The following is a 72,089-nucleotide window of genomic DNA, read 5'->3' on the forward strand; positions in this document are numbered from 1 at the left end:
AAATAATGGCAGCTTGAATGAGTTCATTTCCGCCCCCCTCAGGTGTTTAAAGGGCACCAAATAAATACTGGGCAAGAGGAGTTTGCTAGGAGAATTAGAAATTAAAAGTTAACCAATTTTTATCCCTGTGATAATTCAATGCTAGTAAGGTGGCAAGTACTGAAGAAGAGAAGGGACAACTTTCTTACTAAAAAATAAATTCCTGTAATCATTATGTCACCATCTCTTATTAAGAATCCAAGGAATCCCAGAAATAGAAAATTAGTTTCAGAGGACCCCTGAGGCACTTTAAAGCCTTAAAAAATTACAGTAATAATAAATCAGCTATTGCTCTTCAGAGGCTTACAGAGCAGAAGCAGCATGAAAATCACATCCAAAAAGTTATGTCCAGATTACAGGTTTCCTGAGCTGCTCAGCTGTCTCTAGAAGCTTAGTTGAATTTTCCAAATACCTTTAAAAAGACGTACAATTTAACACAGACTGAGTGGATTTTTTTGTTTAGTGGTGGCATGAAATTTGGTCCTTAATGGTAGCAGCTGTCTTCATCCTTTTCAAACTCAGGTAACAGTAGGTACATTAGGATAATACATAAAAGAAATAATACAACAAAGGGGAAAAAAGCCAAAACTGACAAACACCTCAAGGAGTCACTAAGTTTTCTTGTACCCTTTCACTTAGGTCTCCCGCTCAGTCTTTTTGTGGAGAGAGGGGTAAGACAGAACTTTTTTCTCAAAGATGCTAAACAATGGCATCAAATGGACAAAACGACTACCAAGGGACTTTAAAAATCTGACCCCAAGGAATCCAGAACACACATGGATAATTCAGAGGTATATTTCTTATTTGGGGAAAATTCTAGACTAAAGAAATGATCATTTTGGATAAATGTTATAATAGATGAAACTAAGTCCAGTTTTTGGTGAGTCTTTTTTTTGTGTTTTTGTTTTAAATGTTCTACTACAACCTTCAGCTATCAATCATTTCTGATAACTCAAGCAGAAGGTCATCTTCATCCTTCCCAGGATCCAGGTCAATCTCAGCTTCTAATTTGCCTCCTGAAATCTCCCATATTAATTTCTCAAAATCATCCTCCATAGACAGTAGCGGCTTTCCTGTTGAGGCAGAGCTGAGTCGGCGAGTTTTTGTGGCCACCTGGGATGAGGAAGGGCCAGATACTTCTGGTGGGGAAGGATCTGAAGAGGACTGGGTTGGAGGCAGCACAAAACTGTAAGAAAAAAACCCCAAAGGATTATTAGATAATTGCCCTTCATCAATGGTTGGCTGGACCACCCAGTCTCGGGTACACAAAGAATTTTAGCAAAGAGTTGTTTCTGAAGACACACATAAACAAAGAATTGTTTCACTGATTTGGGATAAAGGCATTTTCATCCTTTAAAGGAGAATCCAGACAGGTGTTTAAAAACTGTTTTCAATAATACAGGCAAAATATAAACAGCACCAAAAGAGAACAGCAACCTTGAATATCATGTTTTCCTGCAATTAATATGAAGTTTAGAAGATTTATTTAGATGTGGCTAAACTGTAAAATTTTCAAATTATTTAGCAGTGTTATTCTCTAGAGAGCATGAACAATAATAGCGGCCTAAACTTTGGTTAAAAAGAATCGCAAGGTATTACCTGTCTCTAGGTTTTTCTGTCTCAGGCACAGTGACTGATTTGTCTTCAGAGAGAAGTGGGACAACAGCCTACAAAAGTGAGAGTAAGGTAATTCAGTGGGAGAGTCAGGCTTTTAAATTTGAGCAGATTCATTTTCTCTGCTGCCTTCTTAGAACCATTCTTTAAGCCTGGGAATCCAAGAATAAATCCAAAGACTGAGGGTACAAATAAGCAAAATATCTTAATTAGGTTAAAAAAAAAAATTCACCCTGCCACTGCAAATGTTTAAACTGTAAACATAACATACAGTAACAACCTAAACAACTAAAATGCTTAGGAATTGACAAACTATTACACATAATACAGAGAGAGCTAACAGAGAATTCATCTTGCCCACTTTCCTACCACACAGACTAAAGCACCACTGAGGTGGATTTCCTTCTTACCACAGCTGCTTTTTTGGCTGGGCTTTTCTGCAGGACACTGCTGGAGGTGAGTGGTTTCACAGATGCAATGACAGCAGAGTGGGCCTCCACTGCCCTGCGTTTTTGGGCCACTTTGTGTGATGAGACAACTTTAGCCACAGATGGCTTCACATTCATTTTAGGTTTAGCTACAAGACAGAACACATCTGATTAAAAGCTAGAATAATCCCCTTTTTACATGGAGAATAACTCAGAATATCAAAATTCCTTCTCAGCAATTTAGAAACAGCACAAATAAGTAAAAAAACAAACCAACCAACTAACCAAAAAAGAAAACTAGACTGAAAATGATCCACCAGCAATCTGCACTACACTTGGTCATAATATATACACACATACGTGTATATATATACACATGTATCTACATACGTGTGTGTGCATGTACATATATGTATACACACACTCTCCCCTCTCCCCGCCCCCCCCAAACAATTCCTTTCAGTGCCTCTTGAATTTGCTACTGCTCTTTGCTTCCCTGGTGTTTTTCTCCTTCAAAACCAGAGGGAAAAGGCACCATGGAAAGTTTTAGACAAAGCCTTATAAACAGCAATTTTAAATTGTGAAAAAGGAACTCATCTAGTCTTTCTGTCTTTTTAAATAGAATCTTCAGAAATATTACTACCCATCTGTGTGACCAGTATACAAAGGCAAATGAAATTCAACCCAATTATTGCCAGGCAGTCACTGAAACTTGGTAATTTTGAAATTCTAAAGCAAAATGCACTAGAAAAAACATTCACCTTTACCCCTTTTTTCCAAGGTCTGTGTTGCACCTTTCACATTCAGTTTTGAGTGCCCAATCCCTGAGGTTTCCACCTCTGTCTTCTGGGATATCTTTGAATGAGGCCGTTTAGTCAGGAGCCGTGTGATGTCTGGCGTGGTAGCGAGCACTGGTTTCTCTGCTAACTGGGTGTTGCAAGTGTCTAAATCTCCCCGAAGGAGTGTCAAAACTGATTTTTCCTTCTGTGAGGTTCCCTTCTCCGACAGTTTCTGCACATGCTTTTCTCTCACTGTCTCACATCTCTTGACTTGAATTTTAGTGATGTCAACTGCTGTGGTCTCATCTGAAGTCTATGGATAAATTTAAACGACAGAATTAAAATCTAGTACCTCCAACAACCTGTATGATGATAATTATTGTTTATAAGTTACCAAGCTAACATCTAAGTCGAGCAAAGTTTCACATGATCTAGAACACAAGAGCTTTTGCCTTTTATATGATATTAAATAGAAAGATCAAGATAAAAGATTAAAGATGTGTGGAACAATAAAAACCGAAATTCTATAAGCTAGACTATCATGACCGTAAGTCTAACACAAATGGTTCCTAGTCAGACACTTGCACAAAAATGTATGTACAAAGACGTTCATTATCTTAACTGGGTAAAACAAAATCCAGTCCAGAAACAGACTATATTTGTGTAATAGAACACTACGTGGCCGGTAAAAGCAATTGTCTTGAAGAATTATTAATATGGTAAAGTCAAAGCAGGCTGCAAAATGATACACTGTAGAGTTCTCACCTATGTTCTAAATATGAGTTAAACATTAAACAAGTTCACGTACATACATATACAAAGAAAAGGCCTGAAAGAAATGCATCAAAAAAACTAAGGGTGGTGACATCTGGAATGTGGAATTATAGGGTTCCTCATTCTTTTTAAAAAATAAAAATTCCTGAGTTTTATAAATGAGTAGCATTACTCTCAAAGGCAAGGGAAAACTTAGTTTAAAAAATATGAATGGCCAATTAAAAACAACTTTAAAAGGGCAGAAAACACCGATATACACAGAAGTACAGAAAACTCTCATAGAAAATTATAAGCATAGTGAAAGACTGTTTACCTGGATATATCAGTGAAGTGTTAAATAGAAAACTTATAAACTAAAACTAAAAAGCACATATACCATTCATCTAGCCTTTGCTTGCCATGGACAAAATTATAAAATGATTCTAAACAAACTCACCTCTTTAGCCTCTGTTCTAGTAACACTGCTCTGAGAAGCAACAACACTTTCTTCTTTAAGTTTCCTCTCTTCTTTTATACCTAGATTCACATTAAACACATCACTAGTAATTTTATTCGTGCTGCAACCTTGTAACAGATGAAGTTAAACAAAACTTTTCTTAATAAAAGTAATGATAAGATAGGACAAATAAAAATTGTGGACAAAATCTATTTAGTCCTCAAACAGATTCAAAATGCACATTAAAATATCAAGGTCTATATACAGTTGTTGTAAAGAAAGAGCTTTAACAACTTTTTTGGGGGGTGGGGTGGGGGTGGGTGCTGGCACGCCTCACAGCTTGTGGGATCTTAGTTCCCCAACCAGGGATCGAATCCATACCCCCTGCAGTGGAAGCACAGATTCCTAACCACTGGACTGCCAGCTTAACTTCTTTCAGTGCCCAGCTTAACTTCTTTTAATCCAGTGGTTTTCAAAGTTATCTGAGTAAAGAAAAGTTCTCACAGAATTCCTATGAATATCCTGTAGAATACTGCCCTTTGAAATATTATCTGGGGAAGTGGTACTACAGACCAAGTTCTTTTGTTACCTGTTCTTTTAGTGATCTGGAGAAGCCGTCTTGCCCCCAGGGTGGCCTCAGGCTGAGGCTGGGAGCTGGTTCTGCTCTCAGAACTCTGCTGCACCCTCAGAGCCTTCTCCAGTTTAATTTCCTCCAGCGTCTTGATATGCACTTCCTGCATAGACTTCGCTCTACCTGCAGGTTCCTCTGACTGTCCTCTGCTGACTACTACAGGTGGCAAAACCACTGTTTTTTTAATTTCATTATCAGTCTTTAGCTTGATGCAGGTTACGTCCTTTTTGCTTTTTTGTCTCTCTGCTTCCTGCTGCCGGTGTTTCTTTTCAGCCAAGACCTCAGAGAACGTTTTGATGCGGACAGTGGAGGAGGTTCTTGTTCCTGTTGTAGAATCATCAACTTTTGAAGGTCCTTCTGTCTTGAGTTTAGTGTGCAATTCTCCACGTTTTTGACTGGCTCTTTCGAGAAGAATTTCTTCTAATGTCTTCACGTGGATCTCAGCAACTTTAGTAATTCTCTCTGCTTTCATGGGGGAAAAACAAATCACTGTACTTGGATTTCATCTCCTAATGACTTATGATCTCTCTATTCTTGGATCAGGACAGAGTCCAATAGAGTGGTATCACTTAGGCAAGCAATTAAAATGGTCAAAAGCACATTAGTTTCAATCTCAATTTTAGATAGTGGCCCTGAAGGAAAACTCTTAGGAGGCAAAAATTAGTGATTTGGATTGCTATTCAGAAGCTTATTCTTGAGGATCCTGAAAGCCAGTTACTACTTAGAGAAGCTTGTCATTATAAATCTTACCAATAAAAATAAATTCTTCCATTCGTGCACAGATATAAACACATGCTAGACACTATGCTAGAAATATAATGGCAAGCAAAATGCAAACTCTGCCCACATGTACTGATAGTTCGCAGTCTAACGGACCAATAGTTAAACAACAACAAAGTATGGTAATGATAACAGCTTTGATAAAGGAGGTAAAGTTGACCCTTAAACAATGTAGGGGTTAGGATGGAGTACTGGGGCACCAACCCCTACGCAGTTGAAACCCCACATATGTGACTTTACAACTGGGCTCCGTATCCATGGTTCTGCATCTGCAGATTCAACCAACCCACCATGGAACGTGTAGTACTGTAGTACATACTTATTGAAAACAAATCCACGTATAAGTGGACCCACACAGCTCAAACCCATGTTGTTCAAGGGTCAATTGTATAATGCTATGTAGGAGCATACAGCAAGAACACCAACCTTTTTCTACAGATTGGTTAAGGGAAGCTTTTCAGAGTAATATTTAAGTGACATTGAAAGGACGAAAAGGAAGTAGAACATGTGACAAGACAGAAGTAAAATGAGAAAGGCCCAGAGACTGGCATGCCACTGAAGAGCTATTTTTAATAATACATTAATCATTTCATATTTGTTTAAACTAAAGAGAAAATTTCACACTTGGCACATATGCCTGTCCTCATTACTGAAGGGTCTAAAGAAAGAAATAATGAAGCGATGTGAGAAAAATAAGAACAATTTGGAGATTATACACAGACATATTTAATCATCAACACCTTTTTTTTTTTTTTTTACCAACACCTTTTAAAGAAAGATCAAAACAAAAAATATCCTTTTACAACCTTAAACATATCACTTCTGTCTCACCTTCTGAATCTTTGAATATGCTGTCCCTTCTATATGGAATATTCCCTACTGGTCTCATTTCTCCTGCTGCTTAGTTAGTTTAAAGTGAGATCAGCTTAGAACCTGACACCCTCCCTCCAGCAGTCTAGTTTGTTTCTCTGATCACAGCACTGATCACACAGTACGGGGTAACTCCTTGTAATTCCAATCATACTGGATACTTCATGAGAACAGTGACTACGTCTAATTATTTTAGTACAGTACCTGTTACAGAGGAAGTACTCACTAATTTTCTTAGGTTTTTTAAATAAAAATTCTTCCATTTCAAGATAGTAGTCTGATCTCAAAACCACTTTAAGAAAGTATGTGAATGGTCAGTGGTTAAGAATCCGCCTGCCAATGCAGGAGACACGAGTTCAATCCCTGGTCCAGGAAGATCCCACATGCCACGGAGCAACTAAGCTGGTGCACCACAATTACTGACCTTGTGCTCTAGAGCCCGTGAGCCACAACTACTTAGCCCTCGTGCCACAACTACTGAAGCCCACGTGCCTAGAGCCCACGCTCCACAGCAAGAGAAGCCACCACAACGAGAAGCCCGCACAACACAACGAAGAGTAGCCCCCACTCGTCGCAAACTAGAGAAAGCCCGCGTGCAGCAACGGAGATCCAATGCAGCCAAAAATAAATAAATAATACATGTATTAAAAAAAAAAAAGAATGTGAATGGTGACACAGAGACCCTGTTTCCCTACACTACAAAATTTCATCAAAACAACAGAGAAGACATTAAAAGAATAAATCCACAATAGCAATGGAAAACAAGGATGCTACTGGCAGAACATAAACCTTGAGGAACTTGAGACAGAAAGATGTCTGAAATTACAGAAACAGAAAAAGAATAGATAAAACCATAGGAGTGAAATCTGTTCTTCAAAAAACAGGCAAAGAAAACTGCCAAACCACTATGAAAATTAACAGTGGTAGAAATTAAGGATGGTTTACAACAGAACAGCTGGATCAATCAAGACCTTCTCCTGAGAACTGCTCCCTAAAAAGAGGAGAATCTGTCAGGGAAGGGAGCACACTATGAGGATGCTGGGGCTGAAAAGAAGTAGAGCATGAAAATTGCAGGCTTTCACAAATGCCAAGCAGAAAAACGAGAGGTGAGGGAGAAAAGTAAAAAGCAAAGCTAGAAAATGAAATTAGTTGCACTCTGAAAGTAAAGAAAGGCTTTCTTACCATGGCAATCATATGAGCCCTCAGCCTTGCAGCCTACAACCAACACAGGCTGCCATTTAGTGCACCCTCTCTACTTAGGCAAACAGATCTCCCAGCCAGGAGAGAGGACCACTTGGGAAAAAGACCTTTAGAATCACAGGCCCAGTGATTCTAGGTTGTAAGAAACCTAGGCCCAGTACTTACAACTATGAAAAAGCAACATTAAAAATGAACCAAAATGAAGAGAAGCAATGAGGAAGACAAAATAACATACAAACCCATTAAAAAAAAAAGATTCAAATTAGAAACCCCAATCAATGAAACAGAATAAAGAGCCCAGAAATAAACCCACATGCCTACGGTCAATTAATCTTAGACAAAGGAAGCAAGAATATACAATGGAGAAAACACAGTCTCTTCAGCAAGTGGTGGTGGGAAAGCTGGATAGCAGCATGTAAATCAATGAAGTTAGAACACACCCTCTCACCACCATGTACAAAAATAAACTCAAAATGGCTTAAAGACTTAAATATAAGACATGACACCATAAAACTTAGAAGAGAACATAGGCAAAACATTCTCTGACATAAATCGTACCAATGTTTTCTTAATTCAGTCTCCCAAGGCAACAGAAATTAAAGCAAACAAAACCAAAACAACCAAATGGGACCTAATCAAACTTCCAAGCTTTCGTACAGCAAAGGAAACCATAAACAAAACGAAAAGACAACCTACAGACAGGGAGAAAAATATCTGCCAATGATGCGACCAACAAGGGCTTAATTTCCAAAATATATAGACAGCTCATACAACTCAACAATCAATTAAAAAAAAAAACCCTATTGAAAAATGGGCAGAAAACCTAAATAGACATTTTTCCAAAGACATACAGATGGCCAACAGGCACATGAAAAGATGCTCAACATCACTAGTTATTAGAGAAATGCAAATCAAAACTACAATGAGGCACACTGGTCAGAATGGCCATCATCAAAAAGCCTACAAACAACAAACGCTGGAGAGGGTGTGGAGAAAAAGGAACTCTCCTACACTTCTGGTGGGAATGTAAACTGGTGTAGCACTATGGAAAACAGTATGGAGGTTCCTCAAAAAACTAAAAATAGAATTTCTATATGATCGTGCAATCCCACTCCTGGGCGTATATCCAGAGAAAATATAATTTGAAAAAATACATGCACCCCGATATTCACTGCAGCACTACTTACAATAGCCAAGACATGGAAGCAACCTAAATGTCCACTGACAGATGAATGGGTAAAGAAGATGTGGTACATATATACAACGGAATACTACTCAGCCATAAAAAAGAATGAAATAAATGCCATTTCCAGCAACATGGATGGAATGAGAGATTATCATACTAAGTGAAGTAAGCAGAAAGAGAAAGACAAATACCATATACTGTCACTTACATGTGGAATCTAAAATATGACACAAATGAACTTATCTATGAAACAGAAATAGACTCACAGACATAGAGAATAGACTTGTGGTTGACAAGGGCGGGGGTTGGAGGAGGGATGGATTAGAAGTTTGGGATTAGGAGATGCAAACTATTACATATAGAATGTATAAACAACAAAGTCCTACTTATATAGCACAGGGAACTATATTCACTATCCTGTGATAAACCATAATGGAAAAAATATGAAAAAGAACGTGTATATATGTATAAATGAATCACTCTGCTATACAGCAGAAATTAATGTAACATTGTAAACCAACTATATACTTCAACAAAATAAATTTTTAAAAATAAAAAATAAATTACTTTTTAAAAAAGAAAGAAGCCCCAGAACTGCCTGACATCAGGCTGTACAAAAGGAGAAATCAGAGAACTAAAAAAAGTTCTTGGAAAATAAAAAGCCAAGTGACAAAATAAATCCAACCTAATTAAAAAAAAAAAAAAAAAGACAAGGCTAGTAGAATATCAGCCATCTAGAACAGGGTCAGCAAACTATATAGTCCATGGGCCAAATATGGCCATGGTCTAAATTTTATAAATAAAGCTTTACTGGAACACAGCCACACTCATTCATTTACATACTGCAAATGGCTGCTTTCACACTACAGTGGCAGAGTTGAGTAGCTGCAACAAGAGATTGTGAACCTCAAAGTCTAAAACATTTACCAGCTGATCCTTCATAGAAAAAGTGTGTCAATTCCTAATCTAGAAAATATAACCAAGCAAAAGTCATAGAAAGTGAGGCAAAAAAAACAAAGGAATGGAAAGTATGAAGGCAAGGGTAAGATACATGGAGCATATGTCCAAAAGTTCCAACATCTAATAACAATTCCATAAAGAGAAAACAAAAAGAAGGGTGGGGAGGACATACTCAAAGAAATCAGAGGATTATTTTCTACAACTAAAAAAGTTAGTTAAGTCCTTAGATTCAAAGGACCCACTAAACACTGAGCATAATGAACAAAAAGACCCATGTTTAGATCTATCATAGTGAAGTCCCAGCCTAGTAGGAAGAAATAAGAGGAAATCCTCAAAGTTTCTGAAGAGTTAAATTCAGGTTGTTTACAAAAGAATGTTTGACATCAGATTCCCTTTTTATGATACTTATCCTTATCTAAAGATAAGGATAGGATGAAAAAGGAAAAGCACATGCTAACACTATTCATACATATAGATATAAAAATTTAAATGCATTACTGAATCCAGCAATAAAATATTTTAATAAAAAAGCTGGATGGCTCAATACACAAAATGTTCATTTTATTATTCTTTAAAATTGTACACAGGTATATACACTTAGGTAGTTATATCTCACAATTTTAAAAGTCTAAAAATTAGAGTACAGGAGGAATATGATGAAGAAAATTAAAATTACTTAAAAGTTCAACACCCAGATAAAACCAATGTTAATATTTCGGTGTATCTTTTTTTCTAGGCATATATTTTTATAAAACTGGAAATCATCTCACATGTGGACATTTTCCCTAAGAAATATGTTTCTATAATAAGAAAATAAACTTCATTCCCCACCGCCCCCCAATAAAAAGATTCATATGTTGCCCTAAGACAAAAGCACTTGTGTATACTTTCATAATCTTTCTTCGTTCAATACAAGGAGATAAGTTTCCCATATCATTATTGTTCAGAACATGACTTTTCATGACAGCAATTATTTTAGTACATAACTATCTTAATTCACTTTTGTTAGATATTTCTAATTTCTGGTTATTAATGCTATCATAAACAATCATTTTGCCACCTTTAACTACAAAAAGAAAACTCATTCCAGTGAGAAAACTATTACTTAAAAAGCAAACCCACAAAAAACAGAAAACGTAAGCCCCAACATAACTCAAAAGGTAAACTGGAGAAAAACCAAAGATTCTAACAGCAAGGAAAAAAATATCAGGAGCTGGCATTAGAGTTTACCTACCTGCTGCCTCCTCATTGTTTAGAGCAGCTGACATGCCTAATCGCTCCTTCAGAGACTTGGAAACTTGAACTGTTTAAAAAAAAAAAAAAAAAAAAAAAAGTTGGGGACTTCCCTGGTGGTGCAGTGGTTAAGAATCTGCCTGCCAATGCAGGAGACACGGGTTCAAGCCCTGCTCCGGGAAGATCCCACATGCTGCAGAGCAACTAAGCCCGTGTGCCACAACTACAGAGCCTGTGCTCTAGAGCCCATGAGCTACAACTACTGCAGACCATGCACCTAGAGCCCACAGCAATCAATCAATCAATCAACGAACACTGTCAAAAAAAAAAAAGTTGAACAGAGACTTTTTATAGGTCAAAAATCTTTTTCAAAGGTCACGAATTAGGCTTATACTTGTTTTCTAATGAAAGTGCTTTTCAAAAATCTATTCAGGTCTTACAACTTCTTCTTCACAGTACAGACAGATCTATACAAATAATGGATTCTCTAGAGCACCTTGGAAAGCACAAAGAAAAAGTCCTCTCTTTTACATCTGAAAAGCAAAAATTACTGAATTTAAGGAAATAATTTTGTTACTGTGCAACATTCTAAAATCTTAACATTCTAAAATCTTATTGGCATCAAAAGGTTTTTCCCCCCTAGATCCTTCTGAAATATGCTCTTTAGTTATGAGAGTCTTCAATACGATTGATAGGCAAAAGGGAAGGAAATTTGACTGCAAAGAAAAAAAGTAACTTCTGTTTACAGCTTTCAGAATATAAGAAAGCCCCAAACAAGAAAGTCTACTCGTCAAAGCCTCTTGGGCTAGGGGAGAAGTGGAAAGAAGTGTCTTATCTTCGGCAGAAGTTAAAACTAAACACAAGAAGGAAAAAACATTTTTTTTTTAAAGTAATTAACACCACTGCTTCACTGCAAGTGAGACAAGGGGAAAAAAATCCAACCCTTTACTTCCTTCTATAAATAAAACTTCAACTATAAAATCATTCTAACTTCCAAATATCTCTCAAATCAGTCTGCATCTCTTCATACCAACTTCCAGAACACTAAATCTATGACACTAACTCCTCCTGCCTGGATTATTTTAACAGCCTGCTAACTCATTCCTGCACAGCACTCTTATCCCCTTTCTCTGTATTTTAGATGATGGCTCCAAAATGCCAATATGAGGATCCCTGATCCTTGTTTATAACCTTCCCATTGTTTGCCACTATCTTAGGATAAGCCCAAACTCTCTAATATGGCTTAAAAGGTTCTATTATCAGTAGTCCCCAAACTTTTTGGCACCAGGGACCGGTTTCGTGGAAGACAATTTTTCCACGGACCCAAGGTGGGGAGGGGGTGGTTTTGGGATGATTCAAGCGTATTACGTTTATTGTGCATTTATTTCTATTATTATTACATTGTAACATATAATTAATTATACAACTCACCATAATGCTGACAGGAGGCAGAGCTCAGGGGGTAATGCGAGCTATGGTGAGTGGCTGTAAATACAGATGAAGCTTCGCTTGCTCACCTGCTGCTCACCTCCTGCTGTGCGGCCCAGTTCCCAACAGGCCACAGACAGCTACCTGTCCGTGACCCGGGGGTTGGGGATTACTGCTCTATATGACCAATCCCTTCTTCCTCTCCAGTTACCATGCTCTTCATTCCAATTCTGATTCAGTCACAGTGAGCCCCTTGAGCTCTGTGCCTTCTGTGTATTATACTCTCTGCCTCTGGCCCTTCAACTTTACCTGGCTAAATCATGTTTCAGGTCTAAGCTTCAATATCATTTCCTCTGGGAACCTTTCCCTGACAGATGGTGAGATTAGGTGCCCTTCCTATGTGCTCCCGTAACACTGTGTACTTTCTCTGTCACAGAATTTATCACAATATATGTAAGGATTCCTATCTGCCATTATACTACAAGCTCCTGAGGTCTGTGATGGTGTTTATTTTTATCCAATGGTGTCTACCTAGAATCCAGCAGAGTAAACATTCAAATGTTTGTTGAACGAATAATAAAACAGACACAAGAATAATCTTATTAACCTGAACAAAAAGAATGACAAACCACACCTGTTAACACTACAAGAGACAAGTGTCAAGATTACACACACAAAGTATATTAGAACAAAAGTACCTTTCTTTGGTGTTCTGTCAGTGTCAGTCTCTGGAGCTTCAACTTTCTTCCCTAGCCTTTGTGCAAGGCTATGCTTTAATGGAGGATCACCGTCGCAACCTACAAACAGAGAGAGGGAACTCAGTTTAAGATTTCAAGCCAACCTTTAGCAAGGTCAAGAAATACAGGCAGAAACAGACAATGTAGAATAACTCTGTAAGTTTTTTGCATTTATATGATGTGTTCATTCACTAGCTTCCTTATAACTCAATGTTAGAGAAGGAATAAAAATGTCCCAGAAAAAAGAGGTAAGGAAGGAGATAAAAAAATTAGAATGCACAAATTAACATTTACCAAATAACTAAAACTATAAATGGAAGATTATAAACCCTGATTAAAGCTGAAATTCAGGATTAGGAATATGTGAAAAAAAAATCTTTATGCACAAAAAAAATCTTTAACTGGCCAACCGTTGAATTCTAGGTCGATCTGTGATTAAATACAACTGGGATGACTAGGAGGACAGCAAAAGAACCATAAAATTAAAAATTTTCCAGGGACACGAAGACTCCAAAGGTCAAAGAGCCCCTTTCTTCAATTCCAGATAAGAAATCTAAGGTTATGAAAGATGCTGTATCTTACCCAAGTCACCAATTAGTGACAGAGCCAGGACTTGAACCAAGTTTCCTGACACTCCTGGTTTACTGCATTACACTGGTCAATACAAGCTGTTTAAATGTCAAAAGTTTTAAAAAACTATTCTTTGGATCACTTGACTGAAGGTAGAACTTTAGCAGGGTCCCATAAAGACTTTAAAGACCCTGCACAGAATGTACTTTTCTCTCTCCTCTTATTTGTAATTTAAATATACAACCCCAAATCACAAAGTTTATTACACATATGCTGATATTAAAATAGATTATTTCCGTTATTTTTTACCTAAATTTCTCAGGCAGTGAGAATGGTATAAAACAAAACACAAAACAGGTAAGATTTCATATTCATAAGCACATTTTAAAGGAGTATGAAGGAACCTCTGAAGTCAGATAAGATTTTCAAAATAATTATTTTGAGACAGATACACTAGGGTCAGTACACAATAATTCAGTTACATGGTAAAATACTTCCTTAAGTATAAAATAGCACTAATAAGTTCAAGGACTGAATTTATATTAACTGGACACTATGTTTTCCCTCTAAAAACTCAAATTTCATTTATCCATAGAAACAGAGATATTCTTTACTCTTTTTTAAACCGAGTACCTTCTAAAAAGTTGGCCATAATCTAATTAAAACACTATAAATTTGTATAATTTCTCACATGTCAAAAACATGAAGAGATTTTATACATGCTTTCAGCCAGAAATACAAGGGAGTTAATATCAATATTGACACGGCATTTGTATAAAGAGAATTTTGGAGGAGATATGTAATGCACAAACAAGCAGAAAACAAAGGATATGCTCAAAACTTATCTCACCTCCTGAAAATTTGTGTTTCCCCAGTCTCTCGGTTAGACTCAATCTTACCAAAGGTTCTTCTCCTAAAATGGCAAAAACAGAATTTCTCTACCATTAGCCAATTTTTCCATATTCAGTAACTACTAATGGGTACAAAGTATGCTCTGATATTAAAGTCTCTTGGAAATCAGATCTCAGTCTTAAGGAAAACTACCCACATTAAAAGGAAAAAAATCAACCTATTAAATAATAATTTAAATAACCAAATGCACAGCCCAAAGGGAAGCAATAGCACAGTCCTAACTAATAGTAGCTAAGTACACAAAGACAAGCTGTGTCTAACCAACTGATTATAAAACCCAAGCTATACTTTTGCTTGTGCACTTCCATATGTTAAATGAAATCATACTTTACTCCACTGCTAACTCTCCTATATAACGTTCCTTGATCACCCCAGCAAGAAGTGAGATCTCTTTCCTCTGATTCTTTGTTGTCTGAATGGCACATTTTAATGTATCTGCATACTACAATTACTTGTGTCATATTCCTTATCAGATTTAAGACTATTAAGGGAAAAAGACTTTTACATTTTTCTATAACTTGAAAGGTTTATTACAGTTCTTTACTTACAATGGACAGTCAATAAATTTGATGGATAAAATAAACAGTATATGTAAAAATCAAATACAATACATAATGTGAGAGCTGCATGATTAAGAATTTCATCTTTTTAAACAGTAGGGGCAAATGCACTAATTTTTCATCGTTCTATCCAATCGACATACTGAAGACTCCCTGCAAATCCACCAATATACCCAACCCAAGCATTTTGCTCTCCAAGTCATTTAAAAGTAGTAGGCTGACACCTCTTAAGACCTACCTATACCTCACCTTGTTTGTTGGACAGAGTTACTGTCCTCACCACAGTCCGGACATTCTCTTTTTCAGGACCTGGAATGGTCTGTGGTTGGAGTAAAACACTGGAAACTCCTGAAGAACCTTCTAAATATAGAGAGTCAAAAACAGTAAATAATTTATGGAAAATAAAGCTATCAGAAGTCAAGAAATTCTGTTTTTGAGACCAGGTAAATCCAACACAGACCACTGGACTACAAGTCAATCAGTTTTTCTGTCCCTGTTTGCCTACAGTGAAATGGAGTAGGGAAAGGGGAGATAATCTTATTTTTTATCTGCCTTTGGCACAATGTGAAAGTAAAATATAAAACTGTTTTGAGTGACTCAGGCACTCAATGTACTTTTATTTACTAGGAAGGCTAACATTATTCTAAAGTTAACCTCAGAAGCACATCTGCCATTAAGTGTGTCAATTCAATCTTTTCCATCTATATTCAATTATCTGCAAAACACAACTCCAAAGTTGCTACGGAACAATCCTTAGCAAGAAGGCACTTAGAACCAACCATCTGATTCTCTCTAAATGCATTTCACACTATATAATTTTTAGGGTTGGAAATATAGATCAACCAGGCTAAGGCAAGCACCAGAAGAAAATCCTAGCAGCTCTTGAGGAAGAATTCACCTACTACAAAATGAACTTTTTCCTCTTTTAAATAATAGTTTAGGGAATTCCCTGGCGGTCCAGTGGTCAGGACTCCATGCTTCCACTCCAGGGGGCATGGGTTCGATACCTGGTTGGGGAATTAAGATCCTGCAAGCCATGCAATGCGTTCAAAAAAACAAACAAACAAACAAAACAAAAACCTTATATGCTATTCTTTAGAGTTATATTTCTCAAAATAAACAAACAAGTTCTTTCAGGTTCTTCATTGTATGTGCCTAGCTCTGAACAGTTAGGGACTGAAACAGCTGCAATGGGTTAAAAAAGCAACTGTGATTTAAATAAGACTGTGTTTTACTTCAAAGAAGCCACAAAAATCAAAATCTATTTGCTCATTTTGGCTGGTGTCAAGTGTCCTTATTATCAGAAGTATCTTTTTTTTTTTTTGGCTGCATTGGGTCTTCATTGCTGCAGAAGTGTCCTTTCTGTTCTTCTGTAGCAACATTCAATCCTCCGTGTCAGGATTTCCCTGGTGGTCCACTGGTTAAGACACCACGCTCCCAATGCAGGGGGCCTGGGTTCCATCCCTGGTCAGGGAACTAGATCCCACATGCATGCCGCAACTAAGGAACCTGCCTGCCGCAACTGAGACCCGGGGGAACCAAGTCAATAAATAAATTTATTTATTTAAAAAAAAATCCTCCATGTCAAAACTCCTGATAACTCACCACCTTGCTTCTTTGATTTTTCCTTCATTTTCTTTGATTTAATTTCTTCAAGAGTTTTTATCCCAAAATTCAAACATTCACCTAGGAATGCAAATAGCAACCACATGAGGAACCAGCACCATTTCACCTCTGCAGTTTATTTGTACACAGCTGGCATTCAAATGTTTGTTCAATGAATAAGAGAAATAAGAGAAATCAAGTGTGTGTGGTGTGTGTGTGTGTGTGTGTGTGTGTGTGTGTGTGTGTGTGTGTGTGTGTGTATGGCGCAAGGAAGATGGAGGTGGTGGTAATCATGAACTAAATTTCAAGGGTATTTAAAATAGTCTGGACTCACTCAACAGTGCTGCAAGATTTATGAGCAGGAACCAGCATCAATACAGCCTCTTCTTACCTTGTTTTAAATTGACCCCAGGTTTCCGGGCAGAAGCCACTCGTAATCCATTATGAACTTCAGGAGTTGGTTGCAGGGTAGGTGTTTTGGTTTCATCACCTTCCTCAGAAAACTGATCTATATTATCAAAATTTGAGGCAAATTTCCAATTAAAAACAGGTCTAGAGCTTCAAGTCTGATTCTACTTCACTCAGCTACCCTGATCATTTACTCGCCTTGAAGAAGGAGATAGAGCTTACCATCATCGTCTTCGTCATCATCCGCAGCGTTGATTACCACTGGTGGGTGTGTAGGGCTAGGAACATTTTCTGAACTTTCGACTTTCATAATACTTCGCAGTTGAGGAGAGGGATTAGACTGGACAGATAATTTGCTCTGCTGAACTGTGAGCTGGCTAGCCTTCACTTCCTCTTCTGGTGACTCAGGCACAGTGGGCAACACAGCTAGACATACAAAGTCATTCATAAATTAAAAATAGAAGATACAGTCCCAATTCATCAAAAATCTCTGACAGAACAGTATGGAGGTTCCTTAAAAAACTAAACATGTAACTGCCATATATCTCAGCAACCCCACTACTGGGCAAATACCCTGAGAAAACCATAATTCAAAAAGAGTCATGTACCACAATGGTCATTGCAGCTCTATTTACAATAGCCAGGACATGGAAGCAATCTAAGTGTCCAACGACAGATGAATGGATAAAGAAGATGTGGCACATATATACAATACAATATTACTCAGCCATAAAAAGAAATGAAATGGAGTTATTTGTAGTGAGGTGGATGGACCTAGAGTCTGTCATACAGAATGAAGTAAGTCAGAAAGAGAAAAACAAATATCATATGCTAACACATATATATGGAATCTAAAAAAAAAATGGTTCTGATGAACCTAGGGGCAGGACAGGAATAAACACACAGACGTAAAGAATGGACTTCAGGACACGGGGAGAGGGAAGGATAAGCTGGGACGAAGTGAGAGAGTAACACTGACATATATACACTACCAAATGTAAAATAGATAGCTAGTGGGAAGCAGCTGCATAGCACAGGGAGATCAGCTTGGAGCTTTGTGACCACCTCGACGGGTGGGATAGGGAGGGTGGGAGGGAGATGCAAGAGGGAGGAGATAATGGGGATATATGTATAGCTGATTCACTTTGTTATAAAGCAGAAACTAACACACCATTGTAAAGCAATTATACTCCAATAAAGATGTTTTTTTTTAAAAAAAAAAAAATCTCCAACCACCTATCGTAAGTTTGGTGATTTTCTTTGAGCATCATGTCCTTTTAATTTATGTCTTTCAATTAAAATTTTAATCTAATTTTTAATTTCCCCATTTTCCCAATTAGGTTTTAAACTCCCAGGGAGGGAAAATGTGGCTTTCAACTAGTAACTAATCACTGCACATAAACACACTCAAAGTGGGTGCTCAAAACAGAGAATAAACAGGAAGCTAGATGCACAGTAACTATTTACAAATTCTAGACATTAAACTTTAATACTAAAATTCTAGGCTTTTTGATCAAGAAGCAGCTTTTTAAAGAGATAGCGGGCAATACTTCTGAATTATACCAGAAAGGAGTGAGCCTTTTTTCCCCTTAAATAGAGATAAAAATATATATCCATCAAATTTTAATCACATAGCAGATGTGGCTTTAAATGGCTAATCACTCCACTAGGAAATTACTTTAAAAGGACTTTAACTACTAGCTTTTGGCAGAGTGTAAGTTTCATTTTAGATTACACCCTAGAGCAGGGGCAGGGTTAGCAAGCGTTTTTCTGTAAAGAGGTATATAGTAAATATCTTAGGCCTTGTAGATCTTGTCTCAACTACTCAACTCTGAAGCAGTAGCACAAAATCTGGCCACAGAAAATACATAAACAAATGGGCAGGGCTTCATTTCAATAAGTCTTTATTTTACAAAACAGGTGGAAGACCAGACTTGCCAACACCCCTGGCCTGGAGAATCAAGTTTCTTTTGAAAATCTCTATAGATATGATAAGAAAATGGGAAATGAGGTAATAAGCTGTAGTAATCTAAACTATCTTGCCAAGAAACATTTGTGAAGCAGCATGTATTTCTGGCAACAAAGTTTTAATCGTGACTGCTATTTTATTGGCTTATGACTGTGTACAAGTCATTTAACCTTAATAAAGTTCAATTCCCTCATCTGTGAGTGGAAATAATACTGCTCTCTCACAAGACTAAAAGAAAGCAAAGTTTATAAAGTACTCTGTACATTGTGCATGTAGGTGTTCATTATACAGTAACTATTCTTTCAAAATTGAAACGAATCTCACTTTTGCTTGGAGGTAGGAAAAGGCCATCAACAAAACGTCCTCTGTTGTGATGAAAAGCACAGTTTAGTTTCTGACATCCCACTGGCTGATTTTCCCAATAACAAGGAATCTCACTGCGTTTTTTCTGTAAGAGGAAAAACACATTATTTTCAAATAAAAAATAGTGTGACCTGTATTAATTTGGTCATGTTTTCTGGACAAAGTTCATACAAGGTTAAAAAATCTGAGACATGTGAAATGATTTTGAGTATGAGGAAGAAGGGCTGCTGAAAGTAACTTATTCTAGCATGACAGAGAGATGAAAGGAACAGGGAAGTAGTCTGCTATTCTTTCCTCCTTGCCCTAATCCTTGAACTCCTAAATGTCTACATTTAATTTAGAAAAGCAGGGTAATATAGTAGGTAAGATTATGGAATCAAAGATAAGAGTCAAGAATCTCTATTATGTTACTTATTGACCATGTGATGTCAAATAATTTAATACCTTAGGCTCACTTTCCTCAGCTATAAAATGGGAGTAACAGTAGCTATTAATTAGTTTCTCATGAGAATTAAATGAAATAATGTACATGAAGCACTTAGCACACAGAAAAGACGCAATAAACTGCAGTTATTATTTGAAGCTGAGAGTTCAAGACTTGGAAAAATTCTTCCTCTTCCCATTCGTGACTTCTGAAGGTTCATGTAACACACTAGGATGGTTATCTTTCCTTCCCAAGCTACCTCGCTCTTATAAAGGGGAACAAGAAAAACAAGAATACTGGTACATCTAGAATGATTTGCTGGATAACAGGATATATGTTCAAGAGAAACACATACGTAAGTTCTAATATACACATTAGATGTATATAAAGAATATTCAAAGAACACTATTTGTAACAGCTCCAAAATGGAAACAAACCAAATGTACATCAACACTAGAAAGGATAAATACATCGTAGTATATTCATAAAATACAATGCTATCTAGTAATGAGAGGGAATAAACTTAACACCATGGGTGCAGAACGAAAGAAGCCAGGCACAGAAGAGCACATCCTGTATAATTCCGTTTATGTAAAGACCAAAACAGGCCAACTCCTCTATTGCAGAGTAGTCAAGACGGTGATTAGTTCTGGGGGTGTGGTGAGTGACAATGAAGAGATGAAGGGGGAAGACAGAGTGTTGGAAATGTTCTATTTCTTGATCAGGGTGCTGGTCTAGTAAGTACATTCACTTTGTGAAAATTCTTCAACTTGTAAGATTATGATATGTGCACATTTCTATATATACTTTAACAAATAGTTCAATAAAGAAAAAGAAAAAAAAAGATGTGATAAGCACTTCTGAAAAGCAACTAAATTCTGATTAATAACCTGCATTATGCTGGATCTCTCATAATAAGCAGCCTAAGGATTAAATTTCCAGGAAAGAACAGAAGCACTACTTCAGAAATCTTTAAATATGGAGGAAAGAAACAGAGGAACAATGACCATTACAAAAAGATCCTTAAATGTATCAAAAAGGGCCAAGATCCCAATATCTACTATATTGGGAGACTGATAATTTGATAATACACTGTGTTGGTAGGGATGTGGAAGAATCATGGAGTCCCACATACTGATAATGAAAATATAAATTAGCTCAACATCTCTGAAAGGTGATTGGGTAAAAACTATGTAAAAAATTTATGTCCTGCATTTACTGCCACATATTTTTAAAAAGTATAGCAAATAACTCTGCCTCTGAAAAAACTGGATAGTATTTATTAGTCTCCCGTTACACTTAAAAGGTAGGTATAATAGATACCATTGTTTTTTAGAATAACAACAATTATTCTGTTACTCCTTGAGGCAGAATCTAATGCCAATCTTCCTTGCTCCTGGATTTGTGTTTGCTTAAGTTTTTACTTCTTTCCTGAAAGCAATCTTCAAATTACTGGATGACTACTGTGATAGCATCCTCTCTATACAAGAGTCACATGACGTTTATTTGATCTGTTTAATACTTTTACTGAATTTTATTTGTTTCAAAATAAAAAGTAATACATAAGCAAAGAAGATGACTTGGAAAATAAAATTAATGCCTGTTAGGCCATTACCCAGTGAGAGTCACTTATTTTGGTACAGAATTCTTTTTCTTAAAAGACAAAAACCTGTAGTGTATTGATTCACACTTAAAGTTGTTCCATATAATTCTGTACATTTTCACTTAGCAACACATCCTCCATAGTAACATTCTCCTATATGATTACTCCTTTAACTTTTTTTTTTTTTTTTTTTTTTGCGGTATGCGGGCTTCTCACTGCTGTGGCCTCTCCCATCGCGGAGCAGGCTCGGCGGCCATGGCTCACGGGCCCAGCTGCTCCGCGGCATGTGGGATCCTCCACGCACCTGCGTCCCCTGCATCGGCAGGTGGACTCTCAACCACTGCGCCACCAGGGAAGCCCCTCCTTTAACTTTTTAATAGTAACATAGCACATGGTCCAAAGATATACAGTTAATGCTCACATTATTTAATTAGCAAATACTGAACCATTCTGCTCAAGGAAACAGAGTTGGGCTCCTGAAAGCTCTTGGTCACATTTTCATCAAGTGATCAATACATAATCTTGTTTGATGTGTGTCTGTGTTTAAAGATACCTTATTTAATAAATATCACTGGGGACTTCCCTGGTGGCGCATTGGTTAAGAATCCGCCTGCCAATGTAGGGGACACAGGTTCAATCCCTAGTCTGGGAAGATCCCACATGCTGCGGAGCAACTAAGCCCATGTGCCACAACTACTGAAGCCCGCATGCTCTAGAGCCCGCACACCACAACTACTGAAGCCCGCACACTCCAGGGCCTGCGTGCCACAACTACTGAGCCCATGTGCTGCAATTACTGAAGCCTGTGTGCCTAGAGCCAGTGCTCCACAACGAGAAGCCACCACAATGAGAAGCCCGCACACTGCAATGAAGAGTAGCTCCCACTCGCTGCAACTAGAGAAAGCCTGTGCACAGCAACAAAGACCCAATGCAGCCAAAAATAAATAAAATTTTAATAAATAAATATCACTGATTCATTAACACTGAACTCAAGGTCAACAGCGCTGTAACTCACACCTGAATGAAGCTTATTGAACACTCGTGTTTTCTACACAAGGCACATAAGAGCTTTCTTGCACTTAGGGACATTACATACAGCACTTCAGCACTACACTTGGGGGCCATTTAAAACAGCAAAATCACAAACAAAAAGCACAAAAATGCAAACAAACATGGCACTAAATAGATCACGAAGAGGACATCTGTACTGATTTTGGGGTTATAAATTTTAGCATATATACAAATTTGCAAATATGGAACCCATGAATAATGAAAGTTGATGCATCTAGAAAGGGGGGTATACAGTAAACCGACTCCTTACCATTCCCGTCTCCACTCTCCTATAGCCATTGTTGTTAGGTTTCTCCTTTATACTTCCAGAGATACTTAAAATGCATATACGAGTGAAAAACAAATATAAATTCTTTTCCTTATCTTTTTTTTTTTAACACAAATGGTAGTATATTACACACTTTATTCTGTCCTTTGCTTTTTCAGTGACACTATATCCTGATCTTTTCATATAAATAAGTAAGTAGTATCCCTTAAAAATTTTTTGGTAACAGCTGCCCAGCACTCCACTGTATGAATGTAATAAAATTTATTTTAAATGAAGGTTCAGTTGCTTCATACACTTTACATATTACAAATTATGTTACAATGAGTAATTCTGCATAGATCTCATTTTGCACATGAGTACAGATGAGACAAAGGTACAGGTAGTTAGTAGTTTTGAAAGATGCAGCCGAACAAGCCTCTGTGCAAAAAAGAGTTAACAGAGTAGCCTAGCCCTAAGCCTGCAGTCCTCAGATAGCCTGCTTGTAAGGCTGGTCCTTTCCCGGCATGTGGGAAATTGGCTCTTATAATGCTCCTGGTCAGTTAACTGATCACTGTGCCTGGACTGTTCATGCAAACAATATGGCTTATGCTGAACACCTGACATCCTTCTAGGAGACTGGAGTTTTGGTATGTGTTAGGTAGAGGGTGCCTATGTGACCAGCCCCAATAAAAAAATTTGGATGCTGATCTAATGGGCTTCCTTGGGCAAAAACACCCCACACATGTTGCTGCATTTTCACCACTGGGGGAAGTGTATGTTCTTTGTGACCCCTTATGGGAGGGAAAGATAATAAAAGAAACCCACACATGGATTCCTCCAGTCTCTGTGTTTTTTTCTTTTATGATCAGTGTAACCTTACTATATCACTGTAATAAATCTTAGCCATGAATAAACCATATGCCAAGTCCCACGAGTTTTTTAGAAAATCTCCAAACGCAGATGTTCTTAGAGACTGATACACCTTTCCTAGGAGTTGTGCCAGTTTACACTCTGCTCGCAATGTTACAACATGATCTTTTGAAAGTTCCAGACTATTTCTTTTTCTGAATGTATTTAGTGAATTCCCTATTTGGAAGACAGCACAGAATGTAGCTGAGAGACCATAAATCTGAAACCAGAATGGAGTAGTTATATAACCACAGGCATACAAATTGCATATTTAGTCTCTTTCTTCTTTCCCCACCCCATCTCAAACAATTCAGTCCAAAGTCATTAGGTGAAGCTGAGAGAGGTAGGCATTCATGTTGGGAGAGGGAAGGGCAAGTGCCCCAGAGCAAGGTGTTGGAGGTTGACTGAGATGAGGAAGGCATCCATGTGACAAGGTGGAACCGGCCCATAGGGTGTCAGGGTTAGTAAGGCATTTGTGTAGGAGGATGGCCTGGCACGAGGTTGGTGCCTGAGAAGGGTGAGCAAGGCTTTAATGCAGAAGGGATCCTAATGTAGGGTGAGGAGGGTATACTCATGGAGTGTCAGCCTAGAATGGGCATCAAAGATCAAGTGAGGTGAGGAAGGCAGGCTCTTCTGAGTGGGTCCTGGTACAGTCAGAGAATGAGCAGGGTGAGGAAAGCAAGCATCTCACATGGGAGGGCTGCCCAACACAGAGTATCAAAGCCCAAGGATGTGAAAAAGGCATATCCATGAGGTCCGGAGCAGGGTGAGGAAGGAGTCCTCACAGTGGAGCAAGGTGGGAGGCCTGCCCTGGTACAGGATGTCAGAATCGAAACAAGGTGAGAAAGACGTCCTGTGCAGGAGCAGCCTCATGTGACATCAGAGCCTGAGAGGAAGAGACAGGCTGTAATACACTGTCTAGTTTACGTAACTAGGGGACTGATCAAGTAAGATTAAGAACAATGGAAATCAAGTTTTGGAGAAAAGAGTTACAAGTATGAATAAGGAGAAGCCTAGACAAAACACTGTAGTGTTGGTAAACTGGAAGCATCTATGTGAACTCATGATTTTCAATACATAAAGTAATAAACAATGATATACATGTATGTATATACATTTATATATTCCTCTGTTCTGTCCACTGCATGCCTGGAAGCAGTGACACTCCAGAAGCAGTTACACTAGAAGGAACCAAGGCTCCTTGCAGAAATGGCTGATTCCACAACTGGAGGAGGAAAAGTACCAGATGAACCTGAATAATCTTGTTAGGCCACAAAGTGAAGACATGTTCAAAGAATGATGGAAACATCAAAAAGACACAAAAACCAGCTTTAAGGTCTCTTACTGGCCCAAACTGAGTCAACCTGAGGATAACAAATGATAGTAGTGACATAAAACACATTGAAAAAAAATAGGAAACAATGAGTTCACACATAAAAAGCTAGAAAAAAAACCTTGAGAACTTGATGAGGAACGGGATACTTACAAGGTCTCCAAGTTCCTCTCCAAAAAATACTTACTAAATACAAAAAGGAAAACTTTATAGTGAAGCAATCTGGTGGCTACCACTTTAATGAAGTGATCAAAGTTAACACCACCAGTAATGGGATAATTAATATTGTATGCCACCCAATGGTAAGCAATGAGAAGAATATCACCTCTGTGATATTCCTGCCAAATATACATGACCTGAATTTAGTAATGAGAAAATATCAGATAAACCCAAATTGAGGAACACTCTACAGAATAACTGTCCTCAAACTATCAAAAATGTCAGGGCCAATGAAAGGCAAGAAAAGACTAACTGTTCTAGACAGAAGGAGACTGAAGAGTTATGGCAACTATATGCAACACTTGATTCTGGACTCACTCCTACTGCAATAAAGGACATCACTAGTACAATGGCAAAACTTCAATGGGATCTGAGGATTCAATGAAAATAATACATATATGTTAATTTTCTAATTTTGATGGTTGTATCACAGTTATGGAAGACAGTATCTTTCTTGTTTGTAGGAAACACTCATGAAAGTATTTGGAAGTGATAGGAAATGTCAGTAATTTACCCCTAAATGGCTTAGAAGAAAGTTTTATAATACTGTACTTGCAAGTTCTCTCTAAGTTCAGGTTGCTTTAAAATAAACATAGAAATATAAATACCCCCCAAATATACATATATAATTTTTACACTTTGGACAGATTACCAAACTACCTTTAAGAAATATGATACCAATTCATACCATGTAACATCTAGATATTAAGTGAACATTTTAATGAGAGAAATTTCACTAGGTCATTAAAAAAATTTAACTCACATGTTATATGAAATGTTGTTTTTTACCCCCATATTTTTTATTGGCCCATCAGGACGCAAGACTACTTACTATAATACAAACTGAAAACTTACATCAATCTCCATGTGCCGAAACCTGCACACCTGTCGAAAACAGCGCCCTTCCTGCCATAATGTGCAAACAGTTTCATTTCCTAATGCAGCTTCACAGTGACGGAATGGACAACTGTCACCCTGTAAACAAAGAGAATAATACAGAAAAGAACTGTGGTACCAAACTAGATCCCAGACAAAATGTTCACTGTACATTTCTTGGTATCTAGACAAACACAAAGGAGTAAGGAGAGACAGGTAAAGTAGAAAACAACTGACATGACACGAACAATCTGAGGTCAACAAATTTTTAATTTCCTAAAACCTATTTCTTGACAGCATCCTACATCTGATCTGACAACGTGAATGACACAAGCTGAGAGATGGGGCTGAAAAAGACAAATGGGAGTACTAGGTACTCTTTAAAAATATATTTTACTATTAATCTTCAAAACCATTTCATACATCCTGACTTGTGTAACTAGTTTTTAATGGAAAATCAGAAGGTTAATAGCTTAGAATTTAAGTATAATTCCATACTTCACTATGTATTTCATACAACGTTAATATCTGAAACAAAATGCTACTGTTGTGCAACTTGCTATATAAAATCAAAGCTTTGCTCAAAACTGACAATTTTAAACACAGCACCAATATGATTTAAGAAAAATTTTTGAAAAAAAATACACATGCATAGAATTAGTCATAAAGGAACAACAGAAAACAGCAGACAGATCTAAATGGAGCTATAGAAGAATCAAGCTGAAAAACAGGAAGCTCTGACAAAGAAAAAGCAATAAAGCTGCAAAAGCTTATTTAGAAAAGTGGCTTTAGTATTCAGCAGGAAATCTGAAGCAAGAAGTCAAATTCAACCCACCCATTCATTTAACACAAAGTAAATAAAAGCAAAGTTGGCCAGCCACAGTTAAAGTGTTCCCAATTCTAAAAGCACCCTGAACAGATTAATTACAGCTAGAACACTGAATGATGATTAAATGCTATGAACCTTTTTATTTTTGGAGAATATGGAGAACATAAAATGAAGAGAAAAAAATGATGAAGAATGAATTCCCTTAGGAATGCTACCCTTTACTAAAAAACTGACAGCAGATAATAAATAGCTGAGCAAAACATATAGACGACTTGGTATATTGGGAAAATCTTATCCAATTTTATTAGGGAAATCATAGAAAGAAATGATTTAGAGATGCCAATTCTTACTTTAGTACATGTAGAATAGAAAAAAAAATAGCAGTCTTCTCCTTGATTAGGCATGCTGAGTAGATCCTCAGATGAGAAGTGGCTTCTTGAAAACAAGCCACTGCTTCCTCAAGGCGAGGACCAGCTCCAAGTCCTCTTGAAATGGGTTTAATCTTCCAAAAGACAACTCAATCACAGGAATTGTCTTTTAAACGTAATCCTAAAATGAGAAGACAATGAACGAAAGTATTTCAGGTAAATTCTTCCAACTTTCTCCTCCAAATCACCTTGACCAATGAGATCACATTGTTAAAACCAAATTTTAATTGTATTAGTATGTCTATATTGCCTATAACAGAGCCTTATGAAAACTGATTCACATTTTATTCTGATGTGAAAGTTGTACATTCTCATCTACAATGTAAAAGTTTTGTTAAGAATAGCCATGGGCTTCCCTGGTGGCGCAGCAGTTGAGAATCTGCCTGCCAATGCAGGGGACACGGGTTCGAGTCCTGGTCTGGGAAGATCCCACATGCCGTGGAGCAACTGGGCCCGTGAGCCACAACTACTGAGCCTGCGCGTCTGGAGCTTGTGCTCTGCAACAAGAGAGGCCGCGACAGTGAGAGGCCCGCGCACCGCGATGAAGAGCGGCCCCCGCTTGCCACAGCTAGAGAAAGCCCTCGCACAGAAACGAAGACCCAACACAGCCAAAAATAAATAAAATTAAAAAAAAAAAAAAAAGAATAGCCATGCTTCTTTCTTTTGCACTCTCTATGGTGCTTCGGCATAAACTAGGGAAGCACTGCACACTCAATAAATGATCTGCAGTTTAGATTATTAATGGGACTTGGATTATTTTACACAAGATAATTTGCGAAATCTACATTTCTGACAAACCAGATTTTTTTTCATCTTGTTGGATGGAAGTTCCAATATTTTCACAAGCATTTTTGTTATTTCAAAAGTATATAATTGTAAGTATGTGGGAAAAACTGTCTCACTAGAAAAATTGGTGAAACAATTACCCCTGAAAAATCTGTAGAGCTAATAGCTAATATAATTAAGATGGACAAAGAGCTGCACACCAATTGCAAACAAGGAGCAAAAGAAGTTCTCAGGGCTTGACCCATAAAATAGTGCTTATGCAAAATGACCAATATTCCCTCCCGCCTCAGTCCCTGCCATACCCTGGCCCCCTGCACTACAGGGTTCAAGAAAGAAAGCTTCTAGAGAAGTAAAAATACACGACAAGAGCACAAGCCAGAATTTGGAAGGGGTTTCTACAAACTCCTACATCAGAAGGTCAGGTTTCAGAAACACTGATCTAGGGGCTTCCCTGGTGGTCCAGCGGTTAAGACTCTGTGCTTCCACTGCACAGGGCGTGCAGTCGATAGGGGAAGTTCTGCATGCTGAGAGGTGCGGCCAGAAACAACAACAACAACAACAACAGAAACACTGATCTACAATTTGAAATCAGCTGAATCAAATTCCTTCATATTTCCTACTAACAATTCCTAATCCAAGAACAGCAGGCCATGACAAAAACCAGCCTTTAAGTCAGCAACCAAGGTTAGAAGAGTTATGTTACTAAACATACCTTCAAAATGTACATACCCTATGACTTCCGATTCCATTTCTAGAATTTATCCTGAGATTAATATTCAACAAATATGCAAAATAACAGTGCATAAGAAAGTTCATCACCAATTTCTTCTAACAATGAAAAACCACCGAGAAACCTAAATGTTCAAAAACCGATGCATCTATAAGCCAAGGAATGACACGGATTGCCAGCAAACACCAGAAGCTAGAAGAAGCAAGGAAGGATCATTTCCCTACAGGTTTCAGAGAGAGCATGACCCTGCCAACAGAACACAGACCAAAATGTTAGCAGCAGTTACGGCCATGGTAGTAGAATTACAGGTGGCTACTGATTATTTTGTTTTATGCTGAGAATAACATTAAGTTTTCTAATATAATGCAACACAGACATAAAAAATTTAAGTTTGCCCTAACTGACCTGACCATCACTGATCCACGAAGGGCTGGACCTTTAATAGCACCTCACCAATCCACTACCAGGATTCCTCTGACCGCAAACACACGGAATGCATTCCGCCTTGTAGGGTACACCAAAAGGTAACTTTAAAAATTGGGGGGGAGGGGGATGTCCCTGGTGGTCCAGTGGTTAAGACTCCACGCTCCCCATGCAGGGAGCCCAAGTCTGATCCCTGGTCAGGGAACTAGATCCCACATGCTGCAACTAAGACCCAGTGTGGCCAAATAAGTATTTAAAAACTGGCAGAAGAGGGGCTTCCCTGGTGGCGCAGTGATTGAGAATCCGCCTGTCGATGCAGGGGACACGGGTTCGTGCCCTGGTCCGGGAAGAGCCCACGTGCCACAGAGCAACTAAGCCCATGAGCTAGAACTACTGAGCCTGCACTCTAAAGCCCGTGAGCCACAACTACTGAAGCCTACTTGCCTAGAGCCTGTGCTCCGCAGCAAGAGAAGCCACCGCAATGAGAAGCCCGCGCACAGCAACAAAGACCCAATGTAGCCAAAAATAAATAAAATAAATTTTTTAAAGAAAAGAACATGATCAAAGAAGGTTTATTCCAGGACAAAGAATGGTTTAATACTGGGAAATTCATTACATTAATAGAATAAAGGGGGGCTAAAAACAGAAACTCTATGGTATCTTAAGATTTCAAAAACAGAAAAACGGAGGGAAAAAAAGATTGAAAATTATAATTTTTTAATGTTAAAATGGCTTAACAAAAAAGAAAGCTAAAACACAACATCTACTCCCAGTAAAAACTCTTTGTAAATTACAAGGAACCTCCTTAGCATGAATGTACTAATTCATCAGAAACTATCAACACATGAGACATGGTAAAACACTGGAGGTAAATCACTCAAAGCAAAAAAAAAAAAAAAAAAAAAAAGGCAAAAAAAAAAGTCTCGCTGTCTGCACCATCATTCAACACTGTTCCAGAGTCCAGTATATGCAATAAGGAAAAAAAAGTATAAAGATTAGAAAGGATGAGGCAAAAAATTTAGTATCTGCACATTATATGCTTCTAAACTATAAAATCTAACAATCAACTAAAGAAATTTAAAATAAGATATTTAAAAGATCAATAAATTTCCTATGTGCCAGCAACAATCATTCAGATAATAACATTGAATGCAATTCAATTCAAAATCTCAGTGATACTTTATTTTTATTGGAACTTGACAGACTGCAAAATAACCTAGAGTAACTGAGAAAAATAAGGAAAATCTTAAAAAGAATGAGAGGCCTTGTGCTTCCTGATATTATCATAGATGTGAAAGATAACATTTAAATGTAATATTGGCAAATAAATGAGTACAAGATTAACAGAATCCAAGCAATTTCTGGAAAAGGTGGCATTTGAAATTAACCAAAAAAATTAGCTACCCATTTGAAAAAAACAATTACTACTTCATACAAAAAGGTTCCAAGGGAATAAAAGCAAGCATGGCAAAGAGGCTTTAGCTCACTAAAAGCACTATATAAGATTCTAAATTCGTAACTATGCTGAACAAAAAAACAAGCAATATTTGACAATGCTTAATGGGAGGAAGAGAGGCAATGTCATATAATTACAATCCTTAGATTACTTTTTTTTTTTGGGGGGGGGCGGTTCGCAGGCCTCTCACTGTTGTGCCCTCTCCCGTCGCGGAGCACAGGCTCCAGATGCGCAGGCTCAGCGGCCATGGCTCACGGGCCTAGCCACTCCACGGCATGTGGGATCTTCCCGGACTGGAGCACGAACCCGTGTCCCCTGCATTGGCAGGCGGACTCTCAAGCACTGCGCCACCAGGGAAGCCCAGATTACATTTTTAATATAAAATATACAACCACCCAAATACTGGGGAAAAAAAATGCATGCTATTTTTTTTATAAGCTCAGGATGGAAAACACCTGTCCTTAACATGACACCGAAGTTACAAACCGTAATAAAACTGATGGATTTCACTACATAAAATGAAAAACATTCACATAGCAAAAGGTTTATCAGCAACACGGCCAAAGATGAATATCTTCACTAAAAGGGATGTGTTAAGAACTTTTAAAAATCAAAAAGACTTTATTAATTCAGTAAATTGGTATAATCTCTTTAGGGAATTTTAACAATTCTACAAATTCGCATCTAAGAAGTGGTTCAAAGAGATAGTTCACATATATGTGTGTACAGAGCTGTTTTTGGATGCAGGGCTTTTTTGTTTTTAATGGCAAAAACCCAAATGTCTATCAATCAGGGATACATTATATTATGGCACATCCATCCATATAAAGGAACACTATGTAGTCATTAGAAAAAGGTGAGGCAGAGCTATGTGTATGGACACTGAACTATGCCACGATAAACTACTAACAGTGCTTTTCTCTGAGGAGGTGGAATTACAGGAAGAGTCCACCTTGTTTATATTGTTTTTACCTTTTTTATAAAGTGCATATATTATCAAAAAAAGAGGGGGTAGGGATATTTCCATCAAAAAAACTAAAAACTCATGAACAATTACAAGAAAAAAATGTGTTGACAATATTTTTTTGATTTTCTCACTGATCCAGGAAAATTATGCCTTAAATTACAAAAATGTTCACTCCTTTCATCAGGGAAAAAAAGAACACATTTCCACACTTACATGATTAGCTGGTTGCTCTCAGCAGCAATGTCTGTGTCTTCACTGAGTTCCAATCTATTACGCCTGTAGGTCGAACCAACACTCAATCCATGAATTAATAATAATGAGGCAGAAAGAATTTTCCTCCTCACATTGCCAAGGAAACCTCTCAGCCACAATTCAAACACAGGGCGTGTTTTTAAAACATCTCCCAACTACTGAGAGATTTAAGTCCATTCAAACAACCTTTGTCAAACTGGAGACAGCTAGGGTTAGTTATCTCCTCAACAAAAAAACAACAAAAAAGAGTTCATATAAAGATGAACTTGAGATTCAAAGAATTATTAAAAAAAAAAAATCCATCTTCCATAGCCGAGCAATTAATTTAAAAAGAAAAAAGAAAAAGAAAAAAGAAAAAGAACACCAAAATTCAATAAGATCCAATTTCTGGTCTTCAAGATTTCTTCACCTATTAAGAAAAAAACAGAAACCTTCCCCCATCTTTATTATCTGTATAATAAAAACATACTTGTATGTAAAAATATAAAGTGTTTTATGTATAATATACATATACATATATACTAACTGGCTTATACACACACACACACACACACACATACACAAATGTGTAGAAATAAAACATTTGGGTAAGTTTTCCCTTTTAAAATACACTACAAAAGCTTTTAAATTTGAGTTCATTATAAAAATAGTGAACTTCCTCTTCTACCAAAGTATCATGAAGTATATTAATATGTTACACTTAATTTTGCCCAGCCCACAAAATAAAGGTGAAGGGAAATCCTCACACATATATCGATGTGTACAATGTGGATGTATATATATCATCACAACATCTTTTATCACCTTCAGGGAGTGTTTAACCAAAAAAGATAGAAATGTATAGTTATAGAGTAACTACAGAGTGGTGCAGCAAGCTGTAGAAGGCAGAGCAGCATTATAGTCATCCTGAACTGGCACTGTCAAAATTACAGAAAGCTTCTATCTAATAAGGGAAGATGTTTTCCTTCTGTTATAGCAACACCAGTGTCACCGGCATGACATTCAATGGTGGCCCTGCAAAGGCTTGCTTATGCAGCCTAGATCCAAATTCTTTACTAGTGATGGCTTCAACTATAGATTTTATAATTATCCATTTACTCCAGTTAGTAAAAGGGTAAACTTTTGGAGTTGAAATTTCATTTCACAATGGTACATTTACCATTTAAGAATTTCAAAAAAAACGAAAAACAAAAACAAAAAACAATTTTGATACATAGAAATGAGTTCTAAATTTTGAACCAGCCCAGTAACAAAGCAATTTTGATTCTCACGTAATAAATACTACATAATTTCTAGGCTAAATCTTGCCAAATACTACCCAAGACAAAACTAAAATCAAAACTTAAAAAAAAGTGGACACCTTTTACTCACACTTAATACTAGTCAATTTTCCAGGAAATTTTTGGGCAGGGAATATCCCCAAATCTAAAATGAAAAAAAGGAAAAATTGGGATCTTACATTAGTTATTCAGTCTGAAACTTTTAATAGACTTTTACTAAAAGTCATCATTTATGGCCTCCCACTCAATCACAAAAACATACTTCCAGAGTGGAAAGGGACAAGATCAATTGAGATCAATTCTCTCATTTTACCAGTGAGGCAATGATTCCTAACACATGAAAATATTGACTGCTTTTTTTAAATAAGAATTACGGCCAAAATAATCTCATAGTTAAGAATACAGTATTATGGATCATTCAGTATAATTTTTAAAAGACATTTAAGATCACTTAAATTCAAAGAAACATTCTGTGGGAAAGGGATACTGGTTTGTCACAGTATACTCATGGGGCTTTCATTCCAATTTCCATTCAATCTTTTTCAATTCTGTAAACTTTTTGTCATTTACCCATAGATTATATAAAAGTAGCTAATCTTTGTTTTTACAATAAAAGTTAAAAAGGGCAATTCAAAGACTAAAAGTAATTTCTTCCTAATTGTTTTCTCATGTTTCCTCTCTATAGAGACCCAATCTTAAATATAAAGGGCAACTCTACCACACTTAGTAAGTTGAAATTATAACGCTGACCAGTATGAGGAGGCAATTAGGAATTCCCAAATATAAAACAATTTTGTGAACTCTGTTTTTGCCAAGCTGTAAGTATGAATCAGGGTTTTTAAAAAAATAGAAAAATGGTGGTGATGGGGAGAGATACTAGTATGCTTTTTCTCTATTTCATTGGTTTCAGAGCAATCAAACTTCCCAGGTTGAGAGAAATTTTTACTTAAAACCAATTACTAGTTCAATCTACCAGCCAGAAATAGCCTAAGGCCTTTCAATGCTGCACTATATTTTTTAAATTAAAAGTCTTTTTTTCTCTCAATTGGTATAAACAAAATTTCAAGTGACAGCTACACTGAGTTACTACTATGAAATCTTTAATCTTCACTTTGTCAACATTATATTACCCCTGAGGAATTTTCAGCCCTTTCTGTGTTTTCAGGTTTCCCCAGATTGTGCATAAAGAATAATTAGTATAACTGTATACAACAATTATAGCAATTAGGACACAGTAACATAGCAATAAGTTGCCCATTTTAAATGGAGAAAAGAAAAAGAAATTAAGATAATATTTCTTTTTCATTGCTTTGAATAACTTCATTCTCAGGATCCCAGCTCAGAACCAATGAAGAATAATCATAGTTAACATTTTTCAAGTTCATTTTCAGAAACATCAGCTGTTCTATATTGTCAAAGTCCAGGCTCATGATCTGCTTTGGATGAAAGTGGCTATTTGCAGTAAAGATACATTCAGACTGCCAACTACACATGGGGCAGCTCAGATACTGAATGGCAACTTGGGTCAAAGCTGGCCATACGCTCACCTTCTTCTGCCAGTAAATCAAAGGGTCATCACCTCCTGAGGTCTCTGAATACTTCTCTTTGAAGTATTCATCCACTACTGCCATAGCAGAAGGAAACATGAAGCTTTTGCCTCCAATGGCAACATTATCTGCAGCTGAACTATCAACAGACCCTGAACTGGAGGTGCCTTCTCTTATAGATGAGGTAAATGAATCAGCTCCTACTATGCCTGAGGAACCAGAAGCTTCTGAAGTTGCAATATGGCAGACCTCTGATGAAGATTCCATATAGTTACAAACTTCTTCTGCAAGGATCTGCTTATAAGTTTCCAAATCAGCACCTTGAGGGAAAAAGTCTTCCAAACTGTTTTTAAAGCAGGGGTCTAACAAAGCAGCCAAGATACAGGGCTTGGATTTGAGCATGGCACTTAACAGGGTATCAGTTTCAAGTTTCAGAGATAAACTGTCTACCAGATTGAGGGCCTGAGTAATACCTCTAACTTGAAAATCTTCTCTGAGTTTCTGCAGGGAAAGGAGTAGATGATGGATTAGGGGTAGCACCTGATTCAATCCTGTGGTCTTCACACTCACTTTCTGGGTGGCCTCCTCAAATGGTTTAAGAATATCACAAACATACGTCATTAGAGTCCACTGAAGGGAGGTGAGCACAACTCCACTGGCTCTACCAAGACTATGGTGAACTGAGTAACAATGCTCCAAGAGCCATTTTAACATATAAAAGGTAGAAATCCAATGGCCAGCTTCATCCTGCTTCAAATTTTTCCATGGAAGTTGGTGATCATTTTGGAATTCTTGTAGTATCTGACGGGCCTTGACTGAATGACTAAAATGATGACAGGTTTTCCTAGCAGCCACTAACATGTTCTCAATGCTTTTGTGCTCACAGAAAAAGTCTTGAATGACTGTATTTAAACAATGCAAGAAGCATGGCACATGGGTAAAACCACCATCTTTGACTGCATGTACTACATTAGAAGAATTGTCAGAAACGATGAAGCTAGGGATGAGGAAATTAGGAGAAAGCCACAGACCAATCTGGTCACTTAATTCTTGTAAAATGTTGGTTATCAAACAGTCTTTGGCCAAACCTGTTACACAGAGAACTGCCCACTTTCTAAAATTGGGGATCCTGCCATTACTGGAAGAAGGTGTAGTTTGCAAAGAGACCCAGTGTACAGTCACAATGAAATAGTCAGTGGATGGGTCATGGGTCCATATGTCCACAGTCAGGTGGATCTTTTGGCTTTGAACATTCTCCAAAGTTAAGAAAATTTTTTCTCTGACCCAATCATATAATTGAGGCACAGCCTTAGTGAAAAAGTAAGTTTCAGATGGTAACCTATAGTCAGGGGCCACAATCTGCATGAACCTCTGAAAGGCTGGAGTTGAGAAATAGTTGTAAGGATGCATATCTTCCACAATCATTTGAATAATTGCTTGACTTATTTGACTTGAGGTTGAATTTTCACAATATGTTGTTTCTTGTTCCTGTGCATGCATTAGAGTGTCTTGCTCTGCAACAGGAATAGGACTCTCAGATCTTCTATTTTCAACCTCTAACACAGGAGGTTCATCTGAGTCAGAGTCACTAAGGTCCTCAGCTGTTATATCCTGGCTGCCTGTAGACTTCTCTCCAGGCAAAGTATCACTCAAGAGATCATTTCTCTCAGTCTCAGCTTCATCTAATCCATTTCCAACTGCACCACTGTCTTTGTTGGCAACTGCCCAATGGATGGGATGTGTGGCCTGCAGGTGTCGTTGAAGTGTTGAAGTTCCTAAGTGAGAACCCGGCCTGCCCCGGCTCACACTTCTTTTACATATATTACAGACAGCTCTTGAGATGTGCTGAGGATCGGTATAGAAAAAATTCCAAACTGCAGATGTCTTGGCTCTTGTTCCAGGAATTAAGGCATGCTTGACAATGTTACTTTTGATGAGAAATCTCCCTCTTTCTGCCTTCAGGGCATCAGATACTGATTTATCACGTTTCTTTCCCATTCCATTATTATCCAATGGATCAGTAGGGATATATTCAAAGCTTCCACTGCTTCCCGCGGAAGAGGGAGATAAAGGTACATCCAAAGTAAAATCCTCCTCCCCACTAGTAACTCCAAATTTGTTGGCCCTGGTCCAGTGAGGTGAATGCCTTGCCTGCAGATGTCGCTGAAGAGTAGATGTCCCGAGATGGCTACCTGGTTTACCCCTGCTAACACTTTTTTCACAGAGGTTACAAATAGCCCGCCAGGTGTACTGGGGGTCAACATGAAAGAAGTGCCACACGATGGAGGTCTTGGCTCTAGTACTAGGTAAATAGATCTGTTTTTCTATATTGCTCTCAAAAAGACTTTCTTCATCCTGCTCAGGGGCATTGGAAGCCAACAAAGCAGGGGCATCTGCAACTGGCCTCCCAGATACCAAATCCTTACTAAACTTTTTCGAAAGGATCAGTTTCTTTCGTCGCCTTTTCCCCTTAATTCGCAAACCCTTCTTTCTTTTCTTTTTCGCGGGCAATTTTGCCTCTTTATCCAGTCCTTCTGCCACCATCTTTCCCTCTACCACATCTTCATCTGTATTAGACGTAATAGGAACACATCCCAGAATCCCGGCACCACTAAAAGTGCTACATCTTCTGCCAGGAGAGAGTGAGGAAACTGGTACACTTAAGGTACATACACTCATTCTTTTTATGTCTCTGAAATTCGTACCAGAATCTATTGGTGGGTTTACTCCTCAAACAGATAAACAGCTGTTCCTCTCTACTTGCATTATCTTTTCTCCAATTTCTATGGGGAGTCAAATTCCCGTTGGACCAATGACTTCCAAACCAGGTTATTTTTGGAGGAAAAATGACAGCAATGGAGAACATTCCCAAACGCTTTCACAGAGGACTTTAAGATCCCTTCCAACTTTCTGAGTTCTGAATTCAAACAGTCCAATTTACTCATGTTACAGAAAAAAGAACTGAGGCCTACTTTCCCAGGGTAATAGAGTTGATCAGTAGCAGCTAGAAACCAGGTCCTCCAAATCCCAGGTTCATGTTTTTTCTGCTTCAAGAACTATACCTGCTTGAAATGTCTTCAGTTTTTAAAATATGTATTTTGTATGCTGCCTCATGATAGCAACATCAATTTCCCTTAATTCTGAAGTTAATTATTCTCAGTAAATTTCATTTAAACAAAAACATAGTGCATCATTCAACATTCATCGTTTAGGACTGTGATTTGGCAATACAACCCAAAATGTCAATTCTGGAAAGCTAAATCAGACTCCACATACTGGTCATTAACAGCAAATTCTAGTTGAGGCCTTTCAACTCTAATTAAAAGTAACACAATTTTTAAAAAATGTGGGTACCTAAAAAAAATGCTTTGGGAGTTAAATTTTACTCAGAAGCTGAATTTTCAATTTACTGTTCGTATGGAGAGTTAATCCATGCTTGGTTTTCAAACATTTTTAGTCTGGAGAAGCTTTACAGCCTGTAAATGAGTAACTCCTAGGTTGGACTCTATATGAGCAGCAAAAACTGAAATATTAGCTTTAAACCACTTCCATGCCTTCTCGGTTGATCCCTCCCCTTCCCCCAATACCTACATACATTTACCCTAAAAAGCATCGCTATCACTAGTTCAGCCTCCTTCTCAAGGTCCAGAACCAAGGCCTGGAAGATGTCAACAATATGGGCCTTCCCCATAGGAATCCGCACCGATTATGGGAGTTTAGGGGGTGTTCTTCATTACGGTTTCATCAGTCCTACAAGGAGAACGGAAGTGTCCCTGTTGCTCTTGACTCCGATGCTGAGGGCTGGGAGTGGGAAGTGTAATTAAGGTAGGGAAGGGGTGTAGGATACCGGAATAAGGTCGGTGGCTTTCTGTGTGTGGAGTTTGAGAAAATCTCCCAAGTAGTGGGACCCTGGAGAGGAATGAGAGTAGGTAAAATCAGCTCCTGGCACTCAATTTGACTTAGGCAGCGGGGGTCCGCTCAACTACGGAAACTGTTGCCCCCAAAGAAAGCAATCTAGTGTCAGTTCTCCTCTGGGAGTAGGGAAACAAGTCGGCTTCCTGGGGCTGCTCCGGGCTCCTACAGTTTCACCAACACCGGATGTGGGGGAGGGGAAGAAGGTTCGTTGGGAAAAGGAGCAGGCGCCGTGGGGGTGGGGTGGGGTGAAGTGGGGTGGGGGTGGGGTGGATGGGAGCGGGAGCCTGGGGCTCCCAGCCCGCCCCGGCGACGGCAGCGGCCGGGAGGTGGGGGAGGGGGTCGTTACCGCGGGGCCGAAGGACCCGCTCTGACTTCCCGGGCTAGGCCGCGACCCAGGGGCGAGGGGAGGCCGTGGCCACTCCCCTCGCCCTCTCCCCCACCTCCCCGGCCCCAAGCCACCCGGGAAGCAAAAAACGGGTCTAGTTACCAGAGAACAGAAACTTTACCGAACCGTCGACACTATCCCCGACTCCCGTTTGCTGCCACGTCTTTCTTCTTTCTTAGCCGCTGCCGCCCGCCGTCCTCTCAGCAGCAACACCAGCAGAAACCCAACACTGCCAGAGTCAAAGATGGCGCCCGGCTACAGGCTCAGCTCTAAGACCCGGCCACTAAAAGTGCCAGCACGACGCAAAGCGCAAAGATTCTGGGAGTTGTAGTTTCCTCTATGAGGCGCGGCTTAAGATGGCTTCCCCGGGTAAGAGAGGGTCACGTGAGAGGAGAGGCGATAAACCGGTGGCGTCCCTTCCTTCCTAAGGCACGCGTTTTAGAAAGTTACGGGTGTTTTGAAACCGTCTTTGATTTAAATTTTTTTAATCAAATTCACGTAATAAGCGAGGAAATCGCGAGAATTGTCTCTACCAGACAGTAGGCGCTCAGTTTTTTCTCACCAGAGTGTTTGCTTAATGAATAAATCGTCCAAATCCTGTGTTAATTTGATTTAGAAATAAACTACTTTTTTCTTGCAATGTTGAAGGATTTGTGCATTTATTTTAATTTGAAGAAGTGAAATGGGTTTGAGGGAAGTTTCTTTTATTTCTTAAAACAAATTTTAGTTTTGGAAAAACAATTCATGCTCATGAAGAAGTTGACAAGGATTGAGACGTGAAAAAGGAAAAAGATCACTTGCCTACCCACTTCATTATTGATATTAGCCTGTATTTTCCCATTTGAATGTCTTTCCTTTTTTACCCCGATTATAAAGTAATGCATGAGTTTTTTAAAGGTAATAATGGAGAAATGTAAAGGTAGGAAGTTTAAATCTGCGTTAACCTCATTCCTGAGAAATAATCTCTCATTAATTTAACATGTATTCTTTCTAACTTTTTTGTATGCAAATATACTTAAATATATTGCACTGATACAAAACGAGCCCAAGATCCCCCCTGGGTTATAGGCTCAACAGAACTTGCTTCGTGGCAACATTTTACTGAACTGGGATAAAGGACCCATTTCTGCTACTAAGGAAGGATACACTTGATGGTAAAGCTGATGGGATTCCAGGCCTCTTTTATTTCCTCTTGGGCTTGTTTCCCCACCTACCAGCCTAGTGAGAGAGTCCCAGCCAATCCAGACGGGTGAGTCTCTTCACACTTGAGCTGCTATCTCCTTTTAAAGTGAGAAGCCACAGCATTAGAATCGTAGCACCAATCCCTGTATTACATAACAATAATCTGGTTGCCATGTCAACCAGCCCTACAAGCAGGTTCTTGGTAACCAGTTTCTGTCTGTGCCAGAACACCTAGGGTTTTTCAGTTTAACAGAAGGCTTTCCAAACAGCTGAAATGTTTTCCAGACTAGGACTTTCAAGCCGCATCCAAGACCTAATACGTCACCAAACTGTAGTTTCGGCCTCTCCCAGGAGTGAAATTTTAATTTCCTGGTCAGCACTAGTGAGGCAATCTGCCTGATAAGATTCCCCCCTACCTTTCTCTAAGAAAGGGTAAATTTCCCCCAAATAATCCACCTTTAACTTCCTTGTCCCACCTGCTTTCTGCCTGTAAAAACCTTCCATTTTATACAACTCCCTCCTTCTATTTGTTAGATGGGATGCTGCCTGGTTCATGAAACGTTGAATAAAGCCAATTTCATCTTTAAATTTACTCGGCTCAAGATTTGTTCTTTAACAATAGTTATATTTCATCAAATCTAAGGTTTCATTGATTATAGCGTGCATCTTATTTTACAGGCCTCTAAGAGAAAAAACTGCCACTTAAACTCTGACAGGCCATTGATCAGATATTAAAATTTGATAGGATGTTCATCTCAGAATGAATGAAATACAGTAATTTCAGGATAAGAACAGGCTAAAACTATGCATATTGCTTTGCAACTTGCTTTTTTTCTTCCACTTTACCATTTATCTTGAATATCTTTTTTTTTTTTTTTTTTTTTTTTTTTTGCGGTACGCGGGCCTCTCACTGTTGTGGCCTCTCCCGTTGCGGAGCACAGGCTCTGGACGCGCAGGCTCAGCGGCCATGGCTCACGGGCCCAGCCGCTCTGCGGCATGTGGGATCTTCCCGGACCGGGGCACGAACCCGTGCCCCCTGCATCGGCAGGCGGACTCTCAACCACTGCGCCACCAGGGAAGCCCTTTGAATATCTTTTAATGGTCATCAGTGCTTAGAGGCCTACCATATTTTTTTTAACAGCTCTCATACCATGGTAAGGCTGTTTTGCAGTAAATTTCATCAGTTCCTTTCTGATGGAAATAATCCTGTTTCTGTCTCCATTAGTCTCTCCCAAGGGGGAAAAGAAAAATGATGGAGTAATAGGGACACTGAAGAGTGCAGAAGTTAAAAGCCTCTGGCTATTAAAAAGAGGGAGAACTAGTTAGGAAATCCTCTGAAGTCCAGGTGAGAACCCACATGGGGATCCCCCCACCCCACCCCATATATACAAACAGAATTCTCAGGGGTGGATGTGGGCTTGCCCCTTGTTTGTTAAAAGGGGATAAATTATCTAGGCCAAGGGCACAATGCCAGATTTTCCCTACTCACACCCCACCTTGATTCTAAATGAATTTCAAACAATCTTTAGACCTCTTCAGTAAGTAATTGACAAAACATTTTACGATGTGCAATGTGAGAGCAAAGGTTTTGTAGAGCCCTCTAGAAAAATAATGCAAAATTATTGAGAATTGATTCAAAAGTGAGTATTTATTTAGACTAGGAAAGGAAATCACAATAAATTACACATAAAAAAATCTTGCACTATATATATTACAAACTCAAAAAAGTCATACTTTTTTTTAACCAATAAACTATAATCCTCTATAATAGACTTTTCGATATATTTAGCTGCATAGTTTTTGATTGCCTCTTCATATGACAATCTTGTAATATTTCTATAAAGAGAATAAAAAATACATCAGTCTTCCCTCTGGAATTTTTAATAAAAAGTTTTATCAATGATAGTTTAGAAAAGTCTCTTATTTCACAGCTTATTGGTAAAATTGGTGAAAATTATAGATTTGTTGTCAAATTTAGGGAAACTTCCAGCAAGTTTCTTACATATGTAAGCACTAAGACTTCATAGAATATTGAATTATTTAATATATTCTTGACCAGGAGAGAACAATCATTTTTGCTAGATATATTAGTTATCTATTGCTACATAATAAATTATCCCTAAATTTACTGGCTTAAAACAATGAACATTTATCACCTCACAGTTTCTGTGGGTCAGGAATTCAGGAGCAGTTTAGCTGGGTGGTTCTCGCTCAGGTTCTCTCATGAGATGGTAACCAAGTTGTTGGCCATCTCTACAAGTCATCTGAAGGCTTGACTGGGGCTAGAGGATCTATTTCCAAGCTCTCTCATATAGACCTCAGTTTCTTACCATGTGGACCTCTCCACGGGGCTGCTCAGGATTTTTCCAAACATTAGTTTCTGGTTACATAAATTTCAGACCTTGTCTCTCCTCCACAATGTACATGCCACTTATATCAAGATATGACCTCTGGCCCTACAACTTCGGGTCATAATGCCAGATGAGTCTACATAGCAGGTAATAGGGGTATTGTTGAAAGCCATTTCTACACCTAAATGTCTGGCAATAACTTAACTCTAAGTGAAAGTGACTGTACACCACATAAATAAAACCCCAAATATTTGTATCCCAACTCAACTTCCTCTTAGCAGGATCCCAAAAATGTCCAACAAGGGGAAGGTGTTGGAGAGAGAGTCTGAGTGAAAAGAAACAAGGATCTTAGTCATTGCTATGAAAATATCTTACTTATGGAATTTTATGATAACTACATGAGCATATTGCTAAGGCCTTGCCCAGAGCCTTGAAGGGGGCTTGTGCAAGCAGGGGGCCTGAAGGTTAAACTTCTTTAGCTTCATGCTAAATCCTCCTCTCCTGGTATAGTATGTTGACTGTGGAGCCATATGATCTAGATTCAAATCCTGGCCTGTCCCTCCTCTGAAGCTCTAGCCAACTCTGTGGGCTCCACAAGTTGGCAGTAGCCCTCTTTTTGTACTTCCCACATTAGAGAACAGAATGGGAGGGGAACTACCACCTGAGTAGCTAGTCCCTTCTCTGACCCAGTGTCCATCACCACTATCCATCAACCTTCCTCTTTTTCTTCCTGCCTTTGGGTCTCAAATGTCTGACATGAGTAAGGAAATAGGAACCAACAGAGTCTCCTAGCAAGGAGCCTTGCACAGGAGTCACAAATACCTGTTAACTGCAATGGATAAATTAAAAACTTCTTGCTCTAGCTGCAAGACCAGAGCTGGTATCACTGAAATCAACCTTCCTAGGACTGCCTTCCCCTCTTCACTCCCAGTGCTTTTCTTATTTCCTTATATAGAATTTTTTCCTTGGTATTTAATTTTGGAGTGGGGTAACTGTAGTTCTGTTGGGTGATGGGTTAGTTAAGAAAAAGCAGATTAGGTTCTCATTCCCATTTTTCTTATACTAAGTATTCTTCTATGTTTAGGTTGCTGTGCTAGGCATTGTGAGGAATCCCAAATAGGCATAATATGTGGAATTGCCCATGTGGAACTTTTCCAGAAGACATGATAAACGTAAAGATAAATAACTGCCATGTACTGTACATCAAGTGTCCAGCTACAGTTTAGACCTGGGATTACAAACTCAAATGCTTACATGAGCCAGGCACGTGTGTATATGAGAATGATGAGCCAGGTGTAAGAATAAAACTCGAGGGACTTCCCTGGTGGTCCAGTGGTTAAGAATCCACCTTCCAATGCAAGGGACGTGGGTTCGATCCCTGGTCAGGGACCTAAGATCCGACATGCTGCGGGGCAACTAAGCCCACGTGCTACGACTACTGAGCTCGTGAACTCTGGAGCCTGTGTGCCACAACTAGAGAAGCACGTGCGCCGCAATGAAGAGCCCGTGCACTGTAATGAAAAGATCCCACATGCAGCTATGAAGATCCTGCATGCCGCAAGTAAGACCTGACGCAGCCAAGTAAGTAAATAAATAAATAAATATTTTAAAAATTATTTAAAAAAGAAGAATAAAACTTGAGAATGCATGCCCTAGCTAAAGGTCCCACTGTTACATTCAACTCCAGCCTAGACTTGCCAGGTGGGAATGCCTGATTTTTCAATGGAAGCCAGAAACTCAGATTTTTATGTGAAAATTTATGATTAAGCTGATTCAAATGAAACAAACAAAAAAATCACTTCATGGCCTGGCCTGCAACTCTACTTTAGTTCTAGAAAGGAATAGGTGGTCATTGAAAAGTGCAGTGTTCCAGGAAATACTTCCTGGAGGGAGTGAGACCTAAGCTGACCTTAAAGTAGGACAGAGTGAGAGGTAAGTGAAGACTATGTTAGGGAGATCCCTGAAGGAGCTAGGAGAGAAATTCAGCTGGGGAAGAGTCTACAGACTATAGGAAGAGAGAACATTGTAAAAGTAGGTTGGAGAAAGATTATGGAGGCCCTTGAATGTTGGAAAGGCATTTGAATAATATTCCTTGGACATTAGGAATTCCCTGAAGACTTTGGAACAGGGACAGAAAGGTAGAGGATGTGACATTTGCAAACTTGTGTTTCATAAAGGCTAAACTAGTGGTGATGTTCAGCAGGAGTGATGACAGTAAAGAGTCAATGGGAGAATCGAGGAGTGGTCCCTTATTGATCCTACCCATGATCCCCTCTGGTCTCTTGTATTATTTTTTTTTTAAGGTAAGACATAGCTTTTATTGTCATTGTTTCCTTTTCAAATACTTATTTATTTATTTTGGCTGTGCAGGTCTTAGTTGCAGCATGCAGACTCTTAGTTGCAGCATGAGTGCGGGATCTAGTTCCCCCACCGGGGATCAAACCCGGGCCCCCTGCATTGGGAGTGTGGAGTCTTACCCACAGGACCACCAGGGAAGTCCCCATTGTCACTGTTTTCTAAAGAATGGCATTACACTGTACGTACCATTCTGAGACTTGTTCTTCTCGCTTAAGACTATCTGGAGTTCTTTCTAAGCTGGCACGTGTGTGTCACCTCAACCCTGGTTCAGCTGCAAAGAGCTCTGCATGAAGAGTTTTGAGTCTCCCACTTGCAGAGTAGGGTACACCCAGAGCCATGCAGCAGCTTCTCTACTGACAACTCCACTAAGAGTGATCTTGACCCATTTGAGTCTTTGCTTTTAGGGTATGAGGGGGACACTATGAGCACTTAAGAGGGTCCTTGTATTTAAAAAAAAATTTCTTTTATTGAAGTATAGTTAATTTACAATGTTGTGTTAGTTTCTGGTGTACAGCACAATGATTCAGTTATACATATATATACGTATTCTTTTTCATATTCTTTTCCATTATGGTTTATTATAGCATATTGAGTATAGTTCCCTGTGCTCTACACTAGGACCTTGTTGTTTATTTTTATACATAGTAGTGTGTATCTGCTAATCCCAAACTCCTAATTTATCCCTCCCCCTGTCTTTCCCCTTTGGTAGCCATAAGTTTGTTTTCTATGTCTGTGAGTCTGTTTCTGTTTCATAAGTAAGTTCATTTACGTCATATTTTAGATTCCACATATAAGTGATATCATACGGTATTTGTTTTTCTCTTTCTGAGTTACTTCACTCAGTATGATAATCTCTAGTTCCATCCATATTGTTGCAAATGGCATTATTTCATTCCTTTTTATGGTTGGGTAGTATTTCCATTGTGTATATGTACACTACATCTTTTTTATCCATCCATCTGTCAATGAACATTTAGGTTGCTTCCATGTTTTGGCTATTGTAAATAGTGCTGCTATGAACATTGGGGTCCATGTATCTTTTCAAATTATAGTTTTCTCCAGATATATGCCCAGGAGTGGGATTGCTGGATGATATGGCAACTCTATATTTAGTTTTTTAAGGAAGCTCCATACTGTTTTCCATAGTGGCTGCAACGTAATTCCTACCAACAGTGTAGAAGAATTCCCTTTTCTCCACACCCTCTCCAGCATTTGTTTTTGTGGACTTTTTAATGATGGCCATTCTGACCAGTGTGAGGTGGTACTCACTGCAGTTTTGGTTTGCATTTCTCCAATAATTAGAGATGTTGAGCATCTTCCAATGTGCCTGTTGTTCATCTGTTTGTCTTCTTTGGAGAAATGTCTGTTTAGGTCTTCTGCCCATTTTTCGATTGAGTTGTTTGTTTTTTTGTTATTGAGTTGTATGAGCTGTTTGTATATTTGGGAAATAAAGCCCTTGTCGGTTGCATCATTTGCAAGTATTTTCTTCCAGTCCATAGGTTGTCTTTTCGTTTTGTTTATGGTTTCCCTTGCTGTGCAAAAGCTTGTAAGTTTGATTAGGTACCATTTGTTTATTTTTGCTTTTATTTATGTTGCCTTGGGAGATTCGCCTATGAAAACTTTGGTATGATTTATGTCAGAGAATGTTTTGCCTATGTTCTCTTCTAGGAGTTTTATGGTACCATGTCTTATATTTAAATCTTTAAGCCATTTGGGTTTATTTTTGTGTGTGGTATGAGGGGTGCTCTTACTTCATTGATTTGCATGCGGCTGTCCAACTTTCCCAACGCCACTTGCTGAAGAGACTGTCTTTGCTCCACTGTATATTCTTGCCTCCTTTGTTAAAGATTAATTGAATGTGGGTATGTGGGTTTCTTTCTGGGCTCTCTTTCTGTTCCATTGATCCAGTGTCTATTTTTGTGCCAGTACCATACTGTTTTGATGACTTCTTTGTCTGAAGTCTGGGAGGGGTATGCCTCCAGCTTCGTTCTTCTTCTTCAGGATTGCTATGGCAATTCTGGGTCTTTCATGGTTTCATATAAATTTTAGGATTATTTGTTTTAGTTCTGTGAAAAATGTCATGGGTAATTTGATAGGGATCACCTACAATCTGTAGATTGCTTTGGGTAGTATGGCCACTTTAACAATATGAATTCTCCCAATCCAAGTTATCTCTTGTATTTTAACTTGTCCCTCTCTAAGTTGTTCCCCAAAGGCTAGTAACATATATGAATCCCCATTCCATTTTTTAGAAAGGCTGGGGTGTGGGTATAGGCGAACATTATGCTCAATTCCTTGTTTCCCTCTGGCACACCTACTTTCTCATTTTTTTTATAGATTTATTTATTTTATTTATATTTATTTTGGGCTGCATTGGGTCTTCGTTGTCGTGCTCAGGCTTTCTCCAGTTGCGGTGACTGGGAACTACTCTTCATTGCGCACGTGGGCTTCTCATTGTTGTGGCTTCTCTTGTTGCAAAGCACGAGCTCTAGGCACACAGGCTTCCGTAGTTGTGGCACGCGGGCTCAGAAGTTGTGGCTTGCAGGCTCTAGAGAGCAGGCTCAGTAGTTGTGGCACACGGGCTTAGTTGCATCCGTGGCATGTGGGATCTTCCTGAACCAGGGCTCGAACCCGTGTCCCCTGCATTGGCAGGTGGATTCTTAACTACTGCGCCACCAGGGAAGCCCCTACTTTCTCATTTTATCTTCATTGCCGAATTCCTTGGCTCTTTCTTCACCTCTCATCCACGCTTCTATATATTTCATTTGGATTTATATCTGTGTGGCTTCTCTGAAATTACTGTAGTAGGGTCATTAGTTTTAAATTGAATGGATCCTTTTCTGTGCTTATTTTTCTTATTAATCAGCATTTATTGATAGTTTATTATGTGCCAGATATTGTGCTAATAGCTTTATATACATTATCTAATTTAATCCGGACAATAACTCTATTAGATAAGTAATATTATTAATCTCTTTTTGCAAATGCTTATAAAGTTCTGGTGATGTGTCCAAGGTGTCATTGTCGGTAAGTGGCAAAACTAGGTCTGTCCAACTCCAAATCATTATGCAATCATTTGGCCTCACTCACCATTTTCTTTCTTTAAACTCCTCCTCCCATGGTTTAAACGACAAAATTCTGTCTTGGTTTCCTTCCAAATTCTCTGGCTGCCTGTTCTCTAGTTCCTTTGTAGGTTTCCCCTTCTCTATCATCTCTCACTTAGTTGTGATTCAGTCCTCAGCCCTCATCTTTTCTCACTCTGCATTCTCTCCGTGGGTTATTTCATCCATTTCCTTGGTTTCGACTATGAATTAATTATATGTGGTGACTCTCAGATCTGTATCTCCGACCCAGATCTCTCTCCAACTGGCTTTAGGAATCTTTGATCAGATGTTTCAGAGGCACTTTAAATTCCAAACAAAAACTGAAATCATCATCTTGTCCCCAACATCTATACTTCCTCCTGAAGTCTTTGTCTTAGTGGATGGTGCCACTCACCATCCACCCAGTTACTGAGGTCAGAAATCTGGGAATGGGGACTTCCCTGATGGTCCGGTGGCTAAGGCTCTGCGCTCCCAATGCAGGGGGGCCAGGTTCGACCCCTGGTCAGGGGACTAGATCCCACATGCCTCAAGTAAGTGTTCACATGCCACAACTAAAAAAAAAAGATCCCGTATGGGGCAACGAAGATCCCACGTGCCACAACTAAGACCCAGTGCAGCCAGATAAATATTAAAAAAAAAAAAATCTGGGAATCAATGAGGACTTCTCTCTTTTCTCACCTTCCATATCCAAATACTTAGGAAATCCTATTGACTTTACCTCCTAAATATCTCTTGAATATTCCTTTTTCTTTTCCATTCCCATTTCTTCTGCTTAGTTTAGGCCTTTATCGCTTGTTGCTCATTTTCCAGATTGCTGCCACAGCCAGCCTCCTCATTGCTTTTGCTGCCTGTCCATCTTGCCCTCTTCTTAGTCTCCCTTCCAAACAGAATTTCTCTCTACCACAGAATTTCTCTTTCTAAAATGCAAATATAATGTAAACGACACACACACACACACACACACACACACACACACACCACACACTTACTTATGCACAGAAAAGTTTCTGGAAGAATCTATAAATGGTGGTTAATTGAAGAGAGAGGAGCTGGATGTCTGAGGTGGAATGGAGACTTTTATTATATTTTTTTGTACTGATTCAAATATTATTTTACTATATATGTTACTTTTATTATATAAAAACTAGTTTTTAAAAATGACTTCTCTATACTTTGACCTAGAAATTCTACATCTAAAAGTTTATCCTATTCTTGTACATACACATGAGCAAAAGTGACATATGTACATGGATATGATATAACCTAAATGCCAATAAATACTATAATGGCTAAGTACAAAAATAGTACAGACATACAATGAATTTCTATGCTGTCATGAAGAATGATGTGTTTTGTACTATGTACCTCTGTGTATTAATGTGCATGAACATGCAAAAGAGCATATTCGATGATATACCACTTGTATATCACAGAACATCTCTGAAAGATTTTTTAATAGACTTAAACAGTAGTTGCTTCTAGGGAGGGACAAGGGGACAGGGGATATCTCCTACGTAGCATGGGAGGAATCTTACTTTCACTGGCTTATAGTGTTTGAATTTTATACCATGTTTATGTATTAATCTATGCAAATTTTTTAATGCATATAATTTTAATAGGTAATATAATCCATTTCATGAAAAGAGGCACAATTCACTTGGATTGTCCTATACTGACTGGGAGCTATCTTGCTTCTCCAAGCTTCTTTATCACTCATTCTTTGCAGATACACAGTTTTATGCAAAATGAAGGAAGGTTATACTAGTAATGGTTTTAGTTTTGTATTCCCTGATAGGCTGGCTAAATATGGTTTCCTACATTGGTATACATGGTGTTACTGAAGGTCACTCCTCTTACCCTCTCTTCCATGTTCACAAACACGTGATCTCTCTGTATTGTACTGATAAGTTCTTCAAAACACATAACATGCCCCTTAATTAGGACTTATTTATGAATCAGAACAATTCCAAACCTGTATGTTAAAATTAAACATTACTCCCCTATTGAAAATCCTTCCAATCCTGTTCACTGCCTTTAGGATAAATTCTAAGCTTCTATTAATGTCTATTATTATTAAAAATCTTACTCCTGCCTACCTATTCATCCCGAAAACTTGCTAGTCCACTCTCCTCCAGTTCTTTGCTTTGTCTTGTTGAATAACCTGCAGTAACCTGAATGTGTCCTACTTCTCAAGCCCCCATACTTTTACACATGTAGTTTATTCTGCCCCCAAATTCCTTTTTTCCACCCTCAGTCAACCTACTGACTGGTTACCCCTGAGTTCCAGCAGCCTGTGCTTTGTCACATGGTTCAGGAATCGGCTTATTGCTCATTTGTTTCTTTCCACACACTGTAAACTCATTGAGAACAGAAACATCTTGCTCATCTTCATAGCCCCAGTGCCTCAAGGCATTCAATATGCGTTTGAATGAATTTTGGGGAGTAAATGCTAAGATTGCATACATAGGGGAATAGGGTTTAACAGCCAGGGAGAGGAATTTGGATAATTACAAATAAGGAACCACTGTTCTTGTGCAAGGGAATGACGTGACAAAATGGACTGGGAGAGAGAGAGGCTGGAGGGGGAGAGATTAGATAGTCAGATGTTGGGAGCAAGTTGGGTATAAAGAAATGAGGACTAATATTAGGGCTGTGGCCCTGGGATGGGTAGGGAAAGCCTAAGGGGAAACTGGTTTGGGGAGAAGGAGAGTTTATAGGCAGAAACAGGCAATAATAATAATAGCTACCATTTATTGAACATCTGTACCATGTACATGCTAAGTGTTTTACAGGCCTGGGTGGACCTTGAGCTTTTGCTGAGAGTTTAACAATGCCCCTCCCCCAGTGCATCTATTTGCTTTTGGGGTTTGATTGTTGTGGTTGGTGGATTCTGGTGGAATCCCTTGTATCTTTCTGCAGCCATGAATTTATTTAGAAACTAATCCATCCCACAAAACAGAGGGAACAGGAACTCTGACCCCACTGAGATTTAAGGTTACAAAAACATGACCGATGGGACTTCCCTTCTGGCACAGTGGTTAAGAACTTGCCTGCCGATGCAGGTGACACAGGTTTTATCCCTGGTTCGGGAAGATCCCACATGCCGCGGAGAAACTACGCCCATGCACCACAACTACTGAGCCTGTGCTCTAGAGCCCATGAGCCACAGCTACTGAGCCCGTGTGCTGCAGCTACTGAAACCCGCATGCATAGAGCCTGTGCTCCACAGCAAGTGAAGCCACTGCAATAAGAAGCCCGTGCACTGCAACGAAGAGTAGCTCTCGCTCGCCACAACTAGAGAAAGCCCAGGCGCAGCAACGAAGGCCCAAGGCAGCCAAAAAATAAATAAATAAATAAACTTGAACAAACAAAAACAGCATGACTGATGAATGGGGAAGGCCCAGGCAAAGCAAGTTTTCAGGAAAGGACAATCAGATTCCTAACAGGAAAACCCCTACAGGGTAAAATGGACTTGGGCCAGTGACGCAAATTCAATTCAAAGGTCTAAAGGGGAGTCCCTTTGACAGTGTACTGAGTGGTGGTGACTCCGGAGGAGTGTATGCATGTGAATTGAATGAGCTTACCACTTGCAGAGCCAGGCAGTTTTGCCTTGGGTTTAGTCGAAATGGAGTATGTTTCCTCCCATTTCACTAAAGTTGTGCTGTCTGTGGAAACCTAGAGAGGTCTAAACTAAGGTCTTTAGGAGTCAGTAGACTAGGGTTTTATTCCTTCAGGATTTCTGGGGTGTAAGCCAAGAAACTGATACCAGTGCCGTTGATGGATTTCTAGCTCTACTGAGTGGTGGATGTGTGGCTCCATTATTAGCAGTGGCAGCAGGTGCCTGGCTGCCCACGCTGGGGCAGAGGCCAGAGGGCATGAATGACTTGGTCAGAGTGGTGTCTCTGAGGGGCGGTCAGGGACCAGAAATTGGGCCCAGCTCAAAGTGTATTTTAGTCTCCTTTTCACCAATGGGCTGAAGTAACAAGCAGTAATCAGGCCTATCTATGGACATATAGGCGTCATGGGGATCCTCAAAAGCAGGAGCAGAAAGTAACCCCTGGAAAAGGCTGTAGCTTCTTATTTGTCAAACAGGTAGAGACTCAGCAACACCTGGAGTGTTGTTAGGAATACAATTCTCAGACCTACTGAATCAGAAAAGCTGTATTTTAACAAGCCCTCCAAGTGATTCAAATAAATATTAAAGTTTGAGAATTACTGATAGAACATCACTGCAAAAGTAAAATCATTTAGACGGAGAAAGACAAACACTGTGTTAACTGAAAAAAAAAGTGCACAACCTAAAAGTTGAGAATTATGTTTTATTTGGCAGACTTACTGAGGACTTAAACCTGGGATACAGCCTCTCAGATAGCTCTGAGGGACTGTTCCAAGGAGAAAAGAGAGGAGCCAGTATATATAGGAATTTTTGCTGGAAACCCCCCCCCCCATGTATTCAAACATCAAAAGATTACTGCCATCTCAAGTAATGATTTTAGTACCTTTCTATGTATGGCAAGATGCAAGAGTCTGGGCTCATTGAAATTATTCTTTTGATATGCATTTTAACTATCTAGGGCCAGTACCCTGTTTTTCTCCATCCTGAATTCCCCTCAGGTTGCACCATCAGGGGCTGCTGCAGTAGCTAGCTGACGGTTTTATGGCTGCAACATCCTTTGTTTACTGAAATGGCAGGCGACATCCTTTTTCCACAGTGTGTGATATCACTTATATGTGGAATCAAAAAAATAAAAGAAACTAGTGATTATAACAAAAAAGAAACAGACTCACAGATGTAGAGAACAAACCAGTGGGGAGAGGGAAAGGGGGAGGAGCAAGATAGGGGAAGGGGACTAAGAGGTACAAACTACTATGTATAAAATAAACAAGCTACAAGGATAAATAGTACAACACAGGGAATATAGCCAAACTTTATAATAACTATAAATGGAATATAACCTTTAAAAATTGTGAATCACTGTCGTACACCTGAAACTTATATAATATTGTACATCAACTATACCTCAGTTAAAAAGTAAAATCATTTGAACTCAGGCTAACGACAACTTAGATATAGACTCTCTATAATCTATAATCCTCAGAACAACCCATTTTACTGACAGAGAAACTGAAGTCACTATGAGCTCTATGTTGGCAAATCCAAAGAACATCTCCATGCCCCTTCTCACTCAACCTCTCAGCATCGTTGGCCATGGATGACCACTACTTCTCGGGAACACTCTCTTCACATGGCTTCTATGACAACACACTCTCATAGTCTTCCTCCTATAGCATCAGGCAATCAGTCTCTTTTCCTGGCTCTTTTCTCCAACTTTCAAATGATGGAGCTCCAAAACTGGGACTTGCATCTCCTTCTTTCCTCTATCCTGATTCTCTCCCTAGGGGACCACTTCCCCTTCCATGGCTTTAAATACTGTCTACGGGCTTGTGACTCCCTAAACTCCAAACTTTCATCTAATTACCTACTTCACATCTCTACTCGGCTCTCTAAAACATATCAAACATAATATATTCAAAGCAGAGCTCTTAATTCCCCACTCCGAAACTTGTTTCTCCTCAGTCTTCCCCACCCCAGCAAATGACATACCATCTACTCATCATCTATTTGCTTAGGTCCCAAACCCAGGAGTCATCCCTGATATCCTCTAAGACTAGTATAACTGTTGAGAATATAGACTCTGCCAAAGGCAAAGGTTTCCTGAAGAACTTTGCATCGAAGGTGGAGCCTTTTCCCACAATTAAGAGATCAAGGATTTTTGGTAAAAAGAATGGTAAAAAATTTGCCCCAAACATTGGCTGTCAACTTTCATACCAGGTCAAGCAGATTTTTCAACTGTGAGGTAGCCCAGGGCCATCCAAGGCCCCATAAATTGGCATCCAGATAAGTCTTTGCCTATGAAACAAGATAATATTTGTGAAAGTGCCTACTACAGTGCTTCAGGAAGTGTGATGGTGAAGAGGGCTTGGGACTGCTCAGACATACCCCAAGACTGCAGGACAGATCTACCAGCAGTTGGTTTTCTAAGCCCTCAGACCCATCTATGTATTGCCAAAGTGTCATGTGGGACAGTGAGCATCAGATGACTTATTCAGTGTTGATGGGGTCTCTGCTGATTGAATTTGATGGACTGACTGATACATGAAAAGTCTTCTCTTCCCCCATCATCCAGACCTGAACACAGGCTAACTGTGCAAAGGCATAAAACAGGCTCTCTTCCTTACATGGGCTTCTGGGAGTTGATTAAGGGTTAATTAATTAATTATTTTTGTTTGTTTTAAGAACTGCTTGGTATCCCTGGGCACACAGACAGTACAACACAATAGGGCTTAAGATATATAAAAAAGAGCCAAACAAAAAATTTTAATTCTCTAATTAATTAAGAGGCTAAGCCTGTTGAGAATAGCATTAAAAAAAATCAACACTGGCCCAAACCCTAGTGAGGTGGCCAGCTGAATGTGTTTATGCTGACCTTTGGCTAACAGAGTGGCTGTAACTAACTGAAGATGAACTATAGCTTGTCAGCTCAGTGGTTCTCAACCTTTCTATGTAACATCCCAACCATCACATTTCAACGAATACTATCAAACCTGCTTTAATACTGGGAGAAACTGTATCTGACAGAAGATACAAGAGACTCCAGAATGAACTCTGTATAAGGCTGAATAAGCCAGAACATTTTTCTTTTTAATCAAATAACTCAAACATAAAAAATAATAAAGGTGAAGCTTCTGGTTCTTTCCAAGATGGAATAAGACCACTACATCCTCCATCTCCTATGGATTCAGCTAATAACTCTGGACACAACATGAAAAGCAACTACATGAGGATCTGGAAAGTAAACAAAAGAAGATAAATTGTCAAGAGAAGTCAAAACTTAGAGAAATGAGCCATACAGATGTGAATTTTTTGTTTTTTAAAAAAATTTCCTCCTTTTTCTCATAGCTTTGACCGGAGGGCAAAGGTACCAGTTATAACACTGTGTGGTGGTGGCAGAAGAGGCTAAACTTGTAGTAGAAACCCCATCTTTCTAAAAAGAAGAAACAGGAAAAGAGGATTGAAGAGAGTATGTGTATGTGATCCTCATTTTTTTCCTCTCTTACCTCTTCTTTGAAATGGGGCCCTAGTTGTGGAAATGGGGCACAAAGCTGTACTTTGATGGTAATGTAGGCAATTAAAATTTCAGTTAAAATTCTATCTGGCCAGAGGAACTGGAAAAGGTGGCCCTGAGGGCCTGAGAGTGTGAGAGGACTCATGAGGAGGAGAGAACTGGAGAAGGGATCACTTAATTCTGTGTATGAACCTATACATGTCATGGGTTGATGTTGAACTGTGCTTGCATGGGACAGACTGAAATCAGTACAGCAAAGGCTTTGAGAACTGAACTGAGATTGAAACTACTGCCCACAGAAGATGAAGCAGAACTAGCAAGTCTGACCCTAACTAGGTTGATTGTCTGCTATAATGAAAAAAAAAATCAACATTCTTAAGAGGATTTTAACTGGACCCAGACCTTATATAGCATAATATTAAAAATGCCTAGCATATAATCTAAAATTACTTTACATAAAAATAAAAGGTAAGTGTGATCAGTTCTCAAGGGACAATTAACAAATGTCAACCACAAGATGACCCAGATGTTGGAATTATCACACAGACTTTAAAGCAGCTATGGTAACTATGCTTCATTTGCTAAAGGTAAACATACCTGAAGTGAACAGAAAGATAGAAGTTCTTGGAAGAGAAATTAAAACTATAAAAAAGAAACAAATAGAAAAATTTTTAAACTGAAAAAATATAGCACATGAAATTTAAAAATTCATTTGATGGGCTAACAGCAGAATGGAGATTATAAAAGAGAGAATTAATGAACCTGAAAATAGATCAATAGAATGTATTCAATCTGAAGAACAAAGAGAAAAACAGGATGAAAAATGAACAGTATCTCAGGTTTCTGTGGAATAAAAAAATTTTTTTAAATTGTAACATTTATGACATTGGAGTTCCAAAGAAGAAGAAAGACAGATTGATGCAGAAACATGTTAGAAGAAATAATAGGTTAAAACTTCCCAAATTTAATGAAAGATATAAATTTGCAGATTCAAGAAGCTTGGTGAACCCCAAACAGGAAAAACTAAAACAACAACAAAAAAAACAAAACCCAAAAACCCCCAACCGCACACGTGAAGACACATCATAATTAAACTGCTAAAAAAAAGAATAAAGAAAATTCTTGAAAGCAGCTAGAGAAAAATGAAATATAGTGGACACAGAGATGAACAATTATTTGAATTACAGCAGATTTCTCATCAGAAATGTTACTGAGTCCAACCTTGTACTGCTTGTTGCACAACAGGCCAATAAATCAAGAGATGATGTGTTGGGGCAAAGAATAACAATTTAATTCAGTAAGCCAGCAGACAAAGAATATGGTGGACTAGAACCATATTCTATGGTTCTTTGGATGGTTCCCAAAGAACCATCTTACCTGAATTAGAATTCAGGCTTATTTTATACTAAAAGGGGAGGGGGTGAAGTTGGTTACTGCAAACTTCTTAGCGCAGGAACCCTTGTTCTTGCAGCTGTCCACCTAGGTCTGGTCAAAATGTTCCTATAAACCTCCAACAAGACAAATGTTATTCTCTGTTCTGCAACTTTTTAAAGGAAAAGTGTTATACCTTTAAAGGTCAGAGCCTTGAGAATGGACTATCCTGTACATTTCAGGCTATAGGCAACATTCTTTTGCAAAAGGTGCAAAGCCAGCATGACTAAGCACAGGCAACAGAGCACAAAGGTTAGAGCATATTGAATAGATACAATATGGAGTCAGGTTTGTTCATCTCTGTTACAGAAACTGTGGAGGCTAGAAAACAGTGGAACAAAATCTTGTACTAAAATATCTGTCAACCCAGAGTCCTACATTCAACAAAAATATTCTTCAGTAATGAAGGCTAAATAAAGACATTTTTGGGAATTCCCTGATGGTCCAGTGGTTAGGACTTGGTGGTTTCACTGCCATGGCCCAGGTTCAATCCCTGATCAAGGAACTAAGATCCTGCAAGCTGTGCAGCACAGCCAAAAAAAAAGACATTTTCAAATGAAAGAAAATTTGTCATCAATGGACATATCCTAAAAGAACAGGAAGAAAGGAAGTTCTTCAAGCTTAAGGGAAACAATGCTAGAGGGAAACTTGGAAATTTAAGAATAAAGGAAGACCAACAGAAGTGGTAAATAGCTAGGTAAATATAAAAGTCTATTTTTCATCTCTCATGTTTCTTTAATATATATGACTGAGTGAAAGCAAAAACAATATCATTGTCTGTTGGAGTTTTCAAATGTTCCTATAATACATATGACAGCTATAATATAAAGGAGAAAGGGTAAAGAGGCCTATATGGTTAAAAGCTTCTACATACTATTTGAGATAGTAAAATATTTACTCTGAGTAAACTGTGAAAAGTTAGATATATATATACTGAATTTCCTAGAGCAACCCCTAGAATAAAAATCCAAAGCAATATAGCCAAAAGGCCAATAGATAAAGTAAAATAATAAAAAATATTCAAATAATCAAAAAGAAAGCAGAGCAGTGGGGGACAAAAACAGCAAAAGAAATAGAAAGGAAAAGCAGAAAACAAATAATAAAATGGTAACCCTAAATCCAATAATATTAATAATTATATTACATGTAAATTGTCTAAATATACCAATTAAAAGGCAGAGACTGTCAGACTGTATTTTAAAAAGACCACATCACGGTTGCACAACATTGTAAATTGTACTAAATATCACTGAATTGTTCACTTTAAAAGTGTTAATTTTATATTATTATATTTCATTTCAATAAGTGATTTCTTAAAATTACCACAACATACGCTACATACAAATACAATTGACTTTTGAACAATGAGGAAATTGATCCTTACATAACTTAGAGTGGCCCTGCGTATCCATGGATTCAACCAACCACAGACCATGTATTTACTATTGAAAATTATCTGCATATAAGTGAACTCATGCAGTTCAAACACACATTGCTCAAGGGTCAACTGTAACCCACTTTAAAGACACAGATAGGTTAAAAGTAAAAGTATAGAAAGGGATATAATCTGCAAACACTAATCAAAAAGAAAGCTGGCAGGAGAAAAGGAATGGCTCTCCCTTACAGATAAATGCCAGTTAATAAATGTAGAGGGAATGAAGGAAATAGAAAATTATCATTATGAGATGACTGTATTAATTGTCACTGACAAGATTCACCAATAGATGCTAAAATTAATGGGAGAAAATTTGAGGAGAAATTAGGTGTGTGAACAGGTTCAATGTATCTTCCCCCAGATATTTATTTATTACAAAGCAGAAAATAGTCAATTCTCAGTGGAGAAATCTTGCAGACACCACCTAAATCAAATGATCAAGTTAGACATCACCAGTAATAAGACATATTGACATCATGTACCTGCAGATATAATGTACTGAGAAGGGCACATCATGCTGAAAGATGTAAAACCTCAACCTAATGATGAGAAGACATCAAACACAAATCAAGGAATATTTTACAAAATAACTGACAGGTACTGTTCATTTAAAGTGTCAAAATCATGAAAGACAAGGCAAGAATGATGAACTTCCACAGACTGGAGAAGCCTAAGAAGATATACAATTAAGTGTTCTGTGGGATCCTGGAATGGATCCTGGAACAGAAAAAGGACATTGGCCAAAAGCTAATAAAAGTCAAATAAAGTGTACAGCTTAGTCAGTAATCTTGTACCAAGGTTAACTTCTCAGTTTTTATCATCATATCACAGTTACGCAAGATGTTAACATTAGGGAATGTTGGATGAAGGATATGTGGGAAATCTCTGGATTATTTTTGGAATTTTTCTGTAAGTCTAAAATTACTTCAAAATAAAAAGGGTTAAACATTTTTTAAGTGAAAGAAAGGAAAGAAAGAACGAAGGAAGGGTAGAAGGAAGGAAGGAAGGGGGGTAGGTAGTGGCTATATTAATGTCAGATAAAGTAGACTTCAGAACAAGGAATTTTACCAGCAATAAAGAAGGACATTAAATAATGACAAGAGTCAATTCAATGAGAAGACATAACAGGGGCTTCCCTGATGGCGCGGTGGTTACGAATCCGCCTGCTAATGCAGGGGACACGAGTTCGAGCCCTGCTCCAGGAAGATCCCACATGCCACGGAGCAACTACGCCTGTGCGCCACAACTACTGAGCCTGCACCCTAGAACCCTCGAGCCACAACTACTAAGCACATGCACCACAACTACTGAAGCCCTCACACCTAGAGCCTGTGCTCTGCAACAAGAGAAGCCTGCGCACCACAACGAAGAGTAGCCCCCACTCGCTGCAACTAGAGAAAGCCTGTGTGCAGTAATGAAGACCCACAGCAACCAAAAATAAATAAATAAAAATAAATTAAAAAAAAAGAAGACATAACAATCCTAAACGTGCATGCAACTAACAATAGAGCTTCAAAAGACATGAAGACAAAATGGGTAGAACTTGAAAGGATAGATAGAGAAATTCACAATTACATTTGAAGATTTCAACACTCCTCTCTGAGTAGTTGATAGAACCAGTAGAAGGAAAATCAATAAGGATATGTATGACCTAAACAACATTATCAACCAATTTGACATAACTGGCATTTTCAGAGCATTCCACTCAGCAGCAGATGAATACGTATTTTTTGTGGGAGATTCTGCAAAATTAGAACACACTTAGAGACTTACGCCTTTATCTGAGATTATCAAGAACACATACCTCTTATAGGGAATCAGGGTTAGCCAGGACACCTGTGACAAACCCAAGCTTTGTCAGAGGTTCTAAGTATCTAAGTGTAAGCTACTCAGGGATTTTCAAATAAATTTGGCCAACTGGAAACCTCCCCTGATGTGTCTGCCTGGTATCTCCCAGGGCATTGGTGGCTCTACATGGTTGCTTTCTGCTTTGATGTTTGCTGTGATTTCTAGGAAAGGAAGCACCTGCACTAAATTAATACACTATCTGGTACATAATCTAAATCAGTTTATCAAGAAACCAGCAGATGTGCCAGGCCTAGCAGCCATCTTCCTACTCTCATTTTTTCTTTTAAAACCCAGATGTGTGTGTATGCCTATGTGTGCACATATCATTTTACTTTTCTGAATCTCATAACAGAGCTTCAGATGCTATCAGCTTCATCTATCATCAGATATGTTAATCTGTTATGTAGTTGTGGTAGACAAAATAATGTCCCTCCCAAAGATGGTCATGTCTCAGTCCTTGGCATTTGTGAATATGTTACCCCATGTGGTAAAAAGGACTATGTGATGTGACTAAATTAATAATTTTGAGATGGGGAAATTATCCTGGATTATCTGAGCGGGCCCAATGTAATCACAAGGGTCATTATAAGAGGGAGACAAGAGACAAGAGAGGTGAGAGTCAGAAAAGGAGGTGCAGGGAATTTCCCAGTGGTCCAGTGATTAGGCACTTTCACCGCCTGGGCCTGGATTCAATCTCTGGTCGGGGAACTAAGATCCTGCAAGCTGCGTGGCACCGTGAAAAAACAGGAGATACAACAACAGAAACAGGGTTGGAGTGTGTGCTCTGAAGATGAAGGATAAAGGCCATGAGCCATGCATGGAATGCAGTCAGTCTCTAGAAGCTGAAAAAGGCAAGGAGCCTCCTGAAGGAATATAGTTCTGCCGATACCCTGGTTTTAGTCTTGTGAGACTCATTTCAGACGTCTGACTTCCAGAACTGTAAGGTAATAAATTTATGTTGTTGTCAGTCACTAAGTTGATGGCCTCATAAAACTAATACAGTAGTCAAATTTATCAATCTTTCTCTTTATAGCTAAGTTTGGGTTCATGTTTAGAAAGACCTTTGCCACTCTGAGATTATAAACCTTTTCCCCATGTCTCATTTGAAACTTCCATGGTTTTAGATTTTATTACTTTAATAGATTGACTAATTAAAGGAACCAGCCAGAGGTCTTTATCTGGTACTGATATAATAGATAAAGGAAACATAGATGGAAGAGTCTTTATCTGTTTGATCTTTGGACTGGGCCTGTCTTTCTCTATAGGAATCTGCTAGCATAGGTAGGGATGGTCATTTATTGTCTGTCTAGCTGACACTGAAGCCTGCAAATCCTAGGCTTGGGGCATAGAATGCTGGGGAGAGTGAAGGACTGAGGGAACCAGAGCTCTCCCTGTGAGAAAGGATGTGTTTCTTGAGGTTGGAGTGGGGAAGACGAATGTCCCATATTCCCGTAAAGAGACTCAGTACTTTGTTTGGGGGTGGCAGATTATGCTCAGAGACTGAGATTGTTCCTGTTAAATATTTTATTTAACACAGGTTCACTGCGGGAATTACGGTGATTTCACAAGCCAATAGCATACAGGATCGTGTCTCTTAATAAGCCAGTAAAGAAACAACATACACCAAACCAATGATAGATTGCTCCAGGCAAGGGGAGATGAAAAGAATAAAGTCCAAATTTAGTTGAGGGAATACCTTTTCTATGAGCTTTGATTTCTTGTTAGAGTTGACATCCGACACCAGCACAAAAATAAAAGTCCCTGGTTGCTAAAGCACGTTGCTAGGGAATGATGGTGGTTGTGTTGGCAGGCTGGCTGATCTCCCAGCAGTTGGTCACCACTGCCAATAAAGAAGTTGCCTTTACCAAAGCAGGGGCCAATGCCCCACGGTCTTTGGAGAACTAGGTTAATAAAGAGTAGCTCTGCCCAGACAAAAATCTCGGTACTCATAGTCTAAATACTCCCTGGCCATAGTTCCTTCTCCACATCTTCTACGGAAAAGCCCCCTTCCGGATCCCTCAGCCACTAGGCTACTGACTGCTTATCAACAACAGATGAGATGATGACATCCTGACACAGCTTACTTCATTCTCATGTGAAAACAACTTAACTTCTAAAAACAACATTTTTTGTCTTAGTCATAAACAAGTAGATTAAAACAACTTCACCTAGGTGATAAACACCTGGATTTGAAATCATATCAAACCAATACACAACACTGGGACAAGCACCTAAACTGGAGGACAGGGAAAGAAGGCCCCTGGGAACAGGGCCAGATAGATAACTCGTGAGGCCCAATGCAAAATGAAAAAGTGGGACCCCTTCTTCAAAAATCAGGAAGAAAAAGTGTTGTCAGAGGTGCTAAAATAGAAAACGTTTTCCTTTCTTCTAGTCCCTTGACTTGCGTTTTTTCACTTACTACTTAATGTCATTCTAAGTAAAGCTTGAATTTTAAATTGTTAACATAATTTTGCCATTCGGCTGTATATCGTGCAAATGCCAGTTTTAAATGTAAATATATCAGCATTTAACTAACTCATCAATGGAATCACCAAAATTACACCATTTTTATTTTGTAATTTGTACATGCATACACAGAGTTGATCCTCACTATTTTTAGATTCTGTGTCTGTGAATTTGCCTACTAGCTAAAATTTATTTGTAACCTCAAAATCAATGCTCTCAGCACTTTTGGTCATTCATGGACATGTGCATGCACAGTGTGGGAAAAATTGGAATTGGACAACATGCATATTCCCTCCCAAGGTTTGTTGACCTAAAACAAATAGACTGCCAGATATTTCTCTGGCAAAGATGGGTTTATTCGGAAACGGCAGAGAATTGTAATTCGAGGTCTGTGAACATGGTGTGCCATGTGCAAGTCCCCACATGGCAATGGAAGGGTACTTGACAAGGATGAAAAGGAAATTGGGAGGGCTGTAGCAAACAAAGAGTCCATGGCTTTTCATTGGCTCCTTGCTGAGAAAGCAGAGGAGTCTTCCTTTTTCCTTTTGGGCTGTGCTATCATCCCAAGGGGTGACAGCTTCCCCTTCTAGTCCCCCACTCTATTCAACTGAGGTTTCCGTTTATTAATTTTCTTAACAGGTTGAAAGAGGTGAAGTTCTGCTTTCTTGTTTTAGGTCTCAAACTGTAAACAAGTGTCTTCTTTGTGGTCTATTTAGTGTCACATTTTTTTGCATTTTGTGGGTTTTGTTCATGATTTCACTGTTTCAAGTGACCCCCAAGTGTAGTGCTGAAGGTTCAAAGGGCAAGAAAGCTGTGACGTGCCTTATGGAGAAAATATGTGTGCTAGATAAGCCTCCTTTAGGCATGAGTTAGTGCAGTTGACTGTGAGTTCAAATGTTAATGAATCAATACTGTATGTTAAATAAAGTGTCTTTAAAGAGAAACACACATAAAATAAGGTTATGTATTGATCTGTTGATGAAAATGTGATCAGAAGCTTGCAGGAACCTAACTCTGAATTTCCCTTGGGAGCACTGGGGTTCAGTATTCACCAATTCCGTGTTTGTGGTAACTTTCTAGACCATAACTACCGTGAATAACAAGAATCAACTGTATTTTGTTCTTACCAGAGCAGTGGAAACACTGTACAAAAGTAACACAACTGCTTTAACTCCTGTGATATAGTGACCCATAATAAGAAACATATATGTGGTCTTTGTCCCCATTTCCGGCACAGAGATCTTAAAACTCTTGCAATTTCCTAAGTGATAAGAATGACAAAGATACCTTTTGTTATGTTATTGAGGTGACTACTGGCCCCACCTAAGGAAGGGGGCTGATTGTCAGGAGAACAAACCATGTGATTAGAGGGAAGGAAAGGACAAGGAGGGAAGGGAAGGGAGGGAAAGAGGAGCTAGAGGTTGAATCCATCGCCAGTCATCAATGATTTGATCAATCTGCTTGTGAACCAAAACCTCCATAAAGCCCCAGGACAGAGTTTGGAGAGCTTCCAGGCTGGTGAACCAGAGTGCTTCAACCATGATGACAGAAGCTCCTTTGTTTGGGATGGCACCCTGTGTATTGATGTCTGTCAACTGAAAAAAAAATTCACAACGTAGAAGCTGTGAGCTGAGTTTATTCAGTGTCTTACTGACAACTATAGCCTGGGAGACAGCCTCTCAGATAGCTCTGAGAAACTGTTCAAAAGGTAAAGCGGGAGGTCAGTATGTATGTGATTTTGGCAAAGGGTGTAGGTGATTTTGGCGAAGGGTATAGGTGCAATCAAGCACACATCTCGGGCTTCCCTGGTGGCGCAGTGGTTGAGAGTCTGCCTGCCGATGCAGGGGACACGGGTTCGTGCCCCGGTCCAGGAAGATCCCACATGCAGCGGAGCGGCTGGGCCCGTGAGCCGTGGCCGCTGAGCCTGCGCGTCCGGAGCCTGTGCTCCGCAACGAGAGAGGCCACAACAGTGAGAGGCCCGCGTACCGCAAAAAAAAAAAAAAAAAAGCACACATCTCAGTAGAAGGTTGCTGCTAGTCATAAGGAACTTAGATAGCTTAGTTAACAGTTTTGTTGTAGGAAGGGGGACCCCTTCCAGGGCCCCAGAGCAGGCTCTTGTCTAACACTCAGAAACGAATTGTCCGAGGAGACACACGTGCTGACAAAGCAAGAGACTTTACTGGGAAGGGCACCCGGACAGAGAGCAGGAGGGTAAGGGAACCCAGGAGGACTGCTCTGCCATGTCGCTCACAGTCTCGGGTTTTATGGTGATGGGGTTAGTTTCTGGTTGTCTCTGTCTAATCATCCTGATTCAGGGTCCTTCCTGGTGGTGCATGCATTGCTCAGCCAAGATGGATTCCAGCGAGAAGGATTCTGGGAGGTTGGTAGGACATATTGACTTGCGTCTCCTCTCTCCTTTTGACCTTTCTTAAATTCTTCCAGTTGGTGGTAGCTTGTTAGAGCTGTGTTCCTTACCAGGACCTCCTATTGTAAGATAACTTGTGCAAACGGCTACTAGTCTGGCCAGGGTGGGCGGTTTTGGTCAGTGTTTCCCCTAACAGTTTTAGTGACTTTCTAAGAATGGGAAGATGCAAGAATGCAGATTCACAAAAAATTTCTCCTGAAAATATCTAACTATCTGAAGGCCTGTTTTGCCAGTTTTTCCAGAGCACAGAGTGCCTAATTCCTGATCTCCACCCTGAATCCCTTACAGGGTGTGTTGGAGGTCAGTGACTGAGAGGCTAATGACTTAATTCTTGTAGAACTGATGCTGAAAACTGGGCCCCTGTGCATCGGTGCCAAACTGAATCTTGGAGACAGAGTTTTGGGTGAAGTAGAAAAGAATAGCTTTATTGTTTTGCCAGGCAAAGGGGGACACAGCAGGCTCATGCCCTCAAAACTATGCGTCCCGGGCTTCCCTGGTGGCGCAGTGGTTGAGAGTCCGCCTGCCGATGCAGGGGACAAGGGTTCGTGCCCTGGTTCGGGAAGATCCCACATGCCGCGGAGCGGCTGCGCCCGTGAGCCATGGCCGCTGAGCCTGTTGGTCAGCAACGGGAGAGGCCACAACAGCGGGAGGCCCGCGTACCGCAAAAAAAAAAAAACAAAAAAAACTATGCGTCCCAAGCCAGGGGGGATTTGGTGAGGAGTTTTATAGCAGTGGTTCAAGGGTGGGGTTGCTGATAAGGATCAGGGTGTGTGCAGGACCTGCATTCCTTTAATCTGGCCTCAGGTGGTCTCCTGAGGAACTTCTGTGATTCTCAAGGTTATCAAACTGTGCCCTTCTCTCTGGAATGAAGAACGCTTCTGTCAAGTACTTAACATCTTCCAACTGTTGGGGGTTTCAGTTCTGCAGAAGAGCTCAAAGATATTGTTATGTGTATCCCTTGAGGAGGAACCAGGACTCTGCCCCAAGGCTGCACTATTTTTTCTTGATTCCTCCTCCCTTGTCTGCATCCCCTCCCTTCCCTGATTAGCAACTGTTTGAACCTGCCTTTTGGTACTCAGGGAAGTTTATGGAGGCTGAAGGGTATTCCCTACAAACAAGAAATGGGGGACACAGATAGGCTTCTGTGCCCAGGAGCTCCACAGGGTTCTGCTCGGTTTCAGAACCAGATGGTGAGTAACCTTTAGTTGGCATATCTCTTCATCTGGTTATTGAGTCATACCCTTTAATACCCTTTGTAAGAAATTGGTAATCTAGTCAGCTAACTAGTTTCTTGAGTCCTGTGAGCTGCTCTAGCAAACTAATTGAACCCAAGAAGGCGGTTGTGAGAAACTCTGATTTATAACCAGAAGCATGGGTAACAACCAGGATTTGCAGTTGGCGCTGGAAATGGAAGGCAGTCTTGTAGGACTGAACCCCTAACCTGTGGGAACTGATGCTATCTCAGGGTAGATAGTGTCAGAATTGAATTGAACTGTAGGATACCAAGCTGTGTTGGAGAATTGCCTGGTGTGCAGAAACTCCCCACATGCTGTAATCGGTGATTAGAATTGTTAACTCTGGATTTCCCTCGTGGCACAGTGGTTAAGAATCCGCCTGCCAATTCATGGGACATGCGATTGATCCCTGGTTCGGGAAGATCCCACATGCCGCAGAGAAACTAAGCCCATGTGCCACAACTACTGAGCCTGTGCTCTAAAGCCCACAAGCCACAACTACTGAGCCTGCATGCCACAACTACTGAAGCCCGCGCACCTAGAACCCGTGCTCCACAACAAGAGAAGCTACTGCAATGAGAAACCCGTGCACCACAACGAAGAGCAGCCCCTGCTCCCGCAACTAGAGAAAACCCACGCACAGCAACGAAGACCCAATGCAGGGCAGGAGAGTCAAGATGGCGTACTAGGAGGATGTGGAATTCGCATCTCTTCACAACCAGGGTATCTACCAGGCACCGGTGAGGGACCACGGACACCTAAGGGAACAGGAGGAACCCCCAGCAACCAGATAGGACGTGCAGCGTGGGGGGAGTGAAGGGGGAGGAGAAGTGGAGGTGAGATGGGACTGGCACCCCTGAGGGGAAGATGGGGGAGGGGAAGGGATCCCACTCCAAAGGGGTAAATTGGGGAACCACTGGAAGGGCAGAGGATCAAAAGGGAGCATGGCCAGGGCTCCCCTGCCCACTTGGGCCCCCAGGAACCTGCTGAGATCCCGGGCCTGATCCTCTGCCCACCTAGGACCCCTCCAGCCGTGCTGGTCCTGAGGGAATGTGAGGGAGGGGGAGCAAAAGTAAAGGCCGGACTCCCAGGAATGGCACCCCTGAGGGGTGGCTGGGGGAGGGAAGGTGTTCCTACATCCAGCAGGACCCACCCATGGTTAGGGGTCCATCGGCGACGGGGGACACCCTGAGGGAGACAGTGGGGGAGGGGGGCAAAGGAACGGAAGGGAACATGGCCAGTGTGTTCCCTGTCCACTTAGGCACTGGGGACCCTGCTGGGCTCCCAGGCCTAATCTTCTGTCCTCGGAGCCTCCCTCCAGCAGTGCAGAACCCAAGCCCCACCCCTACACCCCCATCCAGGGCCCTAAATCTACACTCGGAGACCCCCTCTGAGACCCCCTCTAACCACACTGGGCCTAAACCCCACCCACACACCCTCACTCAGGGCCCTACCTCCAAACTCCAGGACTCCACACTCCAGACGCCCTCCTTTCGTCGTGCTGCCTCTCTCCTTCCGCTCAGGTCCTAAGCAGAGACCCTGCCCCACGCTTGAATGTTGCCCCGCCTACGCCCCGCCGCCAGGGCCTTTTCTAGCTACGTGGGTCCAGAGCCTAGACCCCACCCCACGCTCAAACGTCACGTCACCCTCCCCCACCAGCCTAGGTCCCGCCCCACCCTAAACCCCACCACTGCCTAAGTTCCACCCCAGCCTAAACTCCGCCCCCATACCCAAGGCTTTTTTTTCTTTTTTCCTCTTTTATTTATTTATTTATTTATTTTTAAAGGTAACTTGTATTTTTTTTTAACATCTTTATTGGAGTGTAATTGCTTTACAATGATGTGTTAGTTTCTGCTTTATAACAAAGTGAATCAGTTTTACATATACATATGTTTCCATATCTCTTCCCTCTTGCGTCTCCCTCCCTCCCACCCCTCTAGGTGGTCACAAAGCACCGAGCTGATCTCCCTGTGCCATGCGGCTGTCTCCCACTAGCTATCTATTTTGCGTTTCGTAGTGTATATATGTCCGTGCCACTCTCTCGCTTTGTCACAGTTTACCCTTCCCCCTCCCCATATCCTCAAGTCCATTCTCTAGTAGGTCTGTGTCTTTATTCCTGTCTTACCCCTAGGTTCTTCAAGACATTTTTTTTTCTTAAGTTCCATATATATGTGTTAGCATACGGTATTTGTCTTTCTCTTTCTGACTTACTTCACTCTGTATGACAGACTCTAGGTCCATCCACCTCATTACAAATAGCTCAATTTCGTTTCTTTTTATGGCTGAGTAATATTCCATTGTATATATGTGCGACATCTTCTTTATCCATTCATCCGATGATGGACACTTAGGTTGTTTCCATCTCCTGGCTATTGTAAATAGAGTTGCAATGAACATTTTGGTACATGACTCTTTTTGAATTATGGTTTTCTCAGGGTATATGCCCAATAGTGGGATTGCTGGGTCATATGGTAGTTTTATTTGTAGTTCATACCTCCATACTGTTCTCCATAGTGGCTGTACCAATTCACATTCCCACCAGCAGTGCAAGAGTGTTCCATTTTCTCCACACCCTCTCCAGCATTTATTGTTTCTAGATTTTTTGATAATGGCCATTCTGACTCATGTGAGATGATATCTCATTGTAGTTTTGATTTGCATTTCTCTAATGATTAGTCATGTTGAGCATCTTTTCATGTGTTTGTAGGCAACCTGTATATCTTCTTTGGAGAAATGTCTATTTAGGTCTTCTGCCCATTTTTGGATTGGGTTGTTTGTTTTTTTGTTATTGAGCTGCATGAGCGGCTTGTAAATTTTGGAGATTAATCCTTTGTCAGTTGCTTCATTTGCAAATATTTTCTCCCATTCTGAGGGTTGTCTTTTGGTCTTGTTTATGGTTTCCTTTGCTGTGCAAAAGCTTTGAAGTTTCATTGGGTCCCATTTGTTTATTTTTGTTTTTATTTCCATTTCTCTAGGAGGTGGGTCAAAAAGGATCTTGCTGCGATTTATGTCGTAGAGTGTTCTGCCTATGTTTTCCTCTAAGGGTTTGATAGTTTCTGGCCTTACATTTAGGTCTTTAATCCATTTTGAGCTTATTTTTGTGTATGGTGTTAGGAAGTGATCTAATCTCATACTTCTACATGTACCTGTCCAGTTTTTCCAGCACCATTTATTGAAGAGGCTGTCCTTTCTCCACTGTACATTCCTGCCTCCTTTATCAAAGATAAGGTGACCATATGTGCATGGGTTTATCTCTGGGCTTTCTATCCTGTTCCATTGATCTATCTTTCTGTTTTTGTGCCAGTACCATACTGTCTTGATTACTGTAGCTTTGTAGTATAGTCTGAAGTCAGGGAGCCCGATTCCTCCAGCTCTGTTTTTCGTTCTCGAGATTGCTTTGGCTATTCGGGTTCTTCTGTGTTTCCATACAAATTGTGAAATTTTTTGTTCTAGTTCTGTGAAAAATGCCAGTGGTAGTTTGATAGGGATTGCATTGAATCTGTAGATTGCTTTGGCTAGTATACTCATTTTCACAATGTTGATTCTTCCAAGAACATGGTATATCTCTCCATCTATTTGTATCATCTTTAATTTCTTTCATCAGTGTCTTATAATTTTCTGCATACAGGTTTTTTGTCTCCTTAGGTAGGTTTATTCCTAGATATTTTATTCTTTTTGTTGCAGTGGTAAATGGGAGTGTTTTCTTGATTTCACTTTCAGATTTCTCATCATTAGTGTATAGGATTGTGTATAGGGTTAGTGTATAGGATTTTACATTGTTGATTCACTGTTATTGATTCCTTTATATTTTTATTCTTCCTAACAAGTCTTTTATTTTTCTAATTTTGTCTTATTCTTTATACTTTGTTATTGTTCTCTCCTTTTGGCTTGTTCCCCCCCACACACACACCCCTTTTTCTTTTCCTTTTTCTATTGTGGTTTCATTTTACCTGTTGCAGCTGTTTCAATTATAGTTTTATTTTTCCTAATATATTTTTTATCTTTCAAATTTTATTTTGTTTTTTATTCTTTGATATTGTACTTCTCCTTTTTTTCTTTCTTTCTTCCTTTTTTTTTTTTTAACCACACCACGAAACTTGTGGGATCTTTGTCCCAAGCCAGAGGTCAGGCCAAGCTCCTGTGGTGGTAACTCTGTGTCCAAACTGGTGGACTAACAGAGAACCTCAGACCCCAGGGAATATCAATCGAAGTGAGGCCTCCCGGAGGTCCTCATCTCAGCACCAAGACCCAGCTCTATCCGACAGCCTGCAAACTCAAGTGCTGGATGTCGCAGGCCAAACAACCAGTGAGACAGGAATACAGCATACTCATCCAAAAAATAAATTTGGATGGCGAATTCTATCAAACATTTAGAGAAGAGATAACACTTATCCTTCACAAACACTTCCAAAATATAGCAGAGGGAGGAACACTCCCAAACTCATCCTATGAGGCCACCATCACCCTGATACCAAAACCCAACAAAGATGTCACAAAAAAAGAAAACTACAGGGCAATATCTCTGATGAACATAGATGCAAAAATCTTCAGCAAAATACTAGCAGACAGAATCCAACAGCACATTAAAAGGATCATACACCATGATCAAGTGGGGTTTATCCCAGGGATGCAAGGATTCTTCAATATATGCAAATCAATCAATGTGATACGCCATATTAACAAACTGAAGGATAAAAAACGTATGATAATCTCGATAGATACAGAAAAATCTTTTGACAGAATTCAACACTAATTTATGATAAAAACTTTCCAGAAAGTAGGCATGGAGGGAACCTACCTCAACATAATAAAGGCCATATATGACAAACCACAGCCAACATTGTTCTCAATGGTGAAAAACTGAAACCATTTCCTGTAAGATCAGGAATAAGACATGGTTGCCCACCCTCAGCACTATTATTCAATGTAGTTTTGGAAGTTTTAGCCACAGCAGTCAGAGAAGAAAAAGAAATAAAAGGAATCCAAATTGGAAAAGAAGACATATAACTGTCACTATTTGCAGATGACATGATAGTATACCTAGAGAATCCTAAAGATTATACCAGATAACTATGAGAGCTAATCAGTGAATTTGGTAGAGTAGCAGGATACAAAATTAAGGCACAGAAATCTCTTGCATTCCTATACACTAATGATGAGAAATCTGAAAGTGAAATTAAGGAAACACTCCCATTTACCACTGCAGCGAAAAGAATAAAATACCTAGGAATAAACCTACCTAAGGAGACAAAAGACCTGTATGCAGAAAACTATAAGACACTGATGAAAGAAGTTAAAGATGATACAAACATATGGAGAGATATACCATGTTCTTGGATTGGAAGAATCAACATTGTGAAAATGAGTATACTAGCCAAAGCAATCTACAGATTCAGTGCAATCCCTATCAAACTACCAATGGCATTTCTCACAGAACTAGAACAAAAAAGTTCACAATTTGTATGGAAACACAAAAGACTCCGAATAAGGCTTCCCTGGTGGTGCAGTGGTTGAGAGTCCGCCTGCCGATGCAGGGGATGCGGGTTCGTGCCCCAGTCTGGGAGGATCCCACGTGCCGCGGAGCGGCTGGGCCCGTGAGCCATGGCTGCTGAGCCTGCGTGTCCGGAGCCTGTGCTCCGCAACGGGAGAGGCCACAGCAGTGAGAGGCCCGCGTACCGCAAAGAAAAAGAAAAAAGAAAGAGTCACGTACCACGGAGTTCATTGCAGCACTATTTACAATAGCCATGGATGCAACCTAAGTGTCCACTGACAGATGAATGTTTAAAGAAGATGTGGCACATATATACAATGGAATATTACTCAGCCATAAAAAGAAACGCAATTGAGTTATTTGTAGTGAGGTGGATGGACCTAGAGTATGTCATACAGAGTGAAGTAAGTCAGAAAGAGAAAAACAAATACTGTATGCTAACACATATATATGAACTCTAAAAATGAAAATGGT

The 72,089-nt window shown here is 39.5% G+C and overlaps 3 protein-coding genes across 4 annotated transcripts; all 3 read right to left on the bottom strand.

Annotated features, from left to right (window-relative positions):
* Positions 1 to 939: 939 nt before the first annotated feature.
* ZC3H11A (zinc finger CCCH-type containing 11A) lies at positions 940 to 27,397 on the bottom strand. Of its 2 annotated transcripts, none has more exons than XM_065881020.1 (16): positions 27,344 to 27,397; positions 26,144 to 26,263; positions 19,444 to 19,567; positions 17,373 to 17,576; positions 17,134 to 17,250; positions 16,743 to 16,823; positions 15,387 to 15,497; positions 14,516 to 14,578; positions 13,057 to 13,155; positions 10,932 to 11,000; positions 4,660 to 5,163; positions 4,071 to 4,150; positions 2,849 to 3,173; positions 2,064 to 2,230; positions 1,639 to 1,706; positions 940 to 1,225 (listed from the first exon to the last, which is right to left on the bottom strand). In XM_065881020.1, the coding sequence occupies exons 1-16, from the start codon at positions 27,395 to 27,397 to the stop codon at positions 967 to 969; spliced, it is 2,445 nt and encodes an 814-aa protein (XP_065737092.1). In that variant the 3' UTR covers positions 940 to 966. The 2 variants fall into 2 exon arrangements, with proteins under 2 accessions (XP_065737092.1, XP_065737083.1); XM_065881011.1 differs by having other exon boundaries at positions 2,843 to 3,173.
* Positions 27,398 to 32,841: 5,444 nt separating this feature from the next.
* On the bottom strand, positions 32,842 to 32,940 carry LOC136140177 (uncharacterized). Its single transcript, XM_065898262.1, has one exon. The coding sequence runs from the start codon at positions 32,938 to 32,940 to the stop codon at positions 32,842 to 32,844; it is 99 nt and encodes a 32-aa protein (XP_065754334.1).
* A 1,032-nt stretch (positions 32,941 to 33,972) lies between these two features.
* On the bottom strand, positions 33,973 to 37,541 carry ZBED6 (zinc finger BED-type containing 6). The gene has a single exon (XM_065896787.1). The coding sequence runs from the start codon at positions 37,539 to 37,541 to the stop codon at positions 34,599 to 34,601; it is 2,943 nt and encodes a 980-aa protein (XP_065752859.1). The 3' UTR covers positions 33,973 to 34,598.
* Positions 37,542 to 72,089: the final 34,548 nt, after the last annotated feature.

Source organism: Phocoena phocoena, chromosome 1 (assembly GCF_963924675.1).
Source record: "Phocoena phocoena chromosome 1, mPhoPho1.1, whole genome shotgun sequence".
NCBI classification, from domain to species: domain Eukaryota; kingdom Metazoa; phylum Chordata; class Mammalia; order Artiodactyla; family Phocoenidae; genus Phocoena; species Phocoena phocoena.

Bases quoted from the DNA above. Each gene is read 5' to 3' on its own strand.
- ZBED6 (XM_065896787.1), bottom strand. From the start codon at position 37,541: ATGAGTGTATGTACCTTAAGTGTACCAGTTTCCTCACTCTCTCCTGGC.
- LOC136140177 (XM_065898262.1), bottom strand. From the start codon at position 32,940: ATGACTATAATGCTGCTCTGCCTTCTACAGCTTGCTGCACCACTCTGT.
- ZC3H11A (XM_065881011.1), bottom strand. From the start codon at position 27,397: ATGCCTAATCAAGGAGAAGACTGCTATTTTTTTTTCTATTCTACATGT. The intron at 14,579-15,386 runs GTGAGGTATAGG...TTGCCATTTTAG, and splicing joins AACTCTGTCCAACAAACAAG to GAGAAGAACCTTTGGTAAGA. The intron at 4,151-4,659 runs GTAACAAAAGAA...ATGTGAATCTAG, and splicing joins CCAGATCACTAAAAGAACAG to GTATAAAAGAAGAGAGGAAA.